A 72,089-nucleotide genomic window follows, 5' to 3' on the forward strand; every position below is an offset into this window, starting at 1 on the left:
CATTAAAAAGTTATTTGGGGTAAGATTATAAAACTTTAACTTTTAAAACATTCTCAAAGTTCAAAAATTTTCAAACGGCGATTGCTAAAAGTTGTAAAATTAATTTGTTGCTTCGAAGACTACAAAATAAGGCAATCGTTCATTGTTTATAACTATTGAAAAAAATCAACCTATACAAAATCACAATAAAGATGCACTAGAAATAAACAAACCAAGGCACATTGAATGTTACGAGGACCACTCCCAAATTATGATTTACAATGTACAAACATGGTAAATCATGATTTGGGATTTACAACGTAAGTATATACATTGTAAATTATGATTTGGGAGTGCTCCTTGTAACATTCAACGTGTCTTGTTTATTTCTAGTGCATATTTATTGTGATTTTAGTATAGATATTTGTTATTGTACCCAAAGTTGGGTATTCTGGTCTTTAACAAAACCTCAAAATTTCAAATCGATCGATCAATTAGTTTAAAAGTTATTATACCGGGTGTCCACTTATATTTTCCCCCATTTTAACTGCCTATAACTTCTAAACGGCTTAAGATAGAAATATGCGGTTTTAGATGAAATGTTTTATTTTAGTAAAAGCTTTGTCTGAATGGATTGCATTTTTTATATCGCTTTCAAATACGAAAAGAAAAATGGCGGATATTTGAAAGAAACGTTGTTGACTTTTTTTTAAAGGAACACCCAGTATATTTTTTTGTAAATTAAAAGAAAGGTCATTCACCTATCCAGCGATATAAAGTTTTTCAAAATCGGTTGTCAAATCACTGAGTAATTAATTTTTAAAATCAGCGGTGCAACGTGGATATCGCATACCTAAATAACATAACTAAGCAAAATGATATATAGACCAGGCGCATCTGTAAAAATATTATTACATTTGGACGTTGAGAGATGACTCAAATTTTTTTGCAGAAATTGCTTGAAAATAACTCAAATAATAATATTTGAGTAATCCTCCCTCTCAAAAAGGTCCGGAAGATTGTTTAAATAATCAAAATGTCAAAAAATGAAGGAAAAATTCGATTTTTTTCTTTGTTTTTTTGATTATAACTTTAAAAGTATTCATTTCCGAGAAAAGTTGTACTGAAATAAAAGTTGTGTAATTAAATTTCCTACAATATAGAATTGGTTAATAATTTAAAAAATAGTCACCCTTGTTGCAAAATAGCAATAATTGCGAAAAAAACCATACAAAAACAAGTATTCGCATTTTACGTTTTTCAACCATTTATGCTCCACTTAGGACCTTCATATTTCACCCAGAGAAACTTTATGATACAGTAAAACAATACTGTAAATTTCATTAAGATCGGTTTAATAGATTTTGCAATCCAGCTTTCGCAAAAAAATTCATTTCAAAATGTTACAGGACTGAAAATAAATCAGATAGCAAGTTGAAATTTTTTTTGCTTATAGAAGTGTACTGTATTCTTCATTTGCAATTTGCAAAACTAAAAGCGATTAACTACCACGGAGTCAGGAATTTTTTTAAATAAACAATAATTATTGGTGCTACGCGCAGGACAGCGGATAGTTTGCTCTGATTGGGCATTCCACTGACCATTGATAATGATTGATACATTTTAATTTTTATTACATTTTGATATAAATAAATAAATTTGTTTCTGGCAAAATAAAAACACATCCTCTATCCTTTGAAGTAACACTTTTTTTAGCAAAAACTTTCTTTGTTCATATATTTTAACTTAGAGAATAAAAGTTTATTATTTTTAAACATATGCAATTGTTTAAACAATATTTCACAAACAATAATAAAATTAGTTTGATTTTTGTGGAATTAAAATACAACAAAATATAAAGTAAGAAAATAATATATTAGATAAAGATTGGAAGACATTTTGATGGAAATCAACTTGTGTGAATCGAACACCGCTGTCCTGCGCGTAGCACCAAAAATTAATGTTTATTTAAAAAATTTCCTGACGCCGTGGTAATTAATCGATTTTAATTTTGCAAATTGCAAATGAAAGGTACAGTACACTTCTATATGGTCACAGTACACTGTGGTCAATAACAGACTTCTACGGCACAATACAGAACGCCAGCTAATAAAGCTTTTTCGTGCAAGTTCTATTCTAGTCGAAATTTCCTCATCACTTTCCATCCTGCAGTCAATCCAGTTAGCCATATATCTAAAGTATTCCACCCTTTCAAGGATTTTGTTACCTAATTTTAGTACTGAGTCTTCGATATTAATTTTTCCGATCATCATTCATTTTGTTTTCTTTGCGTTGATTGTTAAGCCCTTAGCAATAAATTCGTTGTTTACAGCGTTCAACAAGGTTTGAAGGTCTTCCAGACTCTCTGCCATTATGGCGGTGTCACCTGCGTATCTGATGTTATTAATAATATAATCCAAGTATATGCACTCACTGCAGACAAGGATGAAGACACCATAGACGCCTTCTATAAACAAATCAGCAATGTCTTAAGGCTAACTAAAAGACATGACATAAATATTATAATGGGTGATTTGAAAGCTAAAGGGAGCCAAGGAGAAGTGAAGAATTGTGTGAGGCGATATGGACTCGGAGAAAGGAATGAACGTGGTCATATGCTTGTTGATTTCTGTATCGATGAGGAACTCATAATTACAAATACCTTGTTCAAACTTCCTATAATGCAGACTATATACATGGAGGTCACCAGCCGACAATAACAACAAAATAGACAAAAATCAAATAGATTATATTATCGTCAACAGAAGATATATATATATATATATATATATATATATATATATATATATATATATATATATATATATATATATATACCGGGTGGTGAATTGGAACACGGGCCATAGGAAACTCAATGTAAAATTCTAAACTGTTGAATTCCTGCTTCCCTAATTATTTTACATCAAAAGTCATAAGAAACTATTTGTAGAGAATTGAAATCTGTATTGAAAACAACTGTTAATATTGTTCTACGAACAATTATTATTCAAAATTTTGTAAAAATATAATACAATTTTCAGAGAAATACGCCAAAGTTACGCCACACACAGTGCAATAATGTGTATAAGATTGCATTCGGTGACAATGAATTTTTTTTTCTCTGATTCTGGCTTTGGTTTAGAACTAGAACCTTTAGCCACGTAATTGTATAACTTATCACTAAGTCAGGGGAGTAATGTGTAGTGTGTGTGTTGAGTAAGTGTCTTGTTACTTTGCAAAGTCAACGTCATTGTCTTTGCAAAGAGACGCTAATTGTTTCCGAACGTCTGCGGTCCTTCCGGTGAGTACCGATATTCCCACAAGGACAGAAACTATTTTTCATTTATTAATTTATAATAAATGAAAAATTTCTGACGCTGGTAGGATTCGAACTCCCGACCTTTCGTTTCAAAGGTAGGCGCTCTTACCACTGCGCCACAGAGGGGGTCTACAATGAATTTATTATATTAACAATTTGAACTGTCAATTTCTTTATTTATTTTATCATTTATTGTTTAAAACACAATAAAGTTGATCAGATACCCTCAGTTAAGGAGAAAGTATTAATTATAAAGATTCAATAGTGTGCTCACTGTCAGTGTACTGCGGTAAATACATTATATTTTTCAAAATTTTGGAATGTGTTTAAATCGTAGAACAATTGTAACTTCTGTTTTTAATACAGATTTCAATCCTCTACAAATAACTTCTCATGACTTTTGACGTAACATAATTAGGGAAGCAGGAATTCAACAGTTTAAAATTTTACATTGAGTTTCCTATGGCCCGTTTTCCGATTCACCACCCTATATATATATATATATATATATATATATATATATATATATATATATATATATACACCGTTTTTAGGCGTCAACGCCCTTCCGGTAGGGATCTATGAAGGAGTGTCACCGAGCCGCAAGCCCTTATCCCTTGCCATACCGCTCCTCCATAGGCCGATCAGACACCAGCTTATTCCAGACCAAGTCGTAGATTCTTTTTAGAATTTTAGACTACCACGTCAGCCTTTTTATTTTTCTATTCACCGGGCTGGGGCTCGAACCTCGATCGCCTCGACCGCATATCCACTATAGATTTGTCAATCGTGCGCCTCAGTCCGCTTGGCTAATTTGATCGACAACAGAATATATATATGTTACAGTTCAAGTTGATTCTCAGTTAGAGTTGACTCCAACTAGTTGGAGTCAACTCCAACTGAAACGAGCAGTAAAAGTTGATTTTAAAAATTTAAATCAACTTTGACTAGTTGGAGTTGACTCTTCCTGGATCGATTCAGTAAATGTTGATTATACGAGAATCTCAAGTGCATTTTGGATGAGTGTGCGTTTCTTTGTTTTGACCGTTTCAACTACTTATTAGTATAGTCTGTAACGTCGCCCCCGTTAGGTAAATTATTCTGATTCGATTTTTTGCACAAACTTACTCAAAGAAATACATCCGTATAACAATCCTTATAACAAATACACAGGGTGTCACGCGGTACCGCGGTCGAAAAATTGTTTAACCAATTTCAGTAAAATCAGTCAGTAAAGTGACTCTTTATCGAATGAGTCTGATATTACGAGCAGAGGAACAGACGCGTTCGATAAAGAGTATTGAGGTGGTGCGTACAAAATTGTATCGTCAATCATAAAAAACATTAACACTTACTTACAACTTTGAGAAATTTTTTTTAATTTTAGACGAAATAAAAAATTCGTATGACAGTAATGACAGATGACTTTTGCATAATGGCCGGTTTTGATGTTTAATCGATAGGTATCAATATTGTATACCTACCTAATTACTAAATATGTAAAGTTTTGATTTATTTTGTATGAATATAATTGCGAAACACTACAGAATTTTACTTTTTGACATAAATTTTATTAATAATAAGATAAATTTTGTACAATCTTTTTAATAAATAAAGTAAATAAATTTTAATTTCACTCAAACAAATAATCGATTGCTGCCATTGACCACTTACATTCAACCTCGATTAATTTGATTATTTATCGCGGCAGGTAAAGTAGCATTCTTCTTTCAATACTACAAATTGTTACTTTACTGCCGAAAATGAGGGCAAATGAATGATTTTAGTGACGTTTGGCGATAAACAATGATTTTAAACAAATTCGCAAAAATACACACACACCGGCAAAATTAGCCGAACACCTTAAAAATGGGACATGTTTGATGTCTCTAGTTTCCTAAACCACTGATCCGATTTGAGTGATTCTTTTAGTATGTTATAGCCTTTTTATTTAAGAATATCGTTGTAATAATATTGTTGCTAGACAGGTAAATATCATTTTATACCGGGTGTACAAATCATGCTGTGTTTTTTTCTTAAAGTTTGGAACACCCTGTGGAATATTCTAGCACATGTAAAATATTAAAATTAATACTCGATTGTAGATTTAGGCTTACCTAACATTTTTCTTTTTGATTCATTTACTTATGTGGGATAATAAAAAAGTTATGTGCGTTAACAACTATCCATGTTTTTCATCAATAAATCCTCATAGTAGGGGAGGAAAGTATACTAAATTTGCAGTTACTCGAGCTTTATGGGAACCTATTGGATTGTGAAGAGTATGTGCTAAAACCAGAAAAAGGTTAAGTTAAATTTTCCATAAAGTGGGAGACTTTTCATTTTTTAATTTAATTTTAAATTTGAAACAATCTTTTTCTCCGATTATAGCGCTATCTATCCATAATTAGAAAAAATGTGTCGAATAAAAGTTGCTTATTTTTACGTAAAGAATCCAAATCTGAAATAAAAACTGGGGGCTCCTATTTAGGATTTTAAATTAAATCCCCCACCCCACCACCATGGAGGTTCGTGATACCCCACGGAGAGGGGAGGGGGTAAATTAAAAATTTTAAATACGAACCCTGCAATATTTCGCGAAATGAACATCAGATCGTAAAACTGCAAAATACACCTATTCAACATTTTTCAAGAATCTACCGAATGGCACCAAACATGACCCCGACGGAGGTGGGCTGGAGGGTTACTTTAAAATCTTAAATAGGAGACATCTTTACAAACTGCAAATTTAGCATACCTTCCTCCCCTACTATGAGGATGTATTGATAAAAAACATGGCTAGTTGTTAAAGCACATAACTTTCTTTCTTTTTTTTTTTTTTGCATGGGCTGTCGCCACTCAGCCAGTCACAACAAGTATATTTCAAAATCTACATACATTTCAAAAATATAAAACAAAACAAAAATAAGAAAGATAAGGAAACGTTACCGTAAAGGTGGTTGTTAATATTACAATTATTATATTCAGGAGTTAAGGTAGGAATAAGACAGGGTCACTTGCTTCTTCTCGTCTAGGGACCCTTCAAGACATTTCGTTTAGACATAACTAGACTAGGTCGCGAATAGGAGGTAAATACATATGGGATAAAACAAAGGTAAATAATCATTTGTGGATAATGCTTAAAGGTTGATTTTACTTTTACAAATAAATTCCATTAAACAGTCATATATTGTTTTCCTATTTAGAGAAAGTAGGTAACATAAATTATAAGGTGGAAATATATTATATTTTACTAAATTTTCAATTAGTTTATTAGTTTGTTGAGTATACTTTGAGCACTCAAAAAATATATGATTTAAGTCTCCCTCTTTTTGACAGTCTAAACATAGATTTGAAGATAAAATGTTAATTTTCGCCAAACGAAAAGGATAACAGGCGTGCCCAAATTTTATTCTAATAATGGAAGTAATATATCTGCGGGGAACGGAATAATTTTTAAACCAGTACTCAGTAGGCACTTTAGGTTGAATCATCGCGTATTGAGAGGAACTATGTTTGCTAGATTCGTTCCATGTACGTCTCCATTGTTGGTTAACTTCATTTTTAACAATTGCACATATATCTGGATTAGAAGGTTTATGTCCGGTTAACGATCCATGTGTGATGGCTTTTTTTGCTAAGAAATCAACATGTTCATTACAGGTGATACCTATGTGTGCTTTAACCCATAGGAAATGCACTTCTCTTCGTTTTTTATAGATTTCATAAAGTATTTTTTTAATTTGAAAGATATAGTTGTTTAAATTATGACTTGGAAATATTATTGTCTGAATAGCTGTCAGTACGGAAAGTGAGTCAGAAACAATTACTGTAGACTTATTTTCTGTATTCATAAAATATAATAAAGCTTCATAAATTGCAATTGCTTCAGCGCTGAATATTGAGAAAGCATTATTTATTTTATACATTTTTTCTGTATTGTTTGATGGGACATAAAAGGCACATCCAGTGCCCATAACTTTCTTAATCAAGTGTATTCAAATGGGAAATAAGCCACAATTTTACCTAAAAATGATTTTATTAACGTTTCGACGCCCAAGTCGGGTGTCGTTGTCAAAATACAAAATATTACTAAATAAATAAAAATGTTGTTGCTTAGTAAAAAATTCTTCTAATAATTTATTTAATCTGACTCATTTATATCGGCAATTCAGACAAGTATTATATATATAATCAATACGTGTCTGAATTGCCGATATAAATGAGTCAGATTAAATAAATTATTAGAAGAATTTTTTACTAAGCAACAACATTTTTATTTATTTAGTATTATTTTGTATTTTGACAACGACACCCGACTTGGGCGTCGAAACGTTAATAAAATCATTTTTAGGTAAAATTGTGGCTTATTTCCCATTTGAATACACTTGATTATAAAAATGCCACAAGAAAATAGCTTCAGAATAACTTTCTTATTTTCCAACAGAAGCAAATGAATCAAAAAAGAAAATGTTAAGAAAGCCTAAGTCTACAATCGAGTTTTAATTTTAACATATTATATATACTAGAATATTCCACAGAGTGTTCCGAACTTTAAGAAAGAAACACATTTGTAACACCCGGTATAAAATGACATGTAACTGTCTAGAAACAATATTATTACACCGATATTCTTAACTAATAAGGTTATAACTTACTAAAAGAATCACTCAAATCGGACAACAGGTTTAGGAAATTCGAGACATCAAACATGTCCCATTTTTAAGGTGTTCGGCTAATTTTGCCGGTGTGTGTAATTTTTTCACTTCGTACAAATTTTTTTTAGATCCGTTGTGCCTTTTTTTCTCTAAAATTGACTGTTGTCGAGTTATTAGCGACTTAAAATTTGAAAAACGCCAAAATAACCATTTTCAAGGTTTAATAACTTGCTTAAAAAAATACAATTAGGGAAGCCGACCCCGCATAGGGATAAGGTAAAGAGAATGATGATGAATAACTTGCTTAAAGATAATTATTGTGAAAGTCGAGCGAGCGGCCGTGGAGTAATGGCATAATCGCTGGTCTCATACGCCAGTGCACGTGGGTTCGAGCCCTGCTAAAGACAAACCATTTTCATTTCCAATAATGACACGAGTCGTCTCACCGTGCCTCGGAGAGCACGTTAAGCCGTCGGTCCCCCTGGGCTAGTGTACATTGACACTAGTTACTTTAAACAGGGTTAAAGATGTAATTGGCGCCGGAACTGTCCAAAAGGCAAAAATGCCATACGATATTATATATTATGAAAGTCAGAAACTAAAAAAAATCAAAGATTAAAGCTGCCTGTATAAGATCCTGAAGAAATTTTTGTCATTATTTCATTAATAAGATATTATTTTTAATTATCAACAATGAGTGCTAACCGTGTATTGAGGCGGCCGTCAATGTGAGTGCGAGTGAGAGTCACGATTGTACGGCTGGAATGGTGCATCTCTTTAGCACTCACCATTGACGGCCGCCTAATACGCACTTAGCGCTCATTGTTAATAATTAAAGATAAAGCTTAGTAATAAAATAGTGACAAAAATTTCTGCTGGATCTTGTAGAGGGGGCCAAAAACTTTGATTTGGTCACTTTCTGACTTTCATAATAATGGATTTTAACCGAGTTATTAAGCCTTGAAAATGGCTATTTTCGCATTTGTCAAATTTTAAATCGCGTATAACTCGACAACAATCAATTTTAGAGAAAAATCACAAAATACCTTTTTTTTGCTCAGAATAACCCAAATGATCTAAAAAAAATTGTTCGAAGTGAAAAAATTATTTTTGTGAATTTATCTAAAAAAAATTGTTTAAACAATTTATCGATCAAAGTACTGCCTGGCACCCAGTAGATTTGTTATAAGGACCTCTTTTTGAGTAAGTTTGTGCAAAAAATTCGAATCGGAGTAATTTACCTAACGGGGGCGACGATACAGGCTAGACTAATTTGAACATATTGAGTAACATTTAATTTCTAGAATCGGCTGTTTGTGTGAATCAGAATCGACTTTTACTAAATGGCATTGGGAAGAGTATACTTTTCCTAGTTGGAGTCTACTTTTACTAGTAAATGTTGAATATAAATCTTCATTTTATATTTATAATCAACTTTTACTGAAACCAGCCGTTAGAGTTGACTCCAACTAGTTGGAGTCAACTCCAACTGGATAATCAACTTGAACTGTAACATATACATTGTATAATATCATCTAAAACTTATCCAGGAGCGGACATATCCTCCGCTCACAACTCAGTTGTTTTGACGATGAGAGTGAAACTAGTGAGCCGTTATTTTTACGCATAGTTGTGTCTTTTTACTCAATTGATACATCATCAATTGATTAAATCTTGATACATCAAATTATACGCTCCCTTGGTTTCTCTTAATTCTAAAATAGGATGAACCCACAAATCACGTCTTATTTTCACTTTATTTTATTTAATATATACCACACCATAACACTCTATTCTACATCCATAATCCACAATATAACCGCACGGCACTGCAGCTGTTTTCATACTGAGCGAAAGGCCACAGGGCGATAATTTACGGCGCCGTAAGGGCAGTAAACCTGACGAGGCATTGGTTGGCTAACTCCTCCACCAATTGTAGATGAAATAGGAGTTGGTCAACCAATGTCTCGTCAGGTTTACTGCTCCCACGACGCCGTAAATTATCGCGGCCTTATCCTGAGGAGCCTTATAGCCTTAGCCTGAGGAGCATGTGTGTGAATGCCATGTGAATGCGATCAGTAGCCGTCGCAAATTCGAGAATATCGGATACAGAATCCTCGTCTGAAAAGGCTCTTAAAGCAGGTTCTTTAATTGCTATTTAAATTTTTTTTCAGATAAAACTGATTTTATATAATTATTTTTCTTCTTCTTTTATATAGGCAGTCCTGCCTGTTTTTCTTCAACTGTGCCTTTCATTCTGCCCCTAAGTTGTCATTCCATCTTTTCCTTGGGCGTCCTATACTTCTTCTGCCTATCGGTGACTTGTCCCTGGCTATTCTTACTATCCTTGATTCAGACATCCTGCTTATGTGTTCATTCCACTCTTCTTTTCTGTTCCTTACCCAGGTATTTATATTGTCTACCCCACATATGCGTTCCTCACTTCTTGCCCTATCCTGTAGTCCTTTTCCAGCAACTTCATTTTGTTGGTCTCCAGATGTCTTCGTGTTTTGCTTGTATCTGGTCTTGTTTCGGCCGTGTAAGTCATAACTGGCCTAATAATTGACTTATTTGTTCGGCCTTTGTTTCCAATCTTAGGTGTTTGTTTTTCCAAATTGTGTCGTTTAGTCATCCGGCCGTTCTACTGGCTTTAATTATTTGGTCTTTTACCTCTTCTTCGATATTGTTGTCGGCTGACAGATTAATTCCCAGGTATTTGAAAGTCATTACTTGTTGTATAATTTTATTGTCTACCTCCAATTTGCATTTTATTGGTTCTTTGGCTATTACTAAGCTTTTTTCAGATTTTATATAATGAAATGATTTTTAAAACAAATAATTTGTGATTATGTAAATGCTGGTTTATTACCATGGCACTTACGGTATTGTCCCGGTTAGTGCGTTCATTTTAGGATCGAAAAAATAGAACTGAATTGTTACCCTTTTGGGGAGGGATTATTTTTTATTTTATTGTTCAATTAAATTATAACATTATACAGACAATACAGTCATATTGGCTGACCGATAAACTTGATAGTGTGGGTGTACCATAAATTTAAAAATCGCAAAAACATAAATAATTATTAAACTGTACTGTATTTTAAATTTGTTTGATTCCCTTCTAGAAATATTGATGATATATTTATACAACAACATACTATAAAAATTTAATACATTTAAAAACTATACAATCGTTACAAGTTAACGTTGGCGTAAAAATAATTGCAATTTATATTTTTACAAGATATTTAAAACTAATAGGAAAAGTTGGTTATACAGATGATTTACAATCAAATAAAATGGAAAAATATAACAGTGTAAATCTACGTTATACCACCTCAACTGGATATTGGTTAAAATTTATAGGTTTAAGGGGAGGGGGTATCAATGGTTTGAAATCAACATTTCAAGCACATTTTTGTGAATTTTTTTGAAACTATGGTAGATTTTTTTTTTAAATTGAATAATTATATTCAGTATAATTCAAATATTAAAAAAAATTTAAGTCAAAATATTGAAAAGCCAACGGTGGCAAATTTTTACAGACAGCTAAAAAAACGGATCTTGAGGTGGACATCAGAACTCGTCATTAGATTTTACCTACTGCTGTCGAGATATGTAATTTTTTTTATAAAATAATTTTTAATATAAATAAAATTTAGGAAAATATATCAACAAAGTAACAAACAATAAAAAAAAACACGCTATATTGTAATATCATTTGATAATAAACTAAATTAATTAAATAAACGTATTCCTAGAAATGGGTTGTAATAGATTCAGTATTAAGTACTGGGTGTTATTTTTTCTATCACTTAGGGCACATCTATAGTGAAGCCTCGCTGCTCGCCAGGACTCAGTCTATATGTTCCCAAAATATTCAACCACTAACTTATTAAATTAAGACTAGAAAGTGTAGGAGCATAGTAAACTCACATAAATTGAGAAGGCACCCTGCCGAAACAGCTACATATAGTCAAATAGTGAAATTAATTTGTAATACATTTTGTGGAAGTATTGAAAATAAGTTTTCAGTGTTTTATTACTAGATAAAATGAACTTACCTCAGGTACAGTCAAATCCATTACCAATTCTTAGGTTAATTTGATGGTATGTGCAGATAGATTCAAGGAAAAGTAAAGCGGGAGTAAAAGTAAAGATATCAGCGGAAAATATCTGCAGAAATTGGGTGGAGCAGAATAAATCAAGAAATAGAAAGTTTAATAATAATATGTAAACACAACAAGCTTTATAAAGGGGTAAAAGTAAATTGGTTAAGTACATGGAGCAAATGTTTGGAATAAATGCGATATTTCGTAAACCGGCAACTTTAGGGAAAAACCCCGAAACAGGTCGATTTTTATTTTTAAATTACAATATTTTGGCATATACTTCATACGAGTGACGTCATCCATATAGACGTGATGACGTAATCGATGATTTTTTTAAATGAGAATAGGAGTCGTGTGATAGCTCATTTGAAAGGGTATTCAATTCTGTATTCAGTAATATAAATATTAACATAATTGTTTATAGTGTCAAAATTTTTTTTAATTAAATTAATTGACAAAAAAAGAAGAATGTATGTAATTTATTTAATTCAAAATACATTTTACTGCTGTCGGAAAATAGGGATGGGAAAAACCTACCAGTTTTAACCGAAAACGGTTTTTTTACATTTGTAAAATACATTGTATTTAAAATACATTTTAATATTGTCAGAAAACAGAAAAAAATGTTTATTTGACAAATAAGCATTGGTTTTCGCTTAAATTCAACGTTCAAACCAGATCCCGCCAACCACCTGCCACTTGGAAGTTTAAACATTTAATTTCAGCGAAAAGCAATGCTCATTCGTTAAATAAACATTTTTTTCTGTTTTCCTTTCCGACAGCAGTAAAATGTATTTTGAATTAAATAAATTACATACATTTTTCTTTTTTTGTCAATTAATTTAATTTAAAAATTTTTTATCGCCAACCGTAACCACAGTCATTCATTATTGTACTCATTTGCGGCAGTAAAGTAATACTTTATTGTACTGAAAGAAGAATTTTACTTTACCTTGTTAATTAAATGTATGCCAAAAAGTGAAATTTTGTAGTATTTTGTAATTATATTCATATAAAATAAATCAAAACTTTACCGATTTAGTAATTCTTCAATATTGATAAGATAACTATCGATTAAAAATCGAAAGGGGCCATCATGCAAAAGTCATCTGTCATCACTGTCATGAAATTTTTATTAGGTCTAAGATAAAAAAAAATCTTAAATTGTAAGTGTTAAAACCAATATCAAATTGTTGGCGATAAAATTTTGTATACACCACGTCAGTAAATACTCTTTATCGAACTCGTCTGTTATTCGCCACGCTAGCTATACTCGCTCATAATATCAGACTCGTTCGATAAAAAGTAACTTTACTGACTTGGTACATAAATAACTATTTTTTGGGCACTGCATATAAACAATTATGTTAATATTTATATTACTGAATACAGAATTAAATACCCTTTCAAATGAGCTATCACACGACCCCTAGTCTCATTTAAAAAATCATCGATTACGTCATCACATCCATATGGATGACGTCACTAGTATGAAATATATGTCAAAATATCGTAATTTAAAAATAAAAATCGATCGTTTCGGAATTTTTCCTTAAAGTCGCCGGTTTACGAAATATCGAATTTATATCAGACATTTGCACTATACTATATAGAAATTTTTGAAAATGAAATAATAGCAAAATTAGAGTAAAACGGCGAATGTCAATAGAAAAGGGAAGAAAAGAGAGACAGAAAAATTACTAATATTGATGTTTTAAAATGATAATAATGTTAATCATTTTAAAAATTATAAAGACACAATGCTAGAAATTGAAAGTAATGTAGGGGAGAACCTTAAAATAGAATATCTTGTAATTCTTTAAATTTTAGAAATACATTTTGTATTTAAAACAGATTCGAAAAATATTATATCTAAAGCTCTAACTGTTGGTGGAATATTTACTTTAAAGACCCTTAAATATATCGGTCGCATCTCGATCTTGGCGAGATGAATGGTGAGCAGCGCGTCGAGATGACTGGCGAGCAGCGACGCTTTTCTTTCCCTTAGGGTCGATTTCTTATACCTGCGTTAATCTATGGTTTAGTTGACTGAAGTTCATGGGTGAACTTCGGTTTTGTTTGGAATGCATTTCTCATTGTCAGTTCACGTTCTACAGCTTTCGAGAAATGCCAATAGATGGCAAAAGGTAAAAAACTATCGCCATTTTGTACTACCTTTTTTATGCTGTTTTTGAATTTAAGTATAAGTTAAATTTAAATATTTATAGTCAAACAGTCATTTTAATAATTATAAATAAATGTAATAACATCAAAAATAATGTTATCGTTTATCGTTGGGCTTAATATAATAAAATAGGTTATATACCGCAATACGCAATAATACAACGCATGCGTAATCCTTGAAATCATCTGAACTGGGTTTGAACGGCCGAATTTCAGTGTTCAAGTTGAACGTAGTTTAAACTGCCATCGGTTGAACGTGAATTAAGAAAGACGATTTTGAGTTGAAACTGACGTTCACTAAAAGTTCAAGTTAAACTGGAGTTGAACTCGATATGAGAAACCGGCCCTTACAATACAGTGAAATCAGTATCCAGCTTTTTGAATCGAATGTGTGCATATTATCCTACAATGTATCTCGTGAACATACATATTCTGATAATTTGCTTGCACTAGCTATTGGTGTGTTCTGCATCCCTGCTCTAAATGATTACATTCTGATAGTGTACTAGCACGAAATAAGTAGGTACTATAAAAACTACAAAAAGTATTAACACTTGCAATTTTATTTTTTTTTAATTTATATCATTTTTTAACTGTACTAGCAGTTCATTTTTAGATAACTAATTAGAAAACTACCAACACATTATTGTAACTTATTGCCTAATAGGAAAATACATCTTAAGTTACCTAGTTACAAAAATATACAATTTTCTACAAACATAAAAAAGAAGCACCTTTAGAAGCACATAATAAGACAATATATTGTTAATATTTAATAAAATAATATTAGCTAAATTCCTCATCATACACACCTTAATTAGTGAAAATAAGGCAGGTATAAACGAGCGAGTCACTCCTAACGTACTAAACGATTTATTTCACGCTTATTGGCGAAATAAGTATAGTGTAAGTAAGAAATATAGTGGAACGGCTAGATTTCTAGGTTTTGGTAGTTTAGTTTTAAGCTATAGTGCGGCGGCTGATTTTTGCTGGTAATTAAATATGTACAATAAGATACGGTCGAGTGCTCGAATACATAATATATGAATTTTACAAATAAAAAGTGGCTAAAATTAATTCTAGCATATACCTACGATATGTCCTGCTTTAACGGTACTTATATACCTAAGTAAAAAATATTTTAACCACATATTTAATTTTACAAGTAAAAGGCAGATATCCAGCAAAGTTATTTATTAAATATTGCCCAAGTACTTTTGGTCTCGGAGCATTATCCAGCACATTCTGGAATGTCGTAGATATTTACAATTTTTCGTAGACATTTTTAAAATATAAAAATAATACAATTAACACACACTGCTCAAAGGACAAAGAGGTTAAAACAGATCATTTCTGTAGTGTTTTGGCAAAGGTTGATATGTGCGTTTAACCAAATTTTTCAAGAGAGCATTTTGAAAGTTTGCATCATGTTTTACCAATCCTAAAACGAAAAATAATCAACATAAGAAATCAAGTAACATATCAAGTTTTGCCCTACCTAATAAGTAAAAAACGGATATAACATATATTGTCAATCTTATTTTAAGGGTTTTACCTTCATCATAGACATACCAAACTCTACCAACTTGAAGAAATGTTACTAAATAACATATCAAGCATATAATACATACGTAGGTACAGTCGGAAAAATGAAAGAATACCCACGAAAGAACATATAAAACACGCTGTATTTTCCTGTCACCGGATCACAAAGAAAATTGTCCAGTGCAAGTACATGTAACAATAATTATTATATGTACTTGCGCTGGCCAATTTTTTGTGTGACACGGTGACAGGAAAATACAGCGTATTTTATGTGTTCGTTCATGGGTATTCTTTCATTTTTCCTACTGTATATACCGTTAAAGCAGGACATAGTATGTGCTAAAATTAATTTTGGCCACTTACTCTTACCGCCTTTGTAATTACTCTTGTTATTGGTTGAATTATTGCTACTAAAAGAACTTTATAAAAACATAGTTACATCTAAAATTAACGTATGTAAACAGTCCAAAATTTTTAAAATTAAAACATACACTCTAGTAAATAACTGCTTCCTAACTAAAAGCTAAAATGCCACAGACGATTCACTCTGTGCAAACCGGTTAATGTGAAGAAAAAAGAGTTTCTTTTTTGTTTAAACTGGTAGGTGTAAACAAAAATGGGCCTTAAAACGTTTATACTGTATCTCTTACCTACACTATACAACTAGTCAATAAAAAAATGGATTTCATTGAATTTGTTTGTGTTGGTGCTGTAAGTGTAGTTTAAAAAGAGCTAAAAATGATAAAAAAAAACAAAATCCTTGTTGGCGGTTGCATCCTGTTATTAGCAACAACCTCAAGACTGGACAGTTTCATAATATGAAAAAACTAATTTGAGCATTATTCCAAAGTTCTGGAATGGGTATCGTGAATGAATTGAAGATGTGCAATACGCTAATTTCCTGCAGTATAATGGGTTATATTATATTCCAAAGCAAAGATTAATAATGGTGAGCTCGCAAATTTACAGAGAAGCGTGAGTACGATGTAAAAATAGATTAAGAGATTCAATAAAGTTCAGCAGATTTCGATAGAAGACTAGATTATGAAGACTAGTGCAAACTTAGGGCGATATCGACCAGTGCCACTGGACAGAGCTGTAGTAACAAGATTCAGAAAGATATGTAATTTTGAAATGCCAGATCTTCTTTCTAATCACAAATCTGTAATAGACGTTAGGACATAGAACAGCACTGGCTCATATTTCATTACTAATATAGAATTATGGTATTTTCCAATGTAGATACATAGTAATAATGCTCGCATTTTAAACTGTAAATTATCTGCGAACAGCCCATTTGGAAAGGTCAAATACTGTCTATTTGACGCAGAATAATAGCATGGCCTCATCTGGAATCCAAGAAAGCAAACGTGAATGCCATGAACTTTTTCTGAAATGTTTGACGTAAACCACAAGGCATCTACACTACGTTCATTACAAATATAAGCTCCAAGTCACAGTGATCGTTGGGTGAGTCGTGTCGTCGCAGCTTGTCCTTTAGAAATTATTTTAATTTCTAACCAATGACAACCTCCGACGACGGACACACCCACCGATCACTTGGACCTCGAGCTTAGCTTGGAAACGAACGCAGTATAAAATAATAGCTACGTCTGTAAATATGCAGAACTGGATCCTTGAATAAAGAAAGTACTATTAAGATCTGTTATAATTGCTATTACATAATATCATCATCGTCATTGGCTCTACAACCCATGGTGGGTCTTGGCCTGTTCCAAAATCAGCTTCCATTCCTTCCTATCTTTCGCCTTGGTTTTCCAATTTCACAGTCCTAACACTCGCAAGTCGTCTTCGACCTGGTCCTTTAATCGTGATCTGGGCCTGCCTCCTCACTCCATCCGGATTCTGGCTATAAATGTGTTTCGACGGTTCCACCTCATTCATTCTCTCTAAGTGGCCTAGCCACCGTAGGCTGCTTATTTTGATAGATCTTTTTTTTTGGAGGTGAGAATCTTCTAAAGACTTCTGGGAAGGTGTTCCAGGTGTGTTGGATTCAACTCTCTAGGCCTAACCGTAGCGAGCCGCCTACCATCTAAACTTACCTCCTCTTTCTCCAACCGGCGGGCAAGGAACCGACCTTAGCGGGCATAGCTCTGACCCAGCAGCTTTGCTCGTCACCCCCCATCCAGTACTCTCTGCGTGCGCTCTGTGACTGTCATGGCAACCCGGTCTCGCCACCCCATCCACGCATGCAGCCAGCCAGGGTCCGTAAGGCAACCGACCTATCTGTATGATAATACATGTCAAGGGGTGTGGGGGCGCGACCACGTCATCATCCCATCCACCGTAAACTGGCAAAGAATTACTAGACAGTTAGTGAGAACAACTAAACTTTCATTCCAATACTAGGCTCACTATAAAGGTAGTAAAGCTCAAAATTATAGCGTCTACGCCATAATCCGTTTTCCTGCACGCCTTTATAGGTATGTCTGAGGATTTTACGTTTAAAACCGCCTAACCGTTCTTCATCACTTTTTGTTATCGTCCACGTTTCTGAAGCGTAAGTGAGGACGGGCTTGATTAGAGTTCTGTATATCAATATTTTTGTTTTTTTTTTGTGACTATGTTTGATGTTAAAAGTTTCTTTAATCCATAGTAAGCTCTATTTGCTAGATAAACGAACTCTCCTACTCCTTCGAAAGTATATGTTTCAACCGTTAGATCTTTAGGTTCTGCTACTTGATTATTATTTGTGACCTTCATATACCTACTTAGTTTTATTAGTGTTAACTTGTAGCCCCATCCTTTTGCTGCTGCTTCCAATGTCGTTAACGATTGAACCAGGTCCGCCTCTTTCTACTTGCTATGATATCAATGTCATCTGCATACGCTAGTATTTGTACACTCCTATTAATAATGGTCCCTCTTGTTGTTATTCCAGATTCTGTAATAGCTTTCTCTAGGGCAATGTTGAATAGAAGGCACGATAGACTATCACCCTGTCGAAGTCCCGTTTGTGTCTGGAAAGTTCTTGATATTCCATTCTGCATTCTAACCTTACACTCGACTGTTGAGAGGGTTGCTTTCTCCAACATCACTAAGTGTATTGGGATATTAAATTCTTCCATGGCTTTATATAATGCGTTTCTGTCTACACTGTCATAGGCACATCTAAAATCCACAAACAAATGGTGAGTATCAATTCCCTACTCATATGTTTTTCAAAGCTTGTTTTAGAAGGAATATTTGATGGATGGATGGATAAAAGACTTTTCTTTGCGAAACCCATACTGTTATTTGCCTATTATGCTTTCACAATATTCCGACAGTCGATCTTAAAGAATGTAGGCCAATATTTTGTATGTCACGTTTAGCAGGGTAATGCTTCTGTGGTTATCACAAACTGTTTGGTCTCCGTTCTTGTGAATAGACACAATTATACCTACGTTCCAGTCTACTGGTAGTTCTGGTAGTCTCACCTGCTTCCCAATTCAGTTCTACTAGCCTACTTATACTACAGGTCAGATTTTTGCGCCATGTTTTAAAAGTTCCGAAGGTATGCCATCTGATCCAGGAGCTCTATTTTCTTTCAATTTTTTTATTGCTTTGCTGCTTTCTTCCTCTGTTGGGATGTTATCTTTCTCTCTTTCGTCGTCCATCTCTTCGAGCTGTATTTTTCCTTTTTGCAACCTCTTCTCACTTCTTATATTTAGAATACCTTCAAAATTTTCTGCCCACCTTTCTCGTCCTGATCACCAATTATTTCTTCTGTTCTGTTTCTAACTATTGATAGTCTAGGTTTGAATTCCTTTATGGCCTGGTTAATCTTCTTGTAGATTACATGTACATTACATAATATAGATTGCAGTAATTACTTTAATGATGTCAAAAGTATTCAAATATTATTTAACGAGTCCAAAAACTGCATGCAGTAGATGGAAGTCAGCGGCAATTTACACTGTATATGCCAGTAGTAACATAGGCAAAGGTATTTTTTAGTCCTGTATGGGAGCACACATTAATAGTGTAAATCCAATAAAACGGAAGATAAAATTTTTGGTTATAAATAAAGCATAAAAACGTGAAATGTGATGACAATAATTCAACAACACCGTGGTAACAGGGTAAAAGTTCTTAAGTCAAGTTTTGGTCATTTTGAGTTAAGTGGACAAACGGATAGATTGCGATCTATATTTGTGGGTAAAAAATCCGTAATTCCCTAAATAAAGTCATACACAACGATTAAAGCATACACAATATACAGTGGAAATAATAATGTAAGTCAAATCTTGCGATTTCTCGAATCGAATCTAATACGATGTTTTCTGACTTAAGAACTTTTACCCTGCTACCACAGCAGTACTTGTTAATTATTAAACATTATATCAAGTATGGGGTATAGGGGTTGTGTTATAGAGGTAGCACCTTTTATCGTAACGACCACATCAAGTGTGATAGACGGTAGATGGTTCTTGATAACAGTACATTACTATGCAGGCTAAACTAAGTGAGGGCACGCAGATATGGCGAGATCACCGAATGCTTGCCGGTATAAACAATCTCCTACTTACTGGCAAAAACTGAAAAGTGGCCGAATATTCTTTGTGTTGGGCACCGAAGGCAAATAAATCAATCAATGGTCAACGGCATACTAATGTAGAAGGCAGAGGAACCACTGCATTACAGACTCATATACTAGCCCCAGGAGAATCACCATGCAATTGACACTTCAATTGAAAATCTCATGGAAAGCAGAGGCCAAGATTCGGCAGGAAAGGAGGAACATATTTTTAACACAAAACCTCTTAGGTAGTAAACATGCGAAAACTTCGTGAAGAAATCCCACAAAGAAAATATAATTTGAGAATTTACACATTGAATGTCAAAAGTGTATTTTCGGCTTCGGCTGGAAAATTGACGACGCAATTCAGGAAATAAAAGGGAGTCATTCCTACTTACGGCATGATTAGTGCTGTTGGCTTGTACTCTTGTATGGAGCAGAACTGTCCAGCCTAAAAACATCAAGCATGAATCGAATTTCATTCAGAATCAGAATCATTTGAATCAGATTCATTGTAGGAACAAAGCAGGTTTCTTGACACATTCGTGAATAAACTCAACTAGTACATGCATTTCAATTATTCTATGTGGCAGAAGATCGAAATGGTGATAACCAACATCGGATAATTCCGATTGGAGCTCCATTTTCTCGGTGCCTTTTGATTTCCCGAGAATCGAGAATCGGTAATTTGGATTTCCCGGGACTTCCCGGGTATCGGGAAATTGAAAAATAAAAAGAAGAAATTGTTGTTTTTTTAATTCTTTTCAATGCATTTACTTAGTATTAAAACGTATAAATTTGACGAAATATTAAAAATTCAAAAAAGACAATTCAAAATTTTATAGGAAATTAAAAAAATAGGAAAATTATAAATTTTTTCAATCTGAATTTTTGTTGTTTTTATTATTGAAATATGTTTTAAGAAAATATAAATTGTTCAGTGTTTGATCTTTCAGGCTTGCTTCTTTTTTTTTTGTACAGAAATTTGTTGAAGTTCGCTTTCTGTTGATGTAGATCTGATGGTTTTAAGTGCAGTGAATAATTTTTATTTAAATGTCTGATCAGCTTCTTTGAATTGTCGTAGAGTGCTAGCTCTTGTTTAACGACCTTTTTGGAATTTTTCATAGATATAGTTTTAATTCAATATTAATTGTGAGTTAATAATATCTCTGCTCATAATTTAAAATTAAATATTAAAAAAAATCTCAGGAAATCTGTAAGAATTCCCGGGAATCGGGATTCTCATTTTTTACTGATTTCCCGGGAATGGAGCTCTAATTCTGATGTGGAACGTGAAGATGCCAAGTATAATGTAGAGGATATTCAGTAATGCAATGAAAATATTAGCATATTGAAACAAATGTGTAATTTAATTAAGAAAATTTTCAGAATAGTAGCTACTCTAGGAGAGAAAACTTAATATTAAGGTTTAATATTGTTATGAAAGAATATAGTTTACACACCTTAATACGTTGAAGAATTGTGATAAAGCTGTTAATTATAAATAAACACAAAAATAATTTAAAACAAGAACTATATAAGGAAGAGTATGCTTATTTACTTATTAACTAGTATGTATCAGATTTCATCAATAAAATAATGGGTGGGTTGTGATTGCGCGCAGCGGTCAAATACCTCCTGCGGTTCTCTCACTCTAATACCCGCAAGTTAGGTTTGGACCGAAGGGTTAGGTCTTCCTCCTTTCTGACCGCTGCGCGCAATTGCAATCTGCCCAAAGTAATTTGGTAAACAAACAAGTCTTATCAAACATGCTAATGAATCATTGTTACCACAAACTATAATCTAATCAACCTTGGTAAAGAATTGCAATTTATTATATAGTGTATCAAACCATTAACCACCAAGTACTAATTTGGATGATTAATTAACTAATATACTTAAAATTTTGGATGTAAATGAAACCAGTAGTACGCAAAAACAAATAACACTTAAACCTTTGTTAATAATAATTTTAGAACCACTAGTAATGAGAGAATCATTGTAATAGATGCTCGAAGATTGTTTTCCATCATTTCACACGTATTTCTCTCCACTTGTGTCGAAAAGCATATCTGGCTCCAATAAGAAGACGGTTCAAGACAGTCATCATCATAACGGTTCTAGATGGGTGCACCGTTACACCCTGTGACACTAAAAATATGTACCAGTCCAATATGGCTCTAAATAATACAACTAGATCAGAGGTTCTCAAGCCAATTCAGAAAAAGGAATTAAACAAGGATGTGTTTTATCACCTTAAATGTATACCAAAAATATACAGGGTGTCTGCGTAACTTTGCACCATATGGGAAATTTTTTTAATATTAATTTTACGAAAAAAAGTCATTCTTTATAAAGTGCTCTGCATAGTCTAAAACCTAAGGTGCAATCATCAGATATAAAATTTTGTCAACAGTATACGAGGTATGTCAAAAAATATTAATTTCGCTCAAGAGCAAACTACCTTTATTTTTCAAAATATCAAAAAAATTTATTATGAAAAGTTATTTGTAATTAAAAACCACATTCAAATATGCAATAACAGCCATCTACGAGAAAAAAAATTTCTGAGATTTTCCTAAATTACTGATTCCGAACATCATTTTTATTTATTACACCTGTAATAACTCTTTTATTAATAATTTTAGGAAAAAAAGGTATTCTTCATAAAAATTTGTGCATGGTCTAAACCTCAAGATGCAACCATCAGTTATCCAAGTTTGTTAATTTTATACGAGGTGTATCAAATAATGACACACCTTGTATAAAATTAACAAACTTGGAAAACTGATGGTTTTATCTTGAGGTTTAGACCATGCACAGATTTTTATGAGGAATAAGCTTTTTTCCTAAAATTATTAATAAAAGAGTTATTACATGTCTAATAAATAAAAATGATGTTCGGAATCGGTAATTTAGGAAAATCTCAGACATTTTTTTTTCACGTAGAAGGCTGTTATTGCATATTTGAATATGGTTTTTAATTACAAATAACTTTTCATAATAAAATTTTTTGATATTTTGAAGTATAAATGTAGTTTGCTCTTGAGCGAAATTCATATTTTTTGACATACCTCGTATACTGTTGACAAAATTTGATATCTGATGATTGCATCTTAGGTTTTAGACTATGCAGAGCACTTTATAAAGAATGACTTTTTTTTCGTAAAATTGACATTAAAAAAGTTTCCCATATGGTGCAAAGTTACGCAGACTCCCTGTATATATCACATGTATATATCACACGAACGCCAAAAAATGTATACATTTGAGATGTGGTGTTGGAGAAGAATGTTGCACATACCTTGGATAGCTCATCGGACAAACCTTTCCATTCTTAACTAGTTTCGACAAAAAAACTGTCCATATGCTTGCAGCGAGAGATTGGATGTTTTTGGAAACGTTCCGAAGAGAAGACCGGGAGGACGGTCACCACCTAGATGGTTCGACCAAATTTAGAATTCAGCTGGAAACTCATTCTGCGAAGCTCTTACAGCAGCTAAAATTAGAGACCAATGTAGGTAATTTGTTAGGAGTATTGGAGGAAATCATTATCTTCAGTAAAGAGAGAGATAAACGTATATAAAAATAAATCAGAGCGATTTTCATAAATAACGTACTTCATAAATAATGATTTAGCATAATCTCACCAGATCATTAGATTTTCTTAGTTTTTTTATAATTAATCGCCTGATAAGCTAATTAATGAAATGTTATGGTATAAGTAATAACAAATTGTGCGGGATTCAACGACACAACAGTTTTTAATATAACTGTGAACATTTCTTGTATTAAAAAAAAAGAATATTTTCGATGTAGTGATCCAATTTCTTCTTCTTTCAGTACCCTGTCCGATTATCGAACGTTGGCGATCATATTGGCAATAATAACTTTGTTTACGGCAGCTCTAAACAGATTAGAGGTGTTCTCTTGAAACCACTCCCGGGAATTTCAGAACCAGGATGTTCTTCTTCGGCCTGGGCCCCTTCTTCCAGCTATCTTGCCCTGTATTATGAGGTGTAGAAGGTTATACCTCTCTGGATGTCTCATTACATTGTAGAAATATTGTAACTTTCGAATTTTTATTGTTTTTGTTATTTCTGTGTTCTTATTCATTCGATGTAAAACTGTTTTATTTCTTATTCGATCAACCCAACTGATCCGTAATATTCGTCGATAGATCCACATCTGAAAGGCCTCCAATTTCTTCATTAGTGTCTCTGTAAGGGTCCAGCTCTCCATGCGATACAGCAATGTGGAGAATATGTAGCAGCGTGTTAATATGATTTTAAGGTTTAACGTGATATCTCTGTTAATAAAAATTTTCTTTAGTTTATAGAAGGCGACTCTGGCTTTTTCAATGCGTATTCTTATTTCTCTATTTATATCCCAGTTATCGTTAACGTTGGCGCAAAAATAGTTAAGATTGTGGACTCTTTCTAAGGTTATTCCATACACTCTGGTGTTCATTGGTTGTAACTCCGTTTTGATGACAACCATCATGATCCAATTTAGTGAATATTAATATGAATTTGACAAAAACTAAGACATATCGCACACCTAGTTCAATTGTGCCACAACTGCAAAAATTCGAATTTTGGGTTAAGGCTGTAAAATATTGCCTATATAATGGCCCATCTAATGCAATACAGCCTGAACTAAAATATTGTTTTCTTCTTCTTCTTCTTCAGGTGCCATCTCCGCTACGGAGGTTGGCAATCATCACAGCTATTTTAATTTTTGAGGCAGTAGCTCTAAATAGTTGTTTCGAGCTGCATCCAAACCACTCTCTCAGGTTCTTCAACCATGAAATTCGTCTTCTTCCGATGCTTCTTCTGCCATCTATCTTTCTTTCTATCAATATTGTTTTGGATAAGTATAAAGTAAGTTACTTCGGTATTTCACTGTAGGGTTTTTGGAGGTTTTGAAAATGCAATAACTGAGAGATGTGGTGATAATATACACTGCCACAATACAACCGATGTAATTCAATACGTTCAATACGGCCACGACTGCAAAAATCAAGAGAGATGTGGCGATAATATACACTGCCACAATACAACCGATATAATTCAATACGGCCACAACTGCAAAAATCAATTGATTTTTTCATTATATTGCCGCCGTATCTCCTAGGTACCGTTTTATAAATGACTTTCTTCACAATGCAATATCGCCATAACTATCAAAATAATAATAACGTTTTATTTTTAATAAATTGTAATAAGATCCAGCCAATAAGTGTATAATTTGCTACCTAAATTGTAATTTTGAAGCCAGTCATTCTCAAAATAAATTATTTACAGGGCAAAACGCGTTTACTACAGAACGTTTTGCTCATTTCTCGAGAATATTGTGTTTTGCACTTGTGGCACTATTGAACTAGGTGTGCGATATGTATTATAGTAAATAATATTGTATTATCCAGGGTGTTACTTAATATTTTAAGTAAATCTCTTGTCCAAACAATCCATATCCATATTTTGTATTCTGAAGTATTGGTGATTACAAAGCAACTAAGTATAATATACTCGTAACAATACGACAACCAGACTTGTTTGGATGAAAGCAGGATTACTGCAGGATAACTTTTCCGCAGTAAGCAGTACTTTAACTAGATCTGATTTAGTCACAACCTTTTTAGCACCAGTGGACATTACTCATTAAATTTAGAAATCTGTGACATATGGTCCTTTTTTATTACAGTCTAGTCGCAACATAGGGGTCCCGTGGACACTTTTAGTTCGCCGCGATTTGATGGTGGTATTATAGGTTTTTTGGGTCACTGAATCCAATGGATGTGGCCTGGAAGCCCAAATGTGGTGTGTATAATTATTATTAACAAATTATGGTAAAATTAGGTGTTTTCAGGAATTACTAGAAGCCCTGTAAATAAATTGATAGTGTTAAGGTCTTCTCTGGTGTATTTTTGGCCGCTGAATCGAATGCGAGTAGTCGCGATTACTCAAAATGTGTTCTTATTTTGTTAATAACAAAATGATTGTTTATTCGTCGAAAAGCTCGAAATGCGTTATCTACAGCAAGTTTGCAGTCTTTTTCATAGTATTTTTATACGCTAAATCGATTGTCTCTAGTCGTGATAGCCTAAACCACGTTCCGACTTTGTTATTAATAAATTATTGCAAAAATAACGGTTTATAGTACGTTTACTGACGGTTTTTGCTCTAAATTTTAAAAAACCACTTGGAATGACATGAAATTTGGCATGCATGTAGCAATTGGCAACATGTCAAACAAAACAAGTGATATTGTGCCGATGTGTGATTTTACCCTGGGGGTGAGTGTCACCCCTTTTCGGTGGTGAAAAAAGAAACCTTTAAAATAAGTCCAGAATTGGATAAACTGATTAATTTTAAGCAACTTTTGTTCTATACAGTTTTTTTCACTAAGTCAATACTTTTCGAGTTATTTGGTTTTTTTGTTGAAAAATGAACATATTCACTCCGAAAAGAATTGACTTAGTGAAAAAACTGTGTAGAACAAAAGTTGCTTAAAATTAATCAGTTTATCCAATACCGGACTTATTTTAAAGGTTTCTTTTTTCACCCCCGAAAAGGGGTGAAACTCACCCCAGGGTAAAAGCACACATCGGCCCAATATCACTTGTTTTGTTTGACATGTTAGCTACGTGCATGTCAAATTTCATGTCATTCCAAGTGTTTTTTTTTTAAATTTAGAGCAAAAACCGTGAGTAAACGTACTATAAACCGTTATTGTTGCAATAATTTATTAATAACAAAGTCGGAACCTGGTTTAAGCTATCACGACTAGTGACAATCGATTTAGCGTATAAAAATACTATGAAAAAGACTACAAACTTGCTGTAGATAACGCATTTCGAGCCTTTCGGCGAATAAACAATTATTTTGTTATTAACAAAATAAGAACACATTTTGAGTAATCGCGACTAGTCGCAATCGATTCAGCGACCACAAATACACCAGAGAATACCTTAACACTATCAATGTATTTACAGCGCTTCTAATAATTACTGAAACACACCTAATTTTACCATAATGTGTTAATAACAATTAAACGCACCACATTTGGGCTTCCAGACCACTTCCACTGGATTCAGCGACCTAAAAAACCTATAATACCACCATCAAATCGCGGCGAACTAAAAGTGTCCACAGGACCCCCTATGTTGCAACTACACTGTTGCAAGGAAATATTTATTTAATAAATGCTTAAAAGGACAAAATATCCCTGATGATTGAAATGTTGGATACATCGGTTCAATATATAAAAAAGGGGATAAACGCATATGCATTAATTGTAGGGGAATAACTGTTACCAGCTCAGTGGGGAGGGTGTACGGTCGAGTAATAAAAGAAAGAATAGAATCAGAATGCGAAGACATGGAAGAACAAAACGGATTTCGTGCAGGAAGATCGTGCACTGATAATATATTCGTTCTGCAGCAGCTAATCGAAAAACGGAAGGCAAGGAATCTATCTACCCACCTATTGTTTGTAGATTTAGAGAAGGCATACGATACGGTACCTTTGAAAAAACTGTTTCAAACATTGACGAAAGTATGTCTCAGTAGAGAGTATGTGGATGCTATCGTAAATATATACAAAAATGCAGTAAGTGCCGTTAAAGAAGGAAACTTTATATCTGAATTATTTCCAATGACAAAGGGGCTTAAACAAGGATGTTGTCTATCTCCGACCTTATTTAAAGTATACAGTGCGTCCATAAAGTAACGCATAAATTGGTTATTTCATAAACCAGCGACTTTAAGGAAAAATTCCGAAACAGGTCGATTTTTATTTTTAAATTGCGATTTTTTGGCATATATATCATCCTCGTGACGTCATCCATCTGGGCGTGATGACGTAATCGATGATTTTTTTTAAATGGAAACAGGGGTCATGTGATAGCTCATTTGAAAGGATATTTAATTCTCTATCCAATAATATAAACATTAACATAATTATTTGTACAGGGTGTTCAAAAAACATTTTTTTAATTAAAATAAGTGAGACAAAAAGAAGAATATATGTAATTTATTTTAAATCAAAATGCATTTTACTACTGTCAGTAAACAGAAAAAAAATTTATTTGACAAATAAACATTGATTTTCGTTTAAACGAAATGTTCAAACTGCCAAGAGACAGGTGGGTGGCAGCTTTAACATTGAATTTAAGCGAAAAACAATATTTATTTGTCAAATAAACATTTCTTTCCTGTTTTCTGACAACAGTAAAACGTATTTTGAATGAAATAAATTACATACATTCTTCTTTTTGTCTCAATTATTTTATTGAAAAAAATGTTTTTTTGAGCACCTTGTATAAATAAATATGTTAATGTTTATATTAGTGAATAGAGAATTGAATACCCTTTCAGATGAGCTATCACATGACCCCTATTCTCATTTAAAAAAATCATCGATTACGTCATCATGCCCAGATGGATGACGTCACTAGTATGATATATATGCCAAAAAATCGGAATTTAAAAATAAAAATCGACCGGTTTCGGGATTTTTCCTTAATATCGCCGGTTTACGAAATAATGAATTTATGCGTTACTTTATGGACGCACTGTATATTCAATCACCGCTACAGCAGTGGAAGAAACAAGTATCTGGAATGGGAATAGACACAGGTGGTGGTAGATGTCAAATAACTTTGTTTTTCGCAAATGATCAGGTAGTCGTAGCGAATGATGAGGAAGACATGGACTACATGTTTAGAAAACGAAAGCAAAAATATGAAAAATGGGGCCTTAATATGAATATGTCAAAGAGTATCTTAAAACAATGGATGATGAAGAAGATCCAGAGCTCGGATCTACAATATCTAAAGAAGGCACTACTAAAAGAGACATCGAAAACAGAACGCAACAGGGGAAAAAAGCGGTAAACATTCTAAGCTCTCTACTATGGCCTAAAGATATTAGACAAAAAACGAAATTGACAATCTATCGAACCTTGGTAGAGCCTATTATGACTTATGGAGCAGAAGTTTGGCAGATCAGGAAAAAAGATAGAAAAAGAATAGAAGTTGTAGAAATGGATTATTTAAGGAGAGCATGTTGTATAACCAAAAAAGATCACATCAGCAATGAAAATATTAGAAGAAGGACAAATACTGTACATTCCAATGTAGATATAATTGACACGAGAGAACTACTGTGGTATGGTCACGTGAAACGAATGAATGAAGATATATGGCCAAAGAAAGCTTTAAATTACATACTACAATAAAGAAGAAGAAGGGGAATACCTTCAGTTGCTTGGGAAGAAAATGTAAGGTACATAATGAGAGATAGAGCCATCAAAGAAGACGAATGGATGGACATAAAACGATGGTGGTCGAAATGCGTCAGAGGCTGTAGAGGAACGGCAGAGGCTGTAGGAACCTCGCTTATAGATAGAAGGAAATAAGTAACCTTTTTATATAAGAAAAATTAAATCTTACGAAATAAAAAAGTGATTATTTTAAAAATATTCTTTAATTTCCTCATATTTTAGACAAATACTATAATTAGTTTCACGGAAATCAGTGAATAACCATATTAAAAAATACTGTAAGAACAGTTTGCTTCTATTTAAAATATCAGTAAAAGTACAGAACCACAAATTATTTAAAATATTAAATTAAAATGAGATATGGGGCGGTGTCTCCATAATAATGATATTGTATCACCTAATACCAGATTACAGCTACGTAAAACTACAAAACTCTCTAATCTACCTAAACTTACTATAGAAAATTCTCCCAAAATATTGCTGTTAAATTATTGGTTATGGAAATATAAAAGATTATAATATGCAATAAATAAAAATACAGACGAATTACAAACTTTAGATTAGAAGATAAAAGAAGTTTTAACTGGTATAATCTATTAGAGAATCTAAATTCTTGCAATTAAAACTTGAAACGTCTAAATAATATAATTTCACAACTTAAAGGAAAATAGTCTAAAAAATAGGCTACTGGGTTGTCTGTCCTGGACGTGCAAAACTCTTACTGCGTATATGATTGAAAAGAGTATCATAAAATTTTAACCAAAGAATTGGACTGTCAGCGACAAAATGGAATTTTTGGTAGGAGATATATAAATTAGTTGAAAGAAATTCTCAATATCAATATTTATAATATTAAGATTATTTTTCCATCAATATTTCACTTTATTTTGTAGATATCGATTATATTGTCTTTATTTTGTAACTGTCTTTCTTTCAATATGCATGCTTTGTTAATAAATTAGTAATAAAACTCTAGGATTATGTATATACACACATATTATACAGGGTGTTTCATTAATAATTGTCCATATAGTAACTGGAGAAACCTTAACACAAAATACGAATATTTAACCTAAAACACTTAAATAAAATGTGGTTCCTTACTGAGTTACAGGGTGCTTATTTAAAAATTTAAAAACTATTTTTGCTCAGCATTTTAAAACTATTCGATGTATCCTATTCATACTTGGCAGGAAGTATAGGTACTGTACAAGCTACTAAATTATGTTAAACAAACGTTTCTGGCTATTACCAGAGGCGTACGACGGGGGAAAGTGAATGGTTGACCCTTCCCAAATTCTACGCCACTGGTGGAATTGCTATTTTGGTTCAATTTTTGGATTCTTAATACCCTCTATGAAAATAATATACTGTTCATTCGTAAAGATAAAGTTATTAGTTTTCGAGATCTTTGAAGTTAAAAATGAAAAGGCACGGTTATTTTGATTAATGTATTGTGTCGCTTCATTTTTAATTTCAAATATCTCGAAAACTAATAATTTTATCCTTACGAATGAAGAGTTTATTATTTACCTAAAAAGTATTGGAAAATCAAAAAATTACACTAAAATAGCAATTTCGTCAGTGGTGTAGAATTTGGGAAGGGTCAACCAGCAACTATCACCTGTCGTACGCCTCTGGTAGTAGCTAGAAACGTTTATTTATATTCATTTAGTAGGGTGTACAGTACCTACACTTTATGCCAAGTATGATAAGGATACTCCAAATATTTTTAAAGTACTGGGTACAAATAATTTTTAAATTTCAATCAGATGAATCATATCATAAATTAATCAAAATAACTGTGCCGTATCATATTTAACTTCAAATATCTCGAAAACTAATGACTTTATCGTTACCAATGAAGAGTATATTATTTACGTAGAAAGTGTCGGAGAATCTAAAAATTACACTAAAATAGCAATTTCGTCAGTGGCGTAGAATTTGAGAAGGGTCAACCATCCACTATCCCCTGTCGTACGCCTTTGGTAGTAGCTAGAAACGTTTGTTTATCATAATTTAGTAAGGTGTATAGTAGTCGCACTTTTTGCCAAGTATGAAAAGGGTACGTCGAATAGTTTTAAAATGCTGAGCAAAAATAATTTTTAAATTTTTAGATAAAACACCCTGTAACTCAGTAAGGAACCACATTTTATTTAAGCATTTTAGGTTAAATCTTCGTATTTTATACTAAGGTTTCTCCAGTTGCTATATGGACAATTATTAATGAAACACCCTGTATACATCTGAGGTGATCAACATTTATGCCAAAGTCCGCTATATTTATTATTAGAAGAGATATCAAAAACAGTTTTTTTTCAAAAATAGGTGGTAGCTATAAGCTTCACATTTTAAAATAAGTTACAAATATACAGGGTCTTCTATAACACTGTATCACTCCAAAGATGTTGTTTAAATGAACCACCCTGTATTCATTTTAAATTTAAAATCCGCTTCATTTTTTCCTATCACAATCGTCTTGTAACAGTCAACAATGAATTTTAAAAGGGAAGAACTGGTAGATATTATGGTATGGAGTATGGATATTAAGTGAATGTAATAAGAACTGTTTACTTGCAAGAAAGTGTTTCTCATCCAGTTCGTCGGCAACCGAATAAGGGAACATTTCAAAATGTAATGGATAGATTCAATCGCAATGGTGCAGTGTTATATGAGACTAAAGGAAAGACAAAAAAAATTATAATAGAAGAAACCAAATTAGTTTTACTGGCTTTTACTGAGCATTGACAGAAGAAGGAATCCAAAGAAATGTAACAGTATGGAACATATCTTTAAACAAAATAGGGTATGAACATGAACAAGGAGAAATCAAAAGTGATGCTCATAGCAAAAGACAGAGTGGATATATTAAGGGACATATTAAGTCCAGAGAGTGAGCAAAAATGAAACAGGTGAAAACACTTGAATACTTAGGAGTGACAATTGAAGAATGAAAGGAAGTAGAGATAAATAATGGGCTGTCCATTAATCCCGTGAGGCTTGAAAGTTCTCCCCCTTCAGGGGCCCATAAAAATCACGAAATATCAAAGGGGGAGGGGTGTACTAATATATCAAGTGTATTAATTTTTTTTGGCAAACGAACGGTACTCAACCTAAAAGGGGCGTTACGTGTATTTATTTTTTACATTCCATTCTTTCGGATCGCTTCATTATACCGCTTTACCCGATTTTGCAGTCATTCAGTGGCATATATATTCCAAAGACTCAAGAGGATGATGGCCAGACGTTTGCTCCATTTCTTCTGCGCCGGTCTCTTGAAATTACTCCAAGGTATGAAGGCTTCGGCAAATTGATTTATGACCTGTATTGCTCTATCCTGCAGAAGAGTTGTCCGATACTTTTGGAAAGGACATGTCAGCGGTGTGCATTCTACTTTTGTACAAAGAAAAATGCTAAGGCACATGTAAATTCTTGTCACAGGCAACTGAATCCGAGCAATAGTTGTTTAGAGATGCACATGCACAATGTTAGTCTTTCCCGCATCCTCACGCGAAAATGATGACGCCTAGTGGCTTGATGAAACCGATGTTGATCTTCAACAAAGCAATGTACCAACAACTGACTTGCAAGATGTTTATCCAGTTATTGGTGTTGAAGAAAGTCTCGCTAATCCTGGCCCGAGGATACTGTATATTAAATCTTCTCTAGGTGCCTCCGCTTCGAAGGTTGGCAATCATCAGAGCGATTTTTACTTTTGAGACCGTGGCTTTAAATAATTCGTTGCTATTACATCCAAACCATTCCCTAAGGTTCTTCAGCCGTGAATTACGTCTCCTTCCTATTGATCTTTTCCTCGGATTTTTCATTGCATAATGATGAGTATTAGGTATTTATCTCCTCTTATCATGTCCCATATATCTCAGTTTTCTTCTCTTAATAGTTAGAAGTACTTCTCATTTCTTATGCATACGTCTCATTACCTCTACGTTAGATATTCTATCTACCAATGAGCTCTTCAGTACTCTTCGGTACATCCACATCTCAAATGCCTCCAGTCTCCTCACGTCAATTTTCTTAAGTTTTTACGCTTCTATCGTATATTAATGTTCATGTATTAGTATACAAAAAGTTTTCCGCATTTCTTTCATTATTTTTATGTCAGTCAAAAACAACCTGCAACCTTTCTGTCTACCTCTAAACGTTATTATCTTCTTCTTCTTTTGGCATCATAACCCTGGATGGGCCTTTGCCTGTCTGGCTATCTTCCATTCAGATCTCTCTTGGGCCCTTCTCCTCCATTGTCTTATATTCATGGTTTTCAGGTCGTCTTCCAGGTCATCCAACCATCTCGTCCTGGGCCTTCCTTTTTCCGCTGTAACATCTTCTTTGTCGTTTTCGTGTCTTCTTGTCGCTGAACATGTCCCGGCCATGACAGTCTTTGACTTTTCACGAATCTTACAATGTCATAACCTTCATTAACCTCGTTGTTTCTCCTGATTCTCCATGTGCCGTCTTCCTCTTGCAACGGGCCATATACTTTTCTCAGTATCTTTCTCTCGAATGTCTTGAGTTGGGCTTCATCTATTTTCGTCATTACCCAGGTTTCACAACCATAGGTTACTACGGGTCTAATCAAAGTTCTGTAGATAGTCATTTTGGTTCTCTTGTCTAATAATTTCGATGTCATCAATCTTTTATTAGCATAGTATGTACGATTTCCACTGGAAATACGTGGATTAATATCACTACTTACGGAATTCTTCTGATTGATTTCTGTGCCCACATATGTGAAGGCATCCACACGTTCAATAGTAAAGTTGTCTATTGTTATATTATTTTTATTCTCATGTGTTCTTTTGTTGGCATGGGCGCCCATGGGGGCCGTGGCCCCCCCCTAGCTTTTCGGGTGCTGTAAACTATATATGTTTATCCAAAGTATACAGAATATAATGTGCAACATCTTCACGTCTGCCCCCCCCCCTGAAAATTTTTGTATGGGCGCCGGTGTTTGATGGTCATGTACTTAGTTTTTGTTTCGTTTATTTTAAGCCCTCTTTTTTGTGCTTCAGGATCAATTTCTTTGAACGTTTCCTTTAGTCGTGTCGTGTCTACTAATAATGGCGAAATCGTCTAAACGTTATTATAGTAGTCTTAATTAGTTATTAAAAAAATATTAAAATATTTTTTTAGATACTAAAAATACACGTGATATAGGGGGTAGGGGGTAGTCTTAAACCTCACCATGTATGATCAAGGGGAAGGGGGGTTAAACAATGCCACAAAAAACATCACGTGATTAATGGACGACCCTAAATAACATTGACTGCGAATGATTTTGAAAGAAGGGTAGCTTTATGTGAATGGGAGCAACACAAAATAACGTTTCACAAAAACGGATTGCATTAATCGGCATTACTCCACAAACAATATGTACCAGAAAATTATTACAAAGAGTAAAACTATACTAAACTTGCAATCAAGACGCAGTAGAAATAAACAAACCAAGACACGTTAAATGCTACTAGGAGCACTCCCAAATCATAATTTACAATGTATATACATTGTAAATCCCAAATCATAATTTCCAAAGTTTATACATTGTAAATTATGATTCGGGAGTGCTCCTAGTAGCATTTAACGTGTCTTGGTTTGTTTATTTCTACTGCATCTTGATTGTAAATTTAGTATAGGCGGTCTTTACTCGTTTGGAGTGGTATGTCAGAATTAGAAACGTATTTCATAATGTTACGTCACAAATGACTACAACCAAGCATACCATTTCAAAACAGTATTCAAGCAGGTGCTGACGTTATGGAAGGTCATTTCCAACACCTTCTACATTGAAAATTACAATTTCCTTTTTTTAACATGGCAATTTTCTACATCACATCTGTTACTTTTGATCGTCTTCTTATTTCTGTTGCTTTGGTACTCCTTTTCAATTATAGAGAATGTTGAATTTGTTATTACTTTCATTCGAATTTGATTATGACTTTTTGAATACCCTGTATATCTGTAACTAATTTAAAAATGTGGAGCTTATAGCTACCTCCTATTTATGTAAATAACTTTATTTGGTATCTTCTATAACAAATAATATAACGGACATTGTCACTAAAGTTGATCACTCTGTATATGTAGGGCTTTGTTATATGCAAGTTAAAATTATAAATTATACAAAAATTAAGCAGCCATAACAAATTGCCAAATTGTAATTACATAGATACCTTTAATTATTGCTTAGCAAATATTTACATTATGTTAATTCTGTCATTATGTACAAATATTTATAATTGTATTGAAAATAACTTGAAAATGAGTAATAAGTTAATTTCCTTTATAGTGCAGGCTCTGGAAGTATTTGAGTACGCAAAACCTGAGGACCGGCAACTATGTTTATTCTTTTACCTGAGACGCTTTTAAGATTTTTCGCAAAAAAACATTTTTTTTTGTATTTTTTGGGTTATTCTAAGCAAAAAATGTTCTTACAAGTTTTTTCGTAAAATGCATAGTTCTTGAGATAAACGCGGTTAAACTTAAAAAAAATCGAAAAATTGCAATTTTTGAACCCGAATAACTTTTGATTAAAAAATAAAATAGCAATTCTGCTTAAAGTATTTGAAAGTTCAAGTCAAATTATACCGGTTTTGATTATTTGCATTGTTAAAATTTTTTTTTTATTGTTAAACAAAGCTATAAACAAACAGTGTTTGAGCGTTTTGTCGCATGTCCGCACCGCGCCAAGGATTAAAACCGAACGGAACCGACTAGGTAGGACTTCCTTGGCGCGGTGCGGACATGCGACAAAACGCTCAAACACTGTTTGTTTATAGCTTTGTTTAACAATAAAAAAAATTAATTTTTAACAATGCAAATAATCAAAACCGGTATAATTTGACTTACTTTCAAATGCTGCAAGCAGAATTGCTATTTTATTTTTTTATCGAAAGTTATTCGGGTTCAAAAATTGCAATTTTTTGATTTTTTTTAAAGTTTAACCGCGTATATCTCAAAAACTATGCATTTTACGAAAAAACTTATATTTTTGCTTCGAATGGCCCAAAAAATACAAAAAAATGTTTTTTTTTTGCGAAATATCGCTTTTAATCTGCCCGTAACATAGGAGGGAGGGAGGGGGTAACAATGCACCATCGCACCTTCCAGCAAGATTCAGTTTTTCATTGTTCAAGGTCTCAGGTAAAAGAATCCGAACATAGTTGCCGGTCCTCAGGTTTTGCATACTCAAATACTTCCAGGGCCCGGTCTATTATGGTTAATTTCCTTGGTTTGTTGTGGTATTAAATACAGATTCAAATTGAACTGATCAGTAGAATGGTGATTGGTCCTAACACCAGACTGTCAATGGCATGCTCAGCAGTGACTCAAAAAACACCTCAATTCAGCCAAACTGTGTACTGTCTATGATGTTGTATTAATCACAGAAAACTTACACGATACAGTTTCTATGATACATTCACTTAAAATGAGCAGGATTAAAAATAAACTTTGAGAAAACGATACTTATTATAACAAATTTCGTAATGAGTGGAAATATAACCATTGACAGTAACAGTAATACCATACAACAAACAGACATTACAAATATTTGGGACACGAGATCAAAATAAGCAGAGACAATCAAATACATCAAATACAGAGGCGAATAGGCTTGTCCTGGGCAGCATTTGGCAAAATAAGGCGTGCTCTAAAAAGTTCAATTTCCATGTGTCTCACTCAAGTGAAAGGTTTATAACCAATGTGTTTTTCCCATACAAACTTATGGAGCAGAGATTTTCAACACTGACGCAAAAATCCGCAAATAAACTCAGAGTTACACACTGAGCTATAGAATGTACAATGCTGGACGTGAGCCTTCGAGAACACATAAAAAACCAACAAATCAGGAGTTCAAGATGTCATTGAAAACATCACGACACTTACAAGTGGAACTGGACAGGGCACTTAGCTAGAACCCAGACGGCTACTCACTACATGGATCGACGACATAAATAAGAGTAACGGGAAACTGGCTAAAGCCGGCCCAATGTAGAGAACACTGGAAAAAACTGGGGGAGGCCTATGTCCAAGAGTGGATGCGATTGGCTGATTGATGATGATGTATTGCCTCAGATAGCCAAGCTGCACTGAAGGATCTTAAGTCTACACCTTATGAATCAGTAACATATTGGAGCTGAAAACAGTTTAAGCAACAATAAAGTAACTTTACTGTGCCTAATTTGCAATATACTAAGTTAAAATCAACCCAATTAAAAATATACCAAAAAAATCGACTAAAACATTCCTGCTCGAGTTCACTCATATACCAGAAAGTTGATATTTTTAAAGATATAAAAATATGGATTGAAAAACTTGAAGCACATTTTATTGGAAATCAAACAGATATTTTGCATTGAGACCTACGTTAACAATTGCTAATAGGACTTAGGACGTAATAGGCTCTATCTTAAACATGAATATACAGGGTGTAACACAATTGCAGGTCATAAATTAAATCACATATTCTGGGACCAAAAATAGTTCGATTGAATCTAACTTACCTTAGTACGAATGTGCACATAAAAAAAGTTACAGCTCTTTGAAGTTACAAAATGAAAATCGATTCTCTACAATATATCGAAAACTATTAGATTTTTTATTGAAAATGGGCATGTGGCATTATTATGGCAGGAACATATTAAAAACATAACGGTGAAATTTTGTGCACCCCACAAAAATTTTATGGGGGTTTTGTTCCCTTATACCCACACAAATATTTGTGCACGTTCCAATTAAAATATTATTGTGGTACCATTAGTTAAACACAATGTTTTTAAAACTTTTTTGCCTCTTAGTAGGTACTTTTTCGATAAGGCAGTTTTTATCGAGATTTTTTGAACATGTATAAAAACCACAACATATTTTTAAATACTTGAGTAAGATCATAGAGGCATGGTAATAATATTGTGCAAATAATATTCTATAATCCTACTTAACCATTTACAAATATGTGGTGCATTTTACAAATGTTCAAAATATCTAGATAAAAACTGCTTTATTGAAAAAGTACTAAGAGACAAAAAAGTTTCAAGAACATTGTGTTTAACTAATGGTACCACAATATAATTTAATTGTAATGCACACAAATATTTGGAGGGGGTTTAAGGGAACAAAACACCCAAAAAGTTTTTATGGGGTGCACAAATTTCACTTATCTATATATTTTTTAAAGATGTTTCTGCCATAAGAATATCATGTCCATTTTCAATAAAAAATCTCTTAATTTCGATACATTGGAAAAAAATCGATTTTCATTTTGTTACTTCAAAGGGCTCTAACTTTTTTTATGTGCACACTAAGGTAAGTTAGGTTCAATCAAACTATTTTTGGTCCCAGAATATGTGATTTAATTTATGACTTGCCTTTTTGTTACACCCTGTATATTATGAAAAAAACATTAATTATCATAAATTATTATATAACTCGAAATAATTAAAGTTCAAACACAAGGCTAGGAAGACATTCATAGTAAAATTTCTGGGAATCGTATCAATAACCACATATATGTATACATCAGTACTTGGAGTATTTAAAATAATAGTCTAAAACTGGAAGAAGAAATATATAATGAACAATATTTTAAGTTATATTAGAGTGCTTACTAAAAGAGGAAATCATGGCTTACTAATTCAAAGGGCATTCTTATACTCGCATTACCATTTTTCAGTGTTCTAAAAGAGCCAAGGTGTTCTACATAATATTGAATAATATTGCTATTATGCTATTTACTTATTTTACACTAAAATATGTAAATTAAAACCGGATAGTTCCCGGAAATTGGCAATATAGTTTAAAAAACTTTAAACATCGACGTAAAAAATCCAACTGCATTACATTAATGTTCAGAATGTTTTCTGACTTATCAGTCTATCTTCAGTAAACTTGCTAAATAGCCCCAGAATCAAACAGTGGTGGTATTTGAAGTATTAGTTACATTATAAAAATTGTAAAATTAGCCGACTAAAAAGCATATGAAAACGGATAACTTTCCGAGAACACAAGGTCTGTACTCAACAATGGAGGTTACATGTATATCATGTGTGCATACAACTAAGTTGGCAGGCTCAGGCATAGGCGTAACTAGGGGGGTTTTGGGGGTTATAACCCCCCCATTGGGATGTACTTCGAGCTCTATACCCTTAACACCATCCATACCCCTCGGAGACCTTCCAGTAGTTGTAACCCCCCCTTTCCAGTAGTTGTAACCCCCCCTTAAGATTATCCTGGTTACGCCTATGGGCTCAGGCAGACCAAGATATACATGTAACCTCCATTGTTGAGTAGGGGCCTTCAACAGCGTAACCAGGATGATCGTAAGGGGGGTTACAACTTCAAAATGGCTTGATTTGTCAACAACACATATTGGTATTAAGCGTATAGAGCTCAAGGTAGATTCCAATGGGGTATTTATAACCTGGTTACGCCTATGGGGACCTTGTGTTCCCGGAAAGTTATGCGCTTTCATAGGCTAGAAGTCGTTTAATTATTACAATTTTATAATGTAACTAATAATTTAAATCCAACCACTGTTTGGTTCTGGGGCTATTTAGCAAGTACAAAGTTCACTGACGGACTAATAGGTCCAAAAACATTGTGAACATTAAGGTAATCCTTTTGGATTTTTAAATTTGAATTTTACGTAAAATATACCAATTTCAACGGGAGTTTTTACTTCAAAGTTAAAGTTTTTTACTTATGATGTATTAAACATACATACAGTGTGGAAGGCACTTATGGAATAAAATTATTTCTGTCCTTGTTTCAAAAAATTATAAAAAACTGTGAGACCCGTCGATTTTTAAATAAAAATATGCAATTTTTAAACATAAATTTAAATGTACAGGGTCATTAATGTAAGTCTAGCAGAGTCCAAAAGCTTTAGTTTTAATGGAACACTCTGTATATTTTTATATTTTTAAAATATGCTTGATAACCTGATTTCAACGAACTATATCATGTAGCGTGTATTATGAATAATATAGGGTGAAATTTTGAAATTATAAAGTATGGAAACCACTTATGGAATAAAATTGTTTATGTCCTTATTTTAAAAAATTATAGAAAATACTGGGACACGTCATCTTTTAAATTTAAATGGGCGCTTTACAAACATAAATTTAAATATACAGGGTGATTCACGCACGTCTGCATAGTCGATGATCTCTAGTTTTAATGTATCACCCTGTATATTTTTATGTTCTTAGAAGCTACTTCACAACCTCATCTCAAAAAAGTGTATTATGTAGCATCCATTATGAAGAATACAAGGTGACATTTTGAAATTATTTAGAAAATTTCGTCAAGACATCAATAGATTTGTACTTAGTTTAGAAAATGTATGTCTTTATTGAGCTTATTTAAAAAATAATACCATTATTTAAAGGATGATTAAATATTAATTTCAAAATTTTATGTAGGTATTTAATATCTTGACGAAAATTATAGATAATTTTAAAATTTCACCTTGTATTATTCATAATAGACCCTACATGATACACTATTTTTATATGAGCTTGTTTAGCAGATTCTAAAAACATAAAAATATACAGGGTGTTTCATTAATATTAAAGATTGTGGACTATGCTAGACTTGTGTGAATCACCCTGTATATTTAAATTTATGTTTAAACAGTGCATATATGAATTTAAAAGTTGACATATCCTAGTGTTTTTTATAATTTTCTAAAATAAGGACACAAACAATTTTATTCCATAAGTGGTTTTCACACACTATGATTTATTACTGTATTATCTATTATACACCATACATGAACTGGTTCGTTGAAATCAAGTTGTTAAGCAGCTTTTAAAAATATAAAAATATATAGGGTGTTTCATTAAAAATAAAGCTTATGGATTATGCTAGGCTTGCGTGAATCACCCTGTACATTCAGATTTAGGTTTAAAAAGCGTATATTTATATTTAAAAATGGACTGGTATTGGCGTTTTTTTAAATTTTTTAAGACAAGGACAGAAATAATTTTATTCCATAAGTGGCTTCTATCCTATACAGTGGAACCTCGATTATCCGTCAGGGCACCGGACCAAGGGTATGACGGATAATTGAAAAGACGGTTAACAGAACATTAACAAAAATGAATTGATCAAACGACTAAGTGACACAATCAATGTTCGAATTTGAATAAAATTTAATTATGGTGACACACAGATATTGACTGTAATAATTATTGTGCTGTGCACTTTTATTTTCGGCTTGCGATTCTAAAAATAGAACTCTAAAAGCACGGTATCATTTATCACCTATTTAAATTGAACTGTAATCCAGAGCCCTGAATAAGAACAAAAATTATTTACATAAAAAAATGCGGTGGTGGCATAACTGCACATGTACATTTCAACGAATTTCGTTTCGTCTTATTGCAATGCTCAAACAAAATGAATTGATGACTAAATTTTTACTTTTGTAGTCAATATAACTTATGTAGGTATGGACCCTGACGGTTAACAGAGGTGACGGTTAATAGAGAGACGAATCGAGGTTCCACTGTATTATTATATCACCACACATTTTACAACAGTTCTTACTACAAATTTTGTACCCCTCAGTTACTCTGTGCTGCGATCTGTAAATGTTACAACAATCAGGAGTTTCAAAAGGACTGTTCATGTTTAGTCCTTTCATTTATATTTAGGTTGAATGCTATAAAAATTATACTATAACAATTTAAACAAAATTGGGCTCAAAATATTATAGAGTGATAATACAGTACTTATCTGTTTTTAATACTCACTGTACATCTTTATTTATTAAAATTTTAATAGATAAAGGAAACAATAATCCTTTTAGATAAAAGCAAATAATAACTTTAATCCTACAATTCACATCAAAATTGGTATCATAATATGATTATACTGGTGGGAATAAATTATTTGTCTCTTTACAAAAAAACTTGTCAGAAAGAGATAACACAGAGATAAAATATTTTAATTCTGGACTTCAAACAACAAAATTTTTACAATAATTTTGCTTACCTAAATTATTCACAGCCTCAATACTAAAATTTGGATAATGAATTTAAGCTTCACTGGATCCAGTCTCAGACAATCTCAAAGCAGTATGGCTTAGGTTTGGTGAGCCATAAAAACTGGGCAATGATCGATCTTCATTAATAGGCTCAATAGAACTTGAACTGATAAGAACAGGAGCTACGTATTCTTCATTTCTGACAGGCAAGTTGAAGGCATGGAAGGAACTTGGCTTGCAAGTTGGAAAAGGGCCAATGAAGAAGAAAAATATTGCTGTAAGAGCAAATCCCAAAAATGCAATGCAGGTCATAGTGTTTAAATATGCACGTAGAAAGAAAAACAAAGCAGTGATCAGTTGTAACAGTAGTATAGCTATGCGCACCATTTTTACAGCATCAGAATGAATTCGCTGGCCTTCTCCCGACATAGTTATAGGACGATACACATAATATATATTATATTTATCAACCAGATGTTTAAAGCCAAGATAAAGCAAACCAAAAGGTGTGATTAAAGGACACGTTAAGCTGTAAACTGTACAAATAGTAAATATAAGCAGTGTCCAAGCATAGTGGATTCCAAACGGAAATACTGACAAAATTTCTTTTCTAATTGTGGTTTTTTCAGCTTCAGATTTTATAAGTAGTAACCTCCAAGCATACATGGCCAACTCTGGAAATCTTAACAATTCAAGAGCTGTACCTATAAGTGCTGAAGTAATAACATAATTAACAAAAAATGCACCTTTATCAGCTAAAAAGATACACTCCCATCTTAAAGTAATATTTTGTGTCTGAACTGACCATTCCAAAAATGCTTGTGCACTAGTTAGTCCGAGGGAAGGTAAAATCAAAACCATAAAAAGCAAAAAGAAAAAAGCTTTGTACATAGTAGCATGGTTTTGTTTGGATTTTGTCCAATGCGACATCCATTCATCAGAATAAGCCACCAAAACAGGCATTACAGCAGACATAGATAAAAGCAACAATGTTGGTAAAAACTCAGATAACAGAGGACTTATCTTTGTTATAAAATTATCCTTTGTGAGATTGTTAAAGATATTAACTACAATGACTGGTGTAGTTAAGAAAAAAAGAATAACAAATAATACTGCATTTATAATAATTGCTTTTGAATACCAGTTTCTATAGGATATTTCCAAGTTTTCCCAGTTGATATCAGATGGTGATGGAGCTTTAAAAATCACCCAATTCCTGTGGGACCCAGCTTCAAAGGATCGTAGTATATACTGTGCTGTTTCCTCACTGTTTAATGTTACAAAAGCCACCCCCAAAGGACTTTGGAGTGCCTTTCTCCTTTCTAAAGTTACAAGGTTATTAAGTTTCTCTTCTTGTATTGAATAATAATCAAGGGCATTGACAGTTTTACAAGGGCAACAAGCTATACACCCTTTAGGTTGAATCTTAATCTCGTTTTTAGGTGCATTACTTAAACAGTACATTCTTGCTTCATGAATTTTTTCTCTTTGCCTCTCTAAGATTGTCAGTTTCTTAACTTTGTAAGCTATTTTTACATCTTCTATTCCAGGGTATCTAACACTAAAATAATTTTTGATATCTTCGCAGAATCTATGTTGTTTTGAAATATTTGTTACCATTAATGTCCTTGATGACAATTTCGATGCACTTGGTTGTTGTCCTGAACATTTTCTCATAATGAAAATCATTAGTGGCACCACAGCTATCGATCCAGTAATGTGAACCCATAACCATTTGGAGTCAGATGGTAAATTACTAATAGTAGTGTGTCCAAATGTAGTCTTATCTCCTTGTAAAGTTCCTTGAAAATTAACGGGAAGCACCACTCCAATTGAAAATACAGTGATTACTAACATTAGAATAAGTAACTGCCTTTGAAAAGATAAATAATGGGAAGCATCTGGTCCACATCTTGATAAAATCTGGTCTCGATTGATTTTAAATATGGAAGGAAACCATAAACAGCCAGTATCAGGTATCAACGACACCTCATGATTTGATTCTTCTACAGCAACTGCATCATCTGTATTCTTGTAAAATAATTGAGTCCATTTTTCAGTATGTACCAATGCCAGTCTTCCATAATCCCAAGCTCTATTCCTCAAAATGGCAAATAGCAGAATAAGTAGCAGCCATGACACAACATTCAGTACTAAAGTCTCTGGAATTCCTTCATACACATTACTAATAATTTTATTAGATTTTTTGTTAATTAAACAAGTGTCATTATCTATTATTAGAACGGAAACATCTATAGGGCCAGACACCATATTTAACAATCTGGAATAAAATAGCTACTTATTGTTACTGTCACTCAGTTTTAATAAAGTGCCACTCTTACCTCTAATATATCAATTGTTACTATTGTTACATTACACTTTAACTATAAGTATTATTCAATACACCAAAATGCATTGTTTTACTCATGACACATCGTTTACAATAACTTTTAATGTTTTATTTTGTAATCTTGTAACCTTCTAATCATATGGAACAATTTGATACTTATGACGTTTACGTCATCTGCCAACGTTCAACATTCCTGTGTATTTCTGGTTGCCTAAATATTTGGTGGTATAAAATAAAATTTAATTTAAAATAAATTTAAAATCTACACTACCGCGCTCAGAGACGTGTAAAAGGATAGACTTGGCTAGGGATATGCCACTCAATGCATCGGGGTGTAACGTCGACATAGGATTGAGTGGTCTAGCCATCTTTGTCAGTCACATGCGCGGTAAAAGAGTGGTTAAAAGAGATAGATAGACCACCGATCGACTCTTTCCATGCTGTTTCCGCGTTACGCTTTTTTGGTGAGTATGTCGAGTCTACGCTTAATAGGGCTTTTCATCGATTGTCATTTGTTTCGAGCTTCTGTCAAATGTCGTATAATCCGTGTATAATAGTAATATATACGGATTATACAACATATGACAGAAGCTCGAAACAAATGACTGTGAATGAAAAGCCCTATATGTCAATGTCCGCGCTACCGCTACAATCTGTGTATTCCTGTTCATCTAATCACATATTTCTGTCTAAATCCTAGCCCACTACGTTGTGCCGTGTAATTTGGGTTGCCTATACGAACTTAAATCGGCGAAATGGGCATATAAATAAAAATGTTTTACTCACAATCGGTTAGTAATTTATGGATTTCTAACCTTTGAAGTAATCAGGAAGCGACTTATTACTTACTTTACTTTACCAGCTAGCCGGGAAAGTACAACGATTGTGTGGATTTAGAAATACATACTAAACAATTTTTTGATCTGTATAAAGGAGATTATAATTATGACACATTATGGTACTCCTTATTTTTCAAATAATATGCTCTTGTAAACGCATAACTTTGATTTATTGGCTAAAGCCACACTAACTAGATACTTCACAAGAAATTAAAAATAATTAACATGTAAAAAATTCACTGTTTTAATCAGATATATTATATTCCCTACTATTGCAATAAAATATTACAACGAATAAACGAAAACTTGTAGAGTAGTGCTGATTGATACAACAGAGTAATAAAATGTTATTCATTCAAGATAGTGTAAAATATATCGCCGCTTACTAATTTCAGATATCTTAGGTTGTGTCTGGCTTAGGATCAATTTGCGCCGGGGCTGCCACGCACCATTTACTGTATAGTTCATAGGTGTTTTCATACCTCTCCCTGCTTTTTTCAGGAATTATTCCTTCAGTAGCTCTCTCTGCAGCTACCCGCAGTTCTGATGGCGTACATTCAAATTCACTATCAGACATTTTTGTAAAATAAACACAATTTGATTATATGTACAATTAATGGCGTCGTGTATCGCCTAAATGTCAGATTCAACAAACTTGTTTTGTTACCTAGCAACGATCTCACAGGTTACTTAAAATAATTCATCTTATCACATAATGAAAATGGATACAGATATTTGAAACGAAATTATTATTGGTAGATTGTGAGTAATAGAAATCCATAAACTACTAACCGATTGTGAGTAAAATAGTATACAAACCTCGCGGGAACTCATTCTAGCCTCGCGTCTACTTACCTCGGTGCTTCGCACCTCGGTAAACTACCTTGCCGCTCGGCTGAAATAAAGTACTTTCCCGCTAAGTATGTAATATACTATTGCTGTATTTAACCCAGATTTAAGATTTAACCACTTTAAAAATTCACATTGTAGGGCTTGAATGAATCAAATAATATGTATTCCTTTTATTGTAGATGTATTTAAAAATGAAATTAAAAAGTTATTACTATAAAGAGTGATTATATACCTATGACCTATAAGCTATATGCATATTATCTTGCTACTAAAATAAAACAACGATTAGATATAAATAAAAATCACAAATTAATATTATTAATTTGGGTAATTTTTTTCTTAATCATCCACTGTTTTTGCACATTTCATATTTTTAACTTGGTATCAGAACTGATGGGCAGTATTTCAAAATTTAAATACCTACTTATTTGTTGTAAGTTGTAAATATTTAAAACTTTGGACTTTAGAGTACCTAAGTATTTATAACTGCCAAGTATTTAAATACTCTATAATTATATAAATAAGTACTTGGTACATATTTAAATGCTCTAAAGTATTTAAATACCTAGAAATAAGTATTTAAATTTTGAAATACGGCTCATTAGCTCCGATACCAAGTTACAAAATGAAATGTACAAAAAGGGTGCCAATGATAAAAATTTACCCAAGAACTTGGGTACATTTTTAGTATTTAAATACAGTCGAACCCGCTTATTAGAATACCGGTTAAAATAATATTCCGGTTTAAGGAATAGAAATTTGAGTTCCCGAAACGTTTCTACTAGCCACCAATGATCGTTTATTAGAATATCCCTGTTATAGGAATACTTTTGCTTTGCACGAAGGCTATTCCAATAAGCGGGTTCGACTGTACTTGGCATTTAGGCATTTAAATGACATTTAACATTGGTATTTGTATTTATGATACTTTCCCAAATTTACTAAAATTTATGATTTTTTATACTAATTGTTTTATTTAAGTCAAGCATAGCTAGGTTTATAGGTACCTATATATCACTCTTTATAGTAATAACTTTTCAGTTTCATTTTTAAATACATCTACAAAAAACGTACTACCATAGCCACCTTTACTTTACGTACTACCTACATATTTGATTCATTCATTATGTGAATTTTTAAAGTGGCCCACTTCGCCGATTCAAGTTCATATAGGCAACCCAAATTACACGGCACAAAGTAGTGGGTTAGGATTTAGAACCAAGGTGATCGAGTCATATTTCTTAATAATTATTTAATAAGTTTTGTATGTAATAATAAATTTTTGTATAAATATATAAGATGAAACATTCACCAAACTTACTAGACCAGGGGCATTTAGCACTAAAAACACCGTAATAAATCGATTCTTTTTTAAATACAGCACCTAGAGATTTGCAAATTTTTGCACTGTGTTCAGAATGATGCCAGGAAAAAAGTATGACATCTTTCTACATCTATATTGATGCCCATATCTTGCCATTGAGTATTCTTTTGACTCTAGAGCTGCCGTGAATAATTTTGGTGAAATATTGTCTCCTTGTCTTATTCATCGACATAAGTTGAATTTTTCTGTGTCTTCGTGTAGTCGTATACTTAATGTAGCGTTCTCATATATGTTTTTGACTAGTGACGTGTAGTTGTAGTCTGTTCGGCTTTGCTTTAGGGCTTCCAGTACTGTTTCAAACTAGGGATGGCGGTTTTTGACAAAACACCGGTTTTCGGTTATACCTGTTTTTTTTTGCTTACGGTTTAACCTGGCGGTTATAACCGGCCAAAAAACCGGTTTCCGGTTTTTTTAATCCAATACTAATAGGTTACAAAGTTACATTTACAATACACTTTAGTTTGCGATACGCGATACTCCATTCGACTCGATATCAATATGATCAAAATTAGTACTATCGAAAGAACATGTATTACTTTTAACACGTTTGTATATTTGTAGAACAGATACATTTTAACTCATTTAATACTTCCTGTATGAGTGTATCGTTTTGAGAACGTAGCGAAATTCTTGGAGATTCGTATTCGTAATCAGTAATTCGATATTCATAGTCAGAGCATTATTTTTGGTAATCAGAAAAAGTCATTCACCCACTTTAAATGTCAAGAGTTAAGTGTGACAAATAGATGATGTTTGCGTCTAATTCAACCAGATCACTTCTTATGTAAATATTATGATTACAAATACCTTTTCAAGGAAATATTATAATAAAACTTAATAATTGTTTCTGGCTAATGTGAGATTGCACTTTCAGTTTGCTTCTGTATTTTATAAAATAAAATAAAATTTGAATTATGGTTTTGTTTGGAATAATTACTTGAGAGTAATAATTATGATTGGGATCCGAAATAATACCTAACCTAATCCTAATCACCGTAAAAACCTAATAACCGGTTTTTACTTTAAAAAGAAAAACCGGTTATAACCGGGACAAGAAACAACCGGTAAAACCGGTTATTGCGAAGTAAAAAAACCGGTTTTAGGTTTAAACCGGTAGGTTTTTCCCATCCCTATTTCAAACTCTACAGAATCAAAAGCCTTCTCGTAATTGACAAATGCAAGAACCAGTGGTATGTTGTACTCGATGCATTTTTCAATTAATATCTTTATGGTATGCAAATGGTCATTTGTGCCATATCCTGCCTTGAAGCCTACCTGTTATTTGGGCTGATAGAAATCAAGTTTAGGTGTTAGTCTCTTCGTTATTTTCATAAAGAGTTTGTTCATATGTGTCAAACGGCTGATTTGTTTATAATTTTCTAATTTTGTAATATCACCTTTTTTGTGTAACAATATTATCACTGCATTGTTCCAGTCCTTTGGAGTCGTACCCACATGTAAGCATTTGTCAAGCAGTTCGCTTACTGATTTTAATACAATTTCTCTCAATAGGTCTTTTCATTCACAGTCATTTGTTTCGAGCTTCTGTCATGTGTCACATAATACTAATATATCTACGTCATACGTTATTGGTATATACCAATGATACAAACCAAAGACATATGTCGTAGATAAATTAATATTATGTGACACATGACAGAAGCCCAAAACAAATAACAGTAGATGAAAATCCTATAAAGCGAGATTAAAGGAAACTTAGTAAATTGATTATTTGATGTGATATTTATTTGATTTAATAGAAATAAAAAATAAAAATACACATAACTACGTCATCAAATATTGTAGGTTTATGATTGCCAATAGGGCTTTTCATTAACAGTCATTTGTTTTGAGCTTCTGTCATGTGTCACATAATACTAATATATCTACGTCATACGTTATTGGTATATACCAATGATACAAACCAAAGACGTATGTCGTAGATATATTAATATTATGTGACACATGACAGAAGCTCGAAACAAATGACAGTCGATGAAAAACCCTATAACGAGTCCATCATCACCTGGCGATCGATGGTTCTTTATTTAGAAAGGTAAAGTTTTCAATCCTAATAGTAATATTAATAATATTAAAAAATATTAAAAATATTACTAAAAGATTTTTAAATTGAAAACTTATTGGTCCATTTTCCTGGCAACACCTACAAAGCTTCTAAAATTTGCAAGCCAGATGGATGCTGCAGTGGAGACGAAGGGAGGGAATTCTAATAAGTTGCAATTCACAACCCCCGTCTGCAGCTTGGTAAGGTTCCAACGGAAAATGGACCTAGTTACTATAGGAGTAATACACTGAACCAAAAAAGTACGTAAATATAATGAAAAAAACATTGATTCAAAAAAGGGGAGCACTAATTTTTGTCCAAAGATCAGTATCATTGCTCCAATGTAAGTAGATACATTAACTAATGCTTAAAAACATTAATTTTTATGAATTAGTACGTTCATTCAATGTACTCTCTAGTTAAGAATCAATGTATCAGTACATTGAATCAATGTATCGGTACATTGAATCAATGTATCGGTACATTAATTCTTAACTAGAAAGTACATTGAATGAACGTACTAATTCATAAAAATTAATGTTTTTGAGCATTAGTTAATGTATCTACTTACATTGGACCAACGATACTGATCATTGGACGAAAATTAATGCTCCCCGTTTTTGAATCAATGTTTTTTTCATTATATTTACGTAATTTTTTGGTTCAGTGAATGCCATCTTCATGTATATTTGTATATAACATACAAATAGTTAATAAGTAAAGAAAATAACGACATAATATCTACATAAATATTACAAAGATAGGTTGAAACAACGATTTTTTGCCGATTCTCAAACTAATGTTAAGTATCTGTAAGTTTAAAGAAACAAAAATATATATTTTTAATTAACACAAACAACTTTTTATAATGTAATTTGGAAAAAACTGAATAACTAAATATAACAGAAATTAATTCTTCTTATAAAATATATAAAAATATATATATATTTATATTATATAAAAAATGTATACCTGATATCGTGAAAATAAATACATCTACAATAACATCTCCACAAATACATCTCTCTGGGATTAATTATCACCACCCATACAAAAAACAAATGGTTGAATAGCATTTTTCTTTGATTTCAAAAATCTAATATGATCTTCGAGTTTTTGCTGGGTCTTCCCGATGTAAGAATGATTACTGGAAATCTCTGATGGTATATTTTATTATTATTAGTTCGTAAAAAATATCTATGTAGAACCCAAAGAATGACTGCATGTTAGCCATCTACAATTTATATTAATAGTTATTATAAAAAAATAAATCTAAATAGTGAACATAGTTGTATTTTTGGGTATCACTTTTTTTATAGAAATATTTTAATTTATCCTGAAAAAAATTTCTAGATGTTGGAATGTTTATTTTTTACTTTGATAGATACTACCGACTGCAAGAGTTAATAATGTTTTTCAATTATTTACGGTTTAATCACCTAAAGACTCAATTTACTAATCTTTTATAAGATTATACTATTTAGAAATATTTTCAAATGGTTCCTATTTTTTTTACCTATGTGTCGAATTAGCTTTTGAAAATATTTACAGAGAATAAAAATTAATTAATACTAGATATGCAGGATTGAACAATGAAATAGGTACTTACATTCCGTAATGTCTTCATGGGTAATCTTTTCAAACAAAAATGTATTTGTTTTATCCTTAAGATGACTTTCACACCGAAGAAAGGAGATAATTCTTTCGAAATTGCTGTCCCATCCATCAATAAGTCCATTTCCATTTCCAAATGCCACTCCAAAGTCCATATCAATCTGCAAAAGTGGAAATAGAAGTACAACTTTTTGTATAGAAATCCAACAAAATAATTTATAAATAGTTAAAAATATATGTAAATACATACCTTAGAAAAATCAACCAAATCACTAGTGCCAAACACCGCTCCTCAGAGTCTGCAGGGTGACTGTCTGCTAGGAAGGAGGCTGCAACTGTTGTCACGTGATGTTTTTACACCAATAAAAACACTTATAGAGTTTTAAGAAATGTATCGGTTTATGTATGAGATCATTGCTACAATGAATTGATCATTGATTCAGGTATATTACATTAATACAATGATTGCGTTACATCAAAACAATGTATCGAGTTATTAATCAAAGTCGAAAACATTGATTCAATAAACGAGTTCGTAATTTAAAGAATATTGTACATTAGTGCAACGTTTTATATTCATTAATTTAACCGCATAATCCTGATGTATAATTTCATATATACAATGAACAAATTATTAGTATTATGAAAAAAGTCATTGGATAGATAAAAAGATTCATTGGATTAATGATTCTATTCATTATTTTTTAAAGAATATAATTACATTGTAATAATGAATATTATGGTCATTACTTAATGACTACGTTTTTATAGTATTAACGATATTTTCATTGAATCAATGTAAAAAAAGTCAATGATTGGCGTTCATTGGTACCATGTACAATATTTTCTTCAGTGTACTAATATAAAATAAAAATAAAAATATATACCATTTTTATACAGTTGCAATGCGAAGGCAAAACAATCTTATTCTTCACTTAGAATAGAGAGCGCAGACCAGCACTCTGAATCGAAGATTTTCGACTCTTATTGGGGTCATCATCGGAGAGACGTAGGCCTGCTGCTCTCTGCTCGAAGTGACCAAACCACGACAGTTTATCCCCACATTGCAACTGACGTGTATGGATTAGGTGACTAGCATCATCTGGCAATTGAAAGGTAAAGTTTTCAATCCTAATAGCAACATTAATAATATTGAAAAATATTAAAAATATTACTAAAAGATTTTTAAACTGAAAACTTATTGGTCCATTTCCCTGGTGACACCTCCAAGGCTTCTATAATATGCAAGCCAGATGGATGCTGCAGTGAAGACAAAAGGAAAAAATTCTACACTATGCAATTCACAGCCCCCGTCTACAGCTTGGTAAAGTTCCAACGGAAACACTAGTGAAATGGACCAATAAGTTTTCAATTTAAAAACCTTTTAGTAATATTTTTAATATTTTTCAATATTATTAATGTTGCTATTAGGATTGGAAACTTTACCTTTCAATTGTCAGATGACGCTAGTCACCTAATCCATACACGTCAGTTGCAATGTGGGGATAAACTTTCATGGTTGGTCACTTCGAGTATGGAGCAGCAGGCCTACGCCTCTACGATGATGACCCCAATAAGAGTCGAAAATCGTCGATACAGAGTGCTGGACTGCGCTCCGTATTCTAAGTGAGGAATAAGATTGTTTTACCTTCGCATTGCAACTGAATAAAAATGGTATACATTTTTATTTTATGTTCTTTATTTACTTTAAAGCTGCTCTTACTTCTGACACCGTAATGGATAAAAGTACTTCAGATCCCTGATTTATAAGAGTCCTTACTCTTGTCGGGAAATTGTCTCGTGGTCTTTGGCTGGTATAGAGGTCTTTATAAAACTCTCTAGTTATTTTCAGAATGTCTTGTTTATCTGTTGTTGCCTATTGGGGAAATCTGCAGATTTCCCAAATATTTATAACTTTACTTTCTAACTAATCTGCAAAGATTTTATTTAAACATTCAAAATGTTATCATACATTGGTTAGAACAAGAATTGACATTGTACAGAACGTCCTTACGCTACTGAAAATAGGTAGCGAAATATGCACTTGTGTCTTGCGAGGAGGGGCGTGCTGATTCATACTAATGGAATTATGAGATATAACAGTGATAAAAAAACACCAGAATACACCACCAAGATAAAAGTCGAAAGCTTACAGGATTACTCCACAAGAACCTATTCCAAAAAAGAATAACAGAAAAAAGCAGAAACACATAGAATATATCACGGAATGTGACGGACTCAAAGAAAGCTGGGCAAAAATTAAGCTTTAATATCTTACCCTCAGCCAAGGTAGTTCTTGGTGAAAGAAACATTAATAAAAATAAATCGTTTCCAAGGCAAATAACTCTATGATTTTGTACAGAAGTGAAGGAAAAATGTAAAGAAAAGAAAAAGGCTTACCTAAAATACATCTCAACCAAGACACAAGAGGCAAATAATAATTATAAGACAATAAGAAACGAAACACAGTTATAAGAAGAATAAAAAATGATCAATGGGAACGTTTTTTGAAAGAAACATGATTTTTATTTATGGTCTGCAAAAGGAAATATGAAGCGTTATAAGAGCTCAAAGAACGAAGGTAAAGGAACCAATAGAAACAAAACACATAAAAAAGGATATATGGATTGACTATCTAAAAAACCTCTATGCAGAGGAAGAACAAATGACGCTAGAACCGGAAACACCAGAAATTACCACAAATAAAGAAGTTCACAATAACACAGGAAGTTCGAAAAACACTTCAAAAGCGGAAGAACAGAAAAGCTGCAGGTAAAGACGAAATACCAAACGAATTACTGAAATATTGTGGAACAGCAATGACAGAACAATTAACAATATTAATTAACAAAAGTTTAAAACACAATAAAATACCAGAAGAATGATGGAGAACGAGCGAACTAATCAGGAGCGTCATTTGAAATTTTGATAGGGAGGGCAAGCATTATATATACAGTACATTATATATGCAAACATAATACAAAATTGATCTATTTTTTGTAAATTTCAGTCATTTTCTGACCCTATCAAATGACGCTCCTGGAACTAATTCTACTATCTAAAAAAGGAGATAAAAAGCAGCCAGAAAACTACAGAGGTATCAACTTGTTAAATACAACACTAAAACTTATAAAATTCTACAAGAACTAATGATTTAGACTAGAGAATAAATTTAGCAGATGAACAACATGGTTCTCGTATTGGAAGATCGTGTACAGATACAATATTCGTCATAAAGCAAATTACTGTGTAAGACGAATAATGACATATGCATCATAAACGAGACCCGGTAGAGTAGTGATGTTGATTATAGTTACTTTCGAGTATTCGTTACAAATCGTTACTTTTGTATAAAGTAATCATTTACAGTATTCGTTACTTTGATTACTATGATTACTTTTGTATTTGAGTACTGGTAATCATATCGAGTATCGTATTTCTCAGTAGGTAGGTATCTTGTATAGGTATTCCCATATAACAACGCATAGGCGTAACCAGGATGATCCTAAGGGGGGTTACAACTACCTGAAAGGGAGGTTACAACTACTGGAAGGTCTCTGAGGGCTATGGTGTTAAGTGTATAGAGCTCAAAGTACATCCCAATGGGGGTTATAACCCCCAAAACCCCCCCTGGTTACGCCTATGTAACAACGACCTTCACCGATCTGTTTCAGGGATAAAAATGATTTGATTACTATGGTTACTTTTGTTACTTTTGTATTTGAGTACCGATAATCATATCGAGAATCGTATTTCTCAGCAGGTAGGTATTTTGTATAGGTATTCCGATATGATAACGACCTTCACGAAGTAAGAAGTAATCAGTGTATATCAAAGTAGATACAATAGTCATTACTCGCTCTGATACGATTGGTACGAAGTAATTAAAGTAATCAAAGTAATCAAAGTAGATACAATAGTCGTTACTTGCTCTGATACGATTGGTACGAAGTAATCAGAGTAATCAAAGTAATCAAAGTAGATATAAGAGTCGTTACTTGCTCTAATACGATTGTTATGAAGTAACGAAGTAATCAGAGTAATCAAAGTAATCAAAGTAGATACAATAGTCGTTACTCGCTCTGATACGATGGTACGAAGTAACGAAGTAATCAGAGTAATCAAAGTAACGATTTGCCTCTCTGTATAGTAATCGTTACTTTCGGTATTCGTAAGTAACGAGTACTTTGTAACGAATAGTTACTTTTTCAACATCACTACGATACAGCCACAACTCTAAGACTACTGGAAACGGCAGAGATGAGAGTACTAAGAAGAATTACAGGAAATACGCTGAGAGATCGAAAGAGGAGTGAAGACATTAGAAGAAAATGTAACGTACAGTGTATAAACGAAGGGACACTAAATAGAAAAAAAATAATGGAATAACCACATAAGCAGAATGGGGAGACACGTGTGGTCAAAATAGCAAGAGATAAATCACCAATCGGTAGAAGAAATATCGGTCGACCGCGCAAAAGATAGATTGACAACCTTCCAAAGAGGTATCTATCCGCCAATGAACAAGCATAATTGCTTATACAAAGGAAGAAGAAGATACTTGATATAGCAAAGTAGTTATCTATACTTAGCTATTTCAAGACAAATTTTCATATTAAAAAGTATTTGTAAAATTAACTGTGCTCAAATAAACTAAATTAAGTAACTTGCAGTCTACAATATTATTCAACATCGAACAATAACTTGCTTCAGAGCCGGATTTAAAGCAGTGGGGGCCCCTGGGCAGAATTGGTGTGGGGCCCCATCTCCTACCATTAAACAAATTGTTGGCATAACTATGGTATACAGCCAACTACAGGGTTTTCCCTTTTAGAAATTAAGAAAAATGTTGGGCTACTTCTATATAGTTATTTTCCTAACTAGTGCGGAAAGTGATACTTTCACGCACGAGACTGCCGTTGACCCGAACGACGCGATAGCGGAGTTCGGGCAAGCAGTCGAGTGCGGGGAAGACACTTTCCGCATGAGTTAGGAACAATATTTTTTCTAGGGTCGTACACCGAGAGAACAATTTCTTTTCTCCTAAAACACTGATTTCTTTGAGCTATCTTTCTTAAAAGTTACCATATCATATTAACTTAAACATACCGCTTCACATATATAAAGAAACGAGTTTTTTAAACACAACTCAATAATTTCTTACAGATAATTTCTTCAATACTAAGAAATGCATTAATGGTTACATTTTAATTTTCTTATCCTAAAGTTTTTGTTTCTTAAATTGAAAACTACAAATATTTTGCAGTATAAGAAATATGTTAAGTTAATCCATATTTATATTTGTGAACAAGAAATTTTCTTGCAATCAAATAAATATTTTAAACCACAAGAAATAATTCTTCAGAAATACCCTCTGCAGTAACTGTGGTTATTAAATAAAAACTTTATCATTAATGCCGAAATGTTACTTGCAAAGAGATTTTCTTCCTCAAAAGAATTGCGCAGTAACCATTATTCACTATTTGTGATTTAATCTCAGTGTTTGACAAGATGGCGTGGCATTAGTTCATTTTAATACATGGATTTTGGATTTGTTCCTTTTTTTTTTAAATCTAAGGGATAGTTTGAGGGTACGTACATAGGTATATAAAAGTAAACTGATTAATTTAAGATGAAATAATAATATTGTTGCATATCTGAATATGTAGTTCTAAAAGAAACATAATAATATCTTTATATGCATTTTATATATCTATAATGATGGACAACTCTGAAAGGAAGGATCTTATTCTAACTAAAAAAAAAACCACAATTTAACTTAAAAAATGATTTTATTGACGTTTCGACTTCCACCTTGGAGAGAATAATATAATATAAAGCTTCGGAACAATATTGAAAGGAGCTATTAACCAACTAGGGGCTTCCATAAATGGTAGAACTATATACAGGTAAGTTCCTTAAAAAAATTTGTATACTTATGTATAAACTATAATATGTTTCTTGAATGTATCGTCTTCTATTTACAATCCTACAATTCAAAGTTATATCAAACATGGCGTGTGCTTTATTTGTCACAACGAAATATTAGTTAGTCTAAAAGAAACATCTTAACGGCTAAGAAATTTAATTGCCGAAAACTGAATAAGTTAATAGGTACCTATAAAATAACTTAAGATGTAAACTAATAATACTTTCCTGTAATAAAATTTCTTAATAATTAGGTTTGCTGTTTCTTTTAGATTATGTAAATGAATAAAATTACAATATATGTCTGCTTCAATGTTTTACATTGGTTGTATTTTTCTTCTTGTTTTAGCTAAACAATGTCTATTGCGTGACCTAATATTTTACAGATAAATAATTAATATTTCATATACAAAAAGAAAAAAATTAACAAAGATGGTAGGATAAATAAAGCCATGCTTGAACTAAATATGATTGATTATTATTTGTTGAAATGCCAAGAAATGTTTTTGGATTGTAGACTGTTTTACTGATACCTACCGTTCTTATACCAAAAAATTAATAGTTTTTATGTGGGCCCGTGTATTTGTGTTTTTTTGTATTTCCTTTTGTCAAAATAAGTATGTACTTATATCCTTATAATTTTTTTTTTATTAAAATTAGTTTACCCTTTCTACATAACGGTTTTGTTTTAGGTAATTGCTGATATACAAAGTGCTATTAACAAAAAGAAGGAAAAATTAAGGAAGTTGGATTTGCCTCTCCATCCTTTTATTACTGTATAGGAGCCAGTGGTTTAAGAGTTTTTTTTTTGTGTGAGAGTGGGAATCTTCTAAAGACCGTACCAGGCGAATCGTACCTGGCGTGTGTTGGATTCAGAGTAAACGGAGTACATCCGAACGCAGTTCCCCCTCTGGGGGCCTTGCCTCCGGATGCATCCGTGTTACAATGCCTACCAACTAAACCCACTCGCGACTTACGCGCGTGGCACGTCTTTCCAGACCGTTCTCTCGCGCGCGCAGCCTCTCCTTCTCTACTATTTTCTTTTTCTCTCTGTTGCTTTATTGCTTTTGTTTACCCCTGTTGTCTCTCTCTTTCTATAATCTCTTTTCTTTTAATGATTTTTGTCACAGCCTCTATCACTTCTTTAAACTCCCTTTCCCCCCTTGTCACTATGGCCATAAAATTGTTTGCTCCTAAGATGCCTACTTTTGCATGTAGCTCCGCTCTTTCGTCATTAACTTTCTGCATTCAAACACGCAATGTTCTGCTGTGTCGCTTACTCCGCAATCTACGCAACTATCATCTATTACAGCGTTTCCCAACCGGTGGGTCGCGACCCACTAGTGGGTCGCGGACAGATTTCAGGTGGGTCGCGGCGTGGCTCTTACAGTAGCTGAGTGGCGTTCAGAGTACATAATAGCGTATCATCATGGGTGAGGGATGGGTCGCGAATATGAAAAAACATCAGAAGGTGGGTCGCCAGACATAAAAGGTTGGGAACCACTGATCTATTATCTTGCCTATCCTCTCAAGGTATGCTCTAAATGATCCGTGTCCCGTAAGGAATTGCGTGAAGAAGTAGTTCGTGCTTTAAGTGGTTTAAGAGTGGAGAAATTATTTGTATGTATTAATATCTAACGTTTTATATCCTGTTTTTATTATCTAATAAAGAATAATTTTACCTTAACAGAATGATTTATTTCGCCGTATGTAATATCACTTTATTTTTAAGAAATGTAACTTAATTCTAAATATACAATTATATCTGCGAAATATATTTCTTAACATTAAATACATTAATTAATAATGGTAAGAACAATATTCCTTAGTAAGAAATATTATTGCTCAGAAAGAAAAGTTTTGTAATGCCAAGAAAATATATTCTTATGACAAGTATAACTTCTTTCTGACAAATGGGTTTGCAGTTTGCAAGAAAGTGATAGTTAAATCATGTTTAAGATATATTTCTTTGGGTATATTAAAATTTATTTGAAATATTTTAGAAAATTATATCTTGCATACAAAGATATACAGGGTGTAACAAAAATACAGGTCATAAATTAAACCACATATTCTGGGTCCATAAATAATTCGAAAGAACCTAACTTACCTTAGTACAAATATGCACACAAAAGAAGTTATAGCCCTTTGAAGTTACAAAATGAAAATCGATTTTTTTGAATATATCGAAACCATTAGAGATTTTTTGTTGAAAATGGACATGTGGCATTCTTATGGAAAGAACATGGTAAAGAAAAATTATAGTGAAATTTGTGCACCCCATAAAAATTTTATGGGGGTTTTGTTCCCTTAAACCTCCCCAAACTTTTGTGTCTGTTCCAAATAAATTATTATTGTGGTGCCATTAGTTAAATTCAATATTTTTAAAACTTTTTTGCCTCTTAGTATTTTTTCGATAAGGCAGTTTTTATCGAGTTGCGGCTTCTTTTTTAATATGTTTACATAAAAATTTTATGAGAGTTTTGTTCCTTTAAACCCCCCAAATGTTTGTGTACGTTCCAATTATACTATTACTGCGGTACCAGTAGTTAAACACAGTGTTTTTAAAACTTTTTTGCCTCTTTGTATTTTTTTGATAAAGCATCTTTTATCGAGATGTGGCTTCTTTTTTAATATAGTTCAAAATATACTTAAAAATGTAAATCATAAATAAATTTTCATATTATTACCAAGTCTCCATAATCGTAGTTTACCATATACAAATATGTGGTGGATTTGACAAATATTCAAATATCTCGATAAAAACTGACTTTTGGAAAAAGTACTAAGAGACAAAAAAGTTTTTAAAAACCTGTATTTGACTAATGGCGCTACAATAATAATTAAATTGGAACGTACACAAAAGTTTGGGGGGGTTAAAAGGAACCAGACCCTATGGGGTGTCCAAATTTCATTATCATTTTTTATTAAAATACTACTGCCATAAGAATACCACATGTCCATTTTCAATAAAAAATCTCTAATAGTTTTCGATATATTGGAAAAAATCGATTTTCATTTTGTAACTTCAAAGGACTGTAACTTTTTTTCCGTGCACATTTGTACTAAGGTAAGTTAGGTTCAATCGAACTATTTTTGGTCCCAGAATGTGCGATTAAATTTATGACCTGTATTTATGTTACACCCTGTATTTTCATACAGAACAAGTAAAAATTTCGTTTGTATAATGGTATAAAAAGTTTATTGAAAAACTATTAAAAAGTCATCCAAAAGGATTTGCAAAACGTTTTCAATCTAGATCAGATCATCTTCCGTGCGTTCTGCTTAGTACATGAAACTAGCAACCTTATAGAATAGGTGACATCCAGTGGCGGCTCGTCAGAGGAGGCAAGGGAGGCTCAGCCTCTCCATAAATTTTTTACACACTCTACACTGTTTTGTTTATCATGAATCGCGAAAACAACAAGTACAACTCTCACTATTATACAACGTGTAAATTCCATATTATCACTAATTATCCATACGTAAGGAGCATTAGCATTAGAACGCATGATCGCGTCTCAGTTTTATTACATATTATTGTAGGCAGGACCCTGGGTTATCCCGAGATGCATGAACGGAGCACGGAGCCGAGAAGCCCAACAGTCTCCGTTGCTAATGCTCCGTGCAGCGCAGCAGGCGTTTAAGGAGACCCGGTCTCCTAACAGTGGCATCTACGGTGCCATCACACGCTGCCCGGAGATATACCAAGGGAGGCAGAATAGCTTATCGGCTCCGTTGCGTGGTTGCGTGCGTCTCGGGACAACGAATTTTAGGGTCCTGACTAAAAATACATAATGAAAAATCTAAAAGTGCGAATTTTGTTATGAAATTTGGTATGTGGGGTTATAATAATATTTGGAACAACTTGCTTAAATAACTTTTTCCGATAGCTCTAACTTAAAGCAAAATATCGGTAATTTATGGTGTTTTTGAATTCGCAGTAGGCCGCGTTTAGAATTAAAAAAATTCAGTTGAGTATCTTAAAAAATTTGAAGCTTCATTATGTATGGACTGCAAAACTTCAAATCTGTATTTATTTTGATATGCGAGGTATCTATTTACAAATAGATGGAATTTTTAACAAATAAACGACACAAACTTTGGTATTAAACTTTTACAATTAGACTAACTATTTTTAAAATGATATGATATCATGAAATTATGAATTAGGATGATATTATGAAATGTAAATAAAAAATGGTCAAAAAATGGGGCCTTAAATTACATTTTTTGGCGCATTTTTTTGCTAGTGCAAATTTGTCTAGATATTTTACAGTTAGGTATAGCCTCCCCTATTGTAAAAATCACGAACCGCCACTGGTGACATCGAGAAATTTAATTTAAATTTTTAAAAATTGATGTTAGTGGCGACTCTAAGTCGATGTTAAACGATAAATTTAAGAGTTCTCAGAGGGCAACATGATTCACTGCTCGATGGTAACGTGTGGAACTTGCCAGTTCGCTGGACACAGACCAGCCTGGTCTGTGTCATAATGTGACATAATGATCATAATATAATTAATATAATTAATATAATTAATATGATTATAATCATAGAAAAAGTTAAAGTACACTTTAATAAATAAAGTATAATTATTTATTTCAGATAATTTATTTATTAAAGGGAACCTTACCTTTTTCTATGATTAATAATGATAGTATGATTAAAAAATAAATTTTTGGGAAAAACATTTTTTTTCAAAAATTGTTTAAACAATTTAGACTGTTTATTAATTAACAAATATTTAGATAAATTGTATGTTTGTAACGTACACAAAAAGTACATAATATTTAAAAAAAAAGATCAAAATCCATTGAGTAGATCCCGAGCTCCCGATCCCCGCTTTTTTAATTTTTGAACTCGTGCATTTGTCGGCTCCCAGCTCCCCCTTCACTTACCACGACCACGACTAGTCTCCATTTTAACTACAGCTTTTCTAATGATCGGCATTTTGAAGGTTTTTCAATGTTCTAAAAATTTAAATTTTGTAATTTTATGCCAACTATTTAGCTTTTTAATGGAGGGCAAAAAATCGAAAAAAATCGCGTTTATTGCACCAAATTGTTGGTAATTAAATAACGGCTCCGAACTCTAGGCATGAAACAGGTAGGTTTTCTACAATAGGTCTATTTAGGTCTACAATAACTAAAAAAGTTGTCAGCTACCTGGATATTTCAGTGTCCCGAACATGGTGGTCTATTTCGTGCTTATTTCCCTGGAGTAAGTACAACATTTATTTATCTGAAGCCGTGACGAGAAAAACAACAAAGAATGCCGTTGATGCGGCGCGTTGCGTAATCGAATATTATTTTAGAGCTTTGTTTTTGAACAGTAAAATTAATACTCTATAAATACTCTAATGGTTTTATAATATATTTATCAGAGCATTAATACGGAAGTTAAAATGTTCGAGGTAATTGATAAAATATGTTATCAGGTGAAGTTATTAGTCATAATCATTAAATGAGTAAAAGTCTATTAAATTATAAAGCTTTTATTTCATAGTGTGAATTGCGATATTTACGCAACATAAATAGAAGAGGAAATTAAACAATGAACCTACCAACTTTTTGCAGTTGCATGATTTAACAAGGAAAATGCATTTTCCAAAATGTATTTCGAAGTGATGAAAAATGATTGATGATGATGAAATTTGTCATTTGGAAATGAATTCAGTTTATCTAATTATGATTTAAATTTATATATTAGGCATATAACAGACACAAATAAGTATTTTTACATAAAATTCATTTTAAATGAAATAAATCGCAGCATATTTAATCCCAAAAATCTTTTGAATTAATAACGTTTTTAATATGGTTGTTTTAATAAGGTTTTTCGTTTAAGAATATATTTGTTCCAGTAAGTAATTTTAGCAAATAATGACTAGATAATCCCCTTGTTTAATCTCACATATTCATTTTTCATATCCGATATTAAACAATGTTTTTATCACTCTGTATATCATACAAAAGCAATTTGTTATTATAATAAAACATGTGTGGCCTGCTAATTTAGTTAACTATTTCGAATCGTAAACAATAATTTGGACAATTGCACATAAAATTTGATGAGCTAATATAAACTCTATTTTCTCTAATATTTGGTAATAAGATATTTGTAAAATAATACGCGTGGGCATGACCCAGAAAAAATCTGTCACAAGAAAATCATACATTAATATCTATTCCTTCGAATCATTTCAAACCGTCAAGATGTGACTTCAAATGATTATCAGTGTTATCATTCATCCATGTAAGACAGTAAGAGCAAGTAGATTATTGCTACTTTGTATTGCTCCCGGGTTATAAGTGTCGGTTTTAAATAAAGTTCTATCATCGTTAATTTGGTGTTTCACTATCGGCGAAAGAAGTTGAGCTGAGCCGATTATATTCACCCCTTTTAACACTAATATCGTTATTTGAACTATAATTTAAAATCTATTAGTGTGTGTTGATTTTCTGTACACTGTTTCATATCCAATATTTTCCTTAGAGATTAAACACCCCGAAACGGTAGATAGTTATTACTCCCCTTTTCCCAAGGTAATTTTATAGGTTCTTTCCTATCATTGTCATCATTCATTAGAAAGACGATATCAATCAATATGATATTGAGAATATACCTATTATTTATACAGTATGATGCAAATGTTTGAAATAAATTCGTTACTTCCTAAACCGGCAACTTTTAAGGAAAATCCCGAAACAGGTCGATTTTTATTTTTAAATTATGATATTTTGGCGTATATATATCATACGAGTGACGTCATCCATATGAGCGTGATGACGTAATCGATGATTTTTTTAAATGAGACTAGGGGTCGCGTTATATCTCATTTGAAAGGTTATTCAATTCTGTATTCAGTAATATAACTATTGACATAATTATTTGTACAGGGTATCCGAAAACAAAAATTTTAAATTAAATTAATTGACAAAAAAGAAGAATGTATATAATTTATTTAATTCAAAATACATTTTACCTCTGTCAGAAAACATAAAAAAGGTTTATTTGACAAATAAGCATTGCTTTTCTCTTAAATTAAATGTTCAAACTTCCAAGAGGCAGGTGGTTGGCGGGAGCTGGTTTGAACATTGAATTTAAGCGAAAAACAATGTTAATTTGTAAAATAAACATTTTTTCTGTTTACTGACAAAAGTAAAATATATTTTAAATTAAATAAATTATATACATTCTTCTTTTTTGTCAATTAATTTAATTTCAATTTTTTTTGGACACTGTGTATAAACAATTATGTTAATATTTATATTACTAAATACAGAATTAAATAACCTTTTAAATGAGCTATCACACGACAAATTGTCTCATTTAAAAAAATCATCGATTACGTTATCATGTCCATATCGATGACGTCACTCGTATGAAATATAATATGCCAAAATATCGTAATTTAAAAATAAAAATCGACGTGTTTCGGGATTTTTCCCTAAAGTCGCTGGTTTACGAAATATCGAATTTGTTCCAAACATTTGCACCATACTGTATACCTTCATCGTTCAGTGGGTTTCAACTTTTGTTTAAATTAATATTTCAAAATCTTTCAACATCATTTACTTATACTGTTAGGAATATGAAATGATCTCGAATACCTAGGTATACTAGAATATTATAGGTATTCTACACTCGCCAAAAAATCGATCCACTTAAAAATTTGGTCATTTTTGATGTCTCGAATTTCCTAAACCTGTTGTCCGATTTAAGTGATTTTTTACCATGGTATAGCCGCCATTCATTGACAATATCGCTGTAATAATATTGTTGCTAGACAGCTAAACTGTCATTGTATACCGGGTGTACGAATCAAACTGTGTTTTTTTCTCAAAGTTCGCATCACCGTGTGGACTATTATAGCATTTAAAACTTTGTAGTGAGTGGCTTCCCAATGTCCCTGGCCTTCCCAGTGTGTCTCAGATATCCCGCAGATATATATCTTATCCTTGATCAGTTCATTTTCTACTACATAATATATACAATTTACCTGGCTCTAACAGCCTCCTAACATTCCATGTTGCGATGCGGTGTTTTTTACTTAATGCCAAGTTTTTCCAGTATCTCATTTCGCAGATATTGCCTGGTCGCCCATTTCACACCATTCGACTCGGAATCGATACGGCACCGGTTGCTAGCCGGATTGCAAAGCACAGAATTTCCTTGCCTAGTCGGCATTAATTTCATAACGCTCTCTGGGAAGATAATCAGGTGGTTTCCCGTTGCCTGCCTGATCGCAGTATCACAGCTGGTTGAACTAAGATGTAGTTGCCGCCTGTGAGTATTTTACACCAGACCTGTATGATGAATCACACAGCCCCAGTGCAATAATGGCGTAGCTGCTGTCCTTTGTCATGCCCTCAGTTGATGAGCGGGTACTTATTCGGTTTAACCTTATTGGTACTTGTCCTGCATATCTACAGGAACGTTCCCTATCAGCCATTGGGACGCGCCGTGTCGGGATTGAGAACATTCCCCTCCCAGTCCGTCTTCCGTGAAGTACTGAAGAGCCCCTACTCAGTTCAGAGCTCCTCCCTCACGCAAGCTAGGACCGGCACGGACCAGTGCATTTAGCACTAAAAACACAGGAATAAATCGATTTTTAAATACTGTTACAGGACTGTCTTTTACTATTTTATTATTTATATTTTTAGGCACCAAGTTTAATTTAAATAAAGGAAGACTTACTTTATATTATTTTATTTTACATCACTTATTTATTTAATAGTTACAAATAACTCCAACTAACACATCTAATTTATTTACAAACTCAAATTTATGATTTTACTAACTAAACATAATAATTCCGATAACTAATACATTTCAAAATACACGGCGCACAACTCGATTCGAATACAATAATATTATGCGTCGATCACTGACTGGACTACAAAAATGAATCTCATCCTTATATACTTCGGTAGCGCCCGCTCCGAATGCCGTGGAAAGGAATCGTATTATCTCGTAACGCCGAGAAACTTCGTCAGGAAATAGGCCAGGCTGTGAGCGGACTATAAATAATGTCACATTGCCCCCTCCTTAAATGATAACCTTGTCAGGACTGGAACTGGATGCTGGTATCTGCAACTTTACCCTCTTTTACAACTCCCAGTTGTATAAAAGTGACAGGGGACGGTCTTCGCTCCGCACCAGTAACTATGCGGATTGCAACAGACTAACACCTGGACCTCGGTGTCTTGGAAAATTTCTTCTACCATATTTCGGATAACTCTCCAGTGTAATTGACTGCATTCAAACTTTGGCATGGCTAACTTTTGCACGTCGGACTCCAACACGTGCTCTCTCAATTGAATTCATGCATCCCATACGTCTTGGTAGGTAGGTTGGTCGTGGACAGTGTCTTTTGTTACCAGATAGAATAGGTAACGTGATGCATCTTGAAGTTTCAATGCTTTGCCAGGAGCTGACAGTTGGCATTGAAGTTCTGCAACTCGACCAAACTTTCTTAGAAAGGCAGATGCCAACCCTCGTGCGTCTTTGATACTAGCCGGGATGGTATGGGCCAGTGAATAGTCATCGGGAAGTGCGAGTAGATCTCGCTTTTATTCAGTGGTAACACCATGTCTCGCTTTACCGGTACCTCCGTAGGCCCCCATGAACTCTTTAAACGTGAGGTCACGTATTTCTCGAACTTGGTTGACTTTCACTTCTTCATCTACGTCGTGGTCTCCCTCGTACGGCGCCAACCGGTTATGGTGGACTATCATCGGCTTTCCCCTAGCAATCTTGCTTATTCGGTAGATAACGTCATTAATTTTCTTGACAATGAGGTACGGGCCTTTCCAGAACTGCTGCAACTTGGGAGAACAACCTGTTCGCTTCTTTGGATTATAAAGCCAGACTTTGTCGTTCTCCTTGAAAGATTCCTTCTCGACTTGGGTATCGTATCGTTTCTTCATTCGGTCGCTAACGATCTGAAGATTAGAACGGACCAACTCATGTATATCGTCCATTCTTCTTCGCAATTCATTCACATAATCCTCACCAGCCACATCTTCTCCAGGTCGACATCCAAACTCTAAATCACAGGGTAGACGCACCTCGCGTCCAAATAGGACTTTTGCTGGTGTTTGACCCGTTGATTCATTAACAGCAGATCTATAGGCCATTGCGAAGAACGGAAGGTACTGGTCCCAGTCTCGCTGATGATTGGACACCATCTTTGTCAAATACTTGCCGACTATCCTATTCATACGCTCCACCATTCCATCCGATTGCGGGTGATAGGCCGTGGTTCTTGTCTTCTTCATGCCTAGTTTATCACATATTCCCTGAAATAGATCGCTCGCAAAGTTCCTTCCTTGATCACTATGGATCTCCAGGGGCACTCCAAATCGGCTGATACAGTCTTTGATTAGCACATCTGCAATAGTGGCGGCCTTCTGGTCCGGAATTGCGTAGATCTCAACCCACTTCGTGAAGTAATCCATTACCACCAACACGTATTTGCATCTATTGTCACTTTCTGGAAATGACCCGGCAATATCCAAAGCTATTCTTTCAAACGGACTTTCAACATTGTACTGTCTCATAGGAGCCTTTCTTTTCCGGTAGGGTCCGTTACTTGTAGCACAGGTAGTGCATTTCTTACACCAGTCCTTCACATCGTCGGAACTATTCATTCAATAAAATCGTTCCCGAATTCTCTGAAGGGTTTTCTTTACACCAAAATGCCCGCCTGATGGACTGTCGTGTAACTGACGAAGTACTTCGGCTACTCTGTTCTTTGGAATCACCAACTGTGTTCTCCTCGCTGAACCATCATCATTTTCCATTACTCGTTTAAGAAAGCTGTCTTCCAAGACAAATGAGTTCCACTGGGCCCAATAGTCTCAACTACTGAGCCTAGGCTTGATATTTCTTGCCAAGATGGTCGACGATTTTCTTCTTTCCATTTTCGAATCTTCTGTAAAACTGGATCTTTTTCTTGTTCTTCCTTGATCTTGGTAGGCGTCCACTCGTCGTTGACCACTGTTGTTCTTAGTACTGCTGCTTCCCTTGACTTTGTTTTGTTGCAATGGGAACACTCTGCTGGGCACGGCCTTCTAGATAGAGAATCAGCGTTCCTGTGGCTAACTCCGGCCCGATGCTCGATCTTGAAATCGCATTCCTGAAGTCGTTCAATCCATCTGGCTATCTGACCCTCTGGATTCTTAAACTGCATTAACCATTTAAGGGCGGCATGGTCGGTTCGGATTAGAAACTTCCTTCCATAGAGGTATTGATAGAAGTGTTCCACTGATTTTACTACTGCTAGAAGTTCTCTTCTCGTGACGCAGTAATTTCGTTCAGGTTTTGAAAGCACTTTACTAAAATATCCCAGAACTCGTTCCTGTCCTCCTTGAATCTGAGACAGCACTCCTCCAATTCCCACATTACTTGCATCCGTATCTAAGATGAACTCTCTTTCTGGCAGTAGATACCCTAGTATTGGCGCTGTAATTAAATGCCTCTTCAAAGTTTCAAAGGCCGTTTGGCAGTCTCCATTCCAGCAATAATCCCTTGCTTCCTCTGTAAGTCGCGTTAATGGCTTAGCGATATCTGCAAACTTCTTAATGAATCTCCGGTAGTACGTACATAGTCCCAGAAAACTTCTCACGTTTATCAGTTGGTTCAGGCCATTCCTTAATGGAATCGATTTTTCCTTTATCCACGGCCACTTCTCCTTTGCTGACTATATGGCCTAAATAATTGACTTTACTTTGAAATAGCTGGCATTCCTTGGGGTTTAACATTAACTGGGCAGCTATAAGTCGATTAAAAACGTGTTCTAATCCCACACCTGATAAAATAAAATAATATAAAGTAAGTCTTCTTTTATTTAAATTAAACTTAGTGCCTAAAAACATAAATAATAAAATAGTAAAAGACAGTAGTGCCTAAAAACATAAATAATAAAATAGTAAAAGACAGTCTTATAACATTGGGTCAGAAGTGGATTAAAAAATAAAGAATATAAACTCGTAATAAATAAAGTGTGTGACCATGTCTTTACAGTATAAGCCGAAAGTTTGTGGCCTGCGCGTTACGGAGCTCAGAACAGAACTGGAAAATCGCGAGCTAGACTCAGCTGGGAAAAAGGCTGATCTAGTCGATGGTCTGAAGAACGCATTACAAGAAGAGGGTCATGATCCAGAAACCTACGTGTTTGAGGACAGGCAAGCTGCTTTGATTTCGTCAATTTCTAAAGAGATTTCTCAAGTTTCCTCGGATGTTTCGAAAGTTTCCTCGGATGTTTAGAAAGTTTCTGGTGAAATCTCCCAAGTGTCGACAGACATTACATCGTTAGGGAAAAAAGTTTCTGGTGAAATATCCCAAGTTTTGGCGGATATAACATCATTAGAACATAAAGTTTCTAGTGAGATTTTGAAAGTTTCGGGTGATATTTCATCCATTGAAAGCAAGATGACTAACGAGATCTCTAAAGTCACTTCGGATTTTGACGACAAGATATCGTCCATAAAATCTACTTTTGAAGAAAAGATCAAGGAAATAGAAAAGAAAATGGAGGAAACGGAAAAAGTAGACAAAGGGATAGAACCCATCTTAACAGACATTAAAGATGATGAAACCAAATACAAATTGGAGCCACGGTCGATAGTTGAAGGGAGTGTAGGTCATGCTCGTGTTAAGGTGCCAAATTTCGACGCAAAGTCGTCATGGAACAGTTGTAAGAAACAGTTTGAAACAGTTTTAAGAGCGAACGGATGGTCTGAAAAAGATAAAGCTGTAAATCTGGTTATTGCTCTTCGAGGAGCGGCTTTGGATGTACTCCAGACCATAGCTGTAGAGGAGACGAATAATTTTGAACAACTTATGAAGAGACTAAACATGCGCTATGGGCACGAACATTTGGAGTATGTCTATCAGGCGCGGCTTAAAAACCGACGACAAAAGAAAGAGGAAGCTCTTCAAGAATATGAGCTAGATATTGCCAGGCTAGTACGATTTGTTTATCCAACAGCTCAGAGAACACTGCGATTAGCTCGTCACAAGACGCTGGTCGATGTATTGTCCGCGGCCCTCGAGTTCGAATCAGCTACGCAGGCCTCTGGCGAGTACAGTGCAGTTCGAACTGTGAAAGAAGAAGAGGATGAAGACAAACTTGACCAGCTGGTAAATATGGTGAAAGGCTTTACATCGAAGAAAACGAAGACCATGAATTGCTGCAGTTGTGGCGAAAAGGGCCACGCACGGAATTTAAGTAAGAACGCAAATCAAGAAACTCGCCAGCAGGAAATAAGAGAACGGACAGACCCAATGGTGCAGCCTCTACTCAGAACTTCTCTAAAGACCATCTAATACTAATAGCTTCTTTGAAATGTCGTGAAGATAGTGTATATGTAGGTGGAGAAATAAATGGTAAAAAATATACATTGTTGGTGGATACCGGACCGACCAGGACCAATATACGACCGTCAGTTATAAACAGTCGTAAGAAACTCTTACCAACGAGGTTGCGACTGCGGACTGCCACAGGTGAAAATGCCAACACCCACGGAGAAATCCAGATACAATTAGGGATTGGAGCAGAAAAGTTCGTCCATACTCTCATAGTTGCAGACATCGAAGAAGATGTTATATTAGGAATGGACGTACTGAATTTGCATGAATTTCAATTGGATTTTAAGAATAGGGTAATCAAAGTATTTGGAGGAGGTATTTCTTCATCCACATGATGACAGCACTGTGCTAGCAGCCATTAAGGAAGATACAGTTGTGCCTGCGAGGAGTGAAACGATCATCGTAGCGCGGCTACATAGAATTGTAGAAGAAGGAACTCCTGTTATGATGGAGCCATGGAACCACGACGAGGAGGTTGGCCGAGGAATCATAATTGGAAAGGAATTGGTTACTTCTGCTAAAGAAATTCCCGTGAGATTGATTAATGTCAATGACTACCCAGTGACCATCAAGAAGGAGACAAAAGTAGGAACTTGTGTACCCGTGACGTCCATAATCCGTCAGACGACAACACAACATCAGATAATTCCAACGAAAAGTTCGACCAAATGGTTGCAGTTGCAGGTCAATCTCTAAATCAAATGGAAAAAAGGAAATTAAGGGAATGTCTTAGGCAACATCGTGACATATTCGTACCGAAAGGAGGAAAGACAGGAAGAACGACAGTTGTCAAATATAAAATTGACACTGGTACCGCTAGGCCAATTCGTCAAACAGCTCGACGATTACCACAGGCGAAGAGAGAGGAAGCTGAAAGGATTGTTCAAGAAATGAAGAAAGATGGGGTGATAGAACCTTCTACGAGCCCATGGGTCTCTCCGGTTGTCCTGGTCAAGAAGAAAGATGGAACTACGAAGTTCTGTGTGGATTACCGTTTGTTGAACAATGTTACCAAAAAAGATAGTTATCCTCTGCCTCGGATCGACGACACGTTGAACACATTGGCT

At 33.5% G+C, this 72,089-nt stretch overlaps 1 protein-coding gene across 2 annotated transcripts; it reads right to left on the reverse strand.

Annotated features, from left to right (window-relative positions):
• Nucleotides 1-14,797: 14,797 nt before the first annotated feature.
• LOC114333245 (calcium permeable stress-gated cation channel 1) lies at nt 14,798-45,099 on the reverse strand. Of its 2 annotated transcripts, XM_028283105.2 has the most exons (3): nt 44,952-45,099; nt 42,618-44,890; nt 14,798-15,693 (listed from the first exon to the last, which is right to left on the reverse strand). In XM_028283105.2, exon 2 carries the CDS (start codon nt 44,878-44,880, stop codon nt 42,661-42,663), a length of 2,220 nt encoding a protein of 739 aa, XP_028138906.1. In that variant the 5' UTR covers nt 44,881-44,890; nt 44,952-45,099; the 3' UTR covers nt 14,798-15,693; nt 42,618-42,660. The 2 variants fall into 2 exon arrangements, with proteins under 2 accessions (XP_028138906.1, XP_028138905.1); XM_028283104.2 differs by lacking the exon at nt 14,798-15,693 and having other exon boundaries at nt 42,555-44,890.
• Nucleotides 45,100-72,089: the final 26,990 nt, after the last annotated feature.

This window comes from Diabrotica virgifera, chromosome 10 (genome assembly GCF_917563875.1).
Source record: "Diabrotica virgifera virgifera chromosome 10, PGI_DIABVI_V3a".
In the NCBI taxonomy this organism is placed as follows: domain Eukaryota; kingdom Metazoa; phylum Arthropoda; class Insecta; order Coleoptera; family Chrysomelidae; genus Diabrotica; species Diabrotica virgifera.

Excerpts from the sequence above, each read along its gene's own strand:
- LOC114333245 (XM_028283105.2), bottom strand. The coding sequence starts at position 44,880 with ATGGTGTCTGGCCCTATAGATGTTTCCGTTCTAATAATAGATAATGAC.